At 45.9% G+C, this 70,304-nt stretch overlaps 2 protein-coding genes across 4 annotated transcripts in view; one reads left to right on the top strand and one right to left on the bottom strand.

Moving 5' to 3' along the window:
- Nucleotides 1-2,933, bottom strand: part of UTS2B (urotensin 2B) — an 8,709-nt gene extending 5,776 nt beyond the window's left edge. The window contains exons 1-2 of the mRNA XM_005524978.2: nt 2,800-2,933; nt 548-649 (exon numbers count right to left, since the gene is read on the bottom strand). Coding sequence (XP_005525035.2) covers nt 548-649; nt 2,800-2,923 — 226 coding nt within the window. The 5' untranslated portion in view covers nt 2,924-2,933. The remainder of the gene's footprint in view (nt 1-547; nt 650-2,799) is intronic.
- A 10,424-nt stretch (nt 2,934-13,357) lies between these two features.
- CCDC50 (coiled-coil domain containing 50) lies at nt 13,358-56,372 on the top strand. 3 transcript variants are annotated; one of them, XM_014254397.2, is made up of 12 exons: nt 13,358-13,560; nt 31,281-31,343; nt 32,660-32,789; nt 37,229-37,319; nt 39,983-40,100; nt 43,696-44,394; nt 45,958-46,064; nt 46,635-46,679; nt 47,221-47,325; nt 48,221-48,300; nt 49,281-49,378; nt 50,363-56,372. In XM_014254397.2, exons 1-12 carry the CDS (start codon nt 13,512-13,514, stop codon nt 50,380-50,382), a joined length of 1,605 nt encoding a protein of 534 aa, XP_014109872.2. In that variant the 5' UTR covers nt 13,358-13,511; the 3' UTR covers nt 50,383-56,372. The 3 variants fall into 3 exon arrangements, with proteins under 3 accessions (XP_014109872.2, XP_005525033.2, XP_014109873.2); XM_014254398.2 differs by lacking the exon at nt 13,358-13,560 and adding an exon at nt 15,970-16,134; XM_005524976.3 differs by lacking the exon at nt 43,696-44,394 and having other exon boundaries at nt 13,371-13,560.
- The last annotated feature ends 13,932 nt before the right edge of the window (nt 56,373-70,304 follow it).

Genomic DNA, 70,304 nt, shown 5'->3' with positions numbered 1-70,304 from the left:
GGAAAAGCCAGTTGTCTCAATCTCTTCCAGCTGTAGCAGAGGCTTAGGCCCAGGCCAGGAGCTCCCCCTGCCCTTGTCCTGAACTACACCTGACCCCAAGGGATCTCACTGGAAAATCTTGGCGAAATCCCCCTGCCCCCAAGGATAACATGATGCTGCTGTCTCTCAAAAGCACACAGGGCTGTTTGGGGTGTGGGCAGAGAGGTGGCTCCCAAAGCTGGTCCATGCCCTGGGCAATGCACACAACATCTAAGGGACAGTAGGGCCACAGGGACTCAGCAGAAAATTTTCTTGTTTTTACTTATGTTCCCAGAAAAATCTTGAGTGGCTGGGGCTCTAGGGTACGTGGTTTTTGGTGGCTTTACTTTGCAAAAGCACGTCCCAGAGTCCCATGATGGAGAGCATCTGACATTAATCACAAGTAGGCCCCATACCCGGTGCTGCTTCCACTTGCTGAGCAGTTGGTATTTCTGAAGAACCTGAGAAGCAGGTTCCTTGCATTCATGCAAACACAGACTCAAGAAGCAGAGCTCTCCTCTTCACTTACCAATATTTTCTGGCCTCCGCCATGCGAATTTCTTATTAAGAAGCAGAGTCAGCAATGTGTCCTCGTGATTTGTGTCTTCTCTCTCTGGCAGCACTCGGTTCTCTGCAGCACATAAAACATATCTTTCTCAATCTCATCAAATTAAGAATCAATTAATCAATTGATGCAATTAATCTCTTAATCAAATTAAGAAAGCTAAGAAGTGGAATGAAAATGTCTCCTGTCAGCACTCATCAGGGTGGAAAAGGAAGGTGTGTGAGCACAGAATAAAACGTCCAGGCAGTGAGGGCTGCGCAGTGGAAGGGTGTGGGATGGGGAGCCCTCCCTGCCAGCCCTGGGCTGCTGGCCAGTCCCACTGCAGCATCATCAGCATGACTGCCTGCAGAAGCTGGAGACATCACCTTGATTTACACAGTCCCGAGCTCTTCTGCAAGGTGGGAGGAGTGGGCGCCTCTGCAAAGCCAGACAGGCACCCACAACATCCTCTCTTCTCAAAACTGCAGGAGTTCCCCCGCTCACTCCCTGCACCTTCCCAGGGCTGACAGAGGTGGGAAGTCCCTTCTCACTGGACTGAAAAGCCCTGCAGCCCCAGAGCCCTTCCTTGAGCTTGACTCAGCCTTGGGGCTTCTCTGTCTGATTACCAGCGGTATTGAAGGATTCCTCCTGAACAGAGTTCAAGTGTGGAGGAACTTAAAGCAAGACCATGCAGAATTTTTCCAGGAAAAACCTCCCCAGAATGCTGTCATAAAGCAATTTGGAGCTCTCTAAGAGGCCCCTTTAGGTAACTTTTTCAGTGGTTTTACTTTAGTGGTTGTGGCTATGCCCTCAAATGAATGGTTGTGAAGGTCAAGAGTTCAGCAGAAACCAACAGACACAGGGGATGGGGCATCTCAGTGCCTTGAAGGTTCTGAGACCCTCCCAGCCCTGCTCAACAGATTTCCAGAGTCATCTGACACTAGAATGTTGCACTAATTTTTGAGAATGATAGATCAGGAGATCTATCTTTATAGGGAGAGTGGCCATTCAAAAAATCTTTGGTCTGAACAGCCCTACCCTACACCCAGACCCTACAGAGCCCTAGGAGATGCCTACAGAATTCCATGGAAAATACTAAGATTCTACAGAAAGGCTTTTTTCCTCTTCTTCCAGGATCTTTAGGACTTCTGCTCAATGCAGTCTCATATGTCTATCAGCTCTCTGAGGGGATGAATGCAATTATTCTAGGTACACATGAAATGAAATGTTGCACCAGATGAGCCTGAAGGATGCTCAAGAGTATGAGGGAATCAGCTCCATTAGCCAACGTCACATAAATCTGCAGAAGCTGAGGGACACTGGCCAAAGGGATGTTTTAAGTGTTTGGCCAGACTCAACCCTGCCTCACGCTGCGGCTGAAGCTGCTGGTCCCGATTGTGATCTCTGGAAATAAAGCCAGGGGAGCGAGCAGAGCAACCTGCAGTTAGCATGGAGTGCCATAAACCTAAGTCCTAAGTATGAAGGACAGTTACAATTTTAAAATAGTTACTTATAGTTTTTTGGGGGATTTGCTACAGGAAAAAAAAAGTCCAAAACCAGTGCTATAAACACTCCAGTAAAAGCTAAACAGAAGCAGGATTTAGATAGAGTGGCCTGGGGAATGTTTTGGTTGTAATTACAAAAATAAATAGGTGGTGTAAGAGGAAAAATCATTTGAAAAGAAATGTTATTTTCAAGCCTATATTTAGCGGCTCTTTCTTTTCTTCCACTGCCAAGCCTCTTTGAGAAAGAGCACTAATGATTGACATTTCCTTGCAGTATAAATTCAAGTTAAGATTAATTTAAATTACTGGAGAAGTACATATAAAAAGAAGTTCTGTGAAGAAAAAAAAGTTCAGCATTGCTGTACTACTGACATTTATGAGCTGTCAAATCTCATATGGTACATACTGGAATTGCTACTCTCTGATATTTTATTTTTATTTTATTTTTTTAATGTGAGAGCAAGATCTACCCTTACCAGATTTCAACAGATCTGATCTTTTCACTGATTATCAGAAGGTGTCATACAGCCAGCTGCAGAGCAGAAGGACAGCTTTAGCTCATGATAATACAAAAAAGCCTCTCATTAGCACCCATGTTAACAGATTGTTCAGTACAGCTTGGGGTTCATTTTGTTTTCTTTCCCAGAAAAGTGAGTCTTGCATTGGCCATGGCAAGCAACAAACAAAAAGGTAACCACCTACCTGTATCATGTAGCCTGTATTCCTGCTTACCTTGGAGTAAAAAAGGGTCTCCATGTGTAGATGGGACACACAGAGCCATGGTCAGGATGGTTAGCACTGCCAGACACAGCTGGGCAGACCACATCTTCTCCACTTTCCCAGCGCCCAAAAGCATCCTTCCTTCAGGCACGGTGGAGGACTTCAATGCAACCAGCACCAGATGAGCTCACTTTTAAGAGGCAGTGGATGTGCCGTGATTGCAAATGGCCTTTGGAGGAGGGGAGAAAAATATCTCTTGAGATATAATTCAACCTGTCAATATGATTCACTCCGCTGGGAGTGGACAGAACAACCCAGTAACATATGTCAGATGGAACCTGTTCAATATATCTCATATCAGACTGATCTAATGAATTCTGATGTTCCCACAGGCGTGCACTGTTCTCGCACGTTGATATACGTTCCATACATACACACATTAAAAATACTTTCTCAGGGCTGCTGCTTTAACAGAGTTCAGGCATGAGGACTCCCACGTTAGCAAGGAAGGTTTGTCTAATGTACAAGCTGCCATATTTTACCAGTTTGGACAGAATCAGGTTAATGGGGTTTTGTAATTTATCATCTCACTTCCTAGTGCCTATATTAATTAATGTGAGATATAATGACTGCTGAAGTGATGGGAAACAGAGGGGGAGAGCTCTTTTCATTTAACTGATTGGAGAACGTTGAGTGTGTCTTGCTCACTGTGACTTATGGCTTTGTCAACGGGAAAGGCATCACATCCTATTTTGGGATTATGTCTGAGTGGGGGAGTGCAGATTTGGCAGTAGGTATGGAATACGTCAAGGATGGGCAAGAGTCTTTAGTTTTTTTCTTGGGAAAAAAAAAGAAGTGGAAGGTCAGATGCTGGTTCTGGCTACACAGCCTTGTTTTATAATTTTAGAGCAAAGTACAGCGACACATTGCATATATTCCATGTCTTCTCAGGCCATGACTACATTTTGGTTTGCCTTCCATTTGTTGCCTATCCATCACTATTGATCAGGGACCTGTAACTATTTTTCCACAACAACCTTATCAAGAAAAATATTGTAATAGTAACAGTTCTAGGCTTTGTTCTTCACTTCTCCTCTTCCTGCAGAACTGAATCATCTGTACTTGTCGTGGTTTAAGGCCAGCCAGGAGCTAAGCGCCACACAGCTGCCAGCTCACTCCCCCCATGGTGGGATGGGGGAGAGGATCAGGGAAAGTTCTGATTTGTACATACACTCCTAGTAACTCACTGTGTGTGCTTTTTTGACACCACGTCATGCCAGATTACCCAAGATAGCTTCATCTGATGGTACCTGCACTTCATCTCAACTAAAAGTATAATTTCCATGTTTGGGCTTTTGGCTTCAGGTCCCCAGCTCTCCCTACAACTTGTTCTGTACCTTCAATAGGTATTGAATGGCAAGCCTTTTAATAACCCTTGTAATATTTTATTATTTGATATATTATCAACAAAATGGAAGGGAAGAGGCTCAGATTTTTGTGGGATATGCCTATAAAAATGAATGTGATGCTTTCATTAACAAAGGGTTCTCTACTGAGAAAATATTCCAAAATTTTCCCTGGAGGTATAATATGTACCAATTAACCAAACCTGTAGTTTCCCTCAGACTTGTGAACTAATGAACAGCTATCTGAACTACTCACCCACCCTCTTCACAAAGTTTTGTTTGGACTGAGGGACACCTATGTCCTACTGGAACACTTTTCCAGCCACCTCCATCTCCCCAAGGTACCAGTTTCAAGCTGGTCAGAGGTTAGCAGCCCCCATGAAGCAGAGGCCATAGCTGAATGAGCACCACTTCGCACAGGAGTCCAATCTGGAAAATAGCAGCTTTTACTCAAAACTATATCCCTAAGGGAAGGTTAAGTCTATTTCAATTTAGTGCTAAATGGCTAAATCTCAATCTGTCTTGAGACTTCTCTGAAATCGACTTTGCCTGGATAGAGAAGGTGAGTTTCTCCATCTCATCTAAGTTGATGCAAAATCCACAGATATCTGACTGTTTTTCCCCACCTTTGGATACAAGATCTCATGGGCTATTGGCAGGCTCTTTCAGGATGTTGAGCTATTCCTAGGATTTCCTCTTTCACTGCAGAGAAACTTCAGTTCTGGATCATTGCAACGGTTCAGCCCCCAAAGCAACTCATAGAGCGAGTAGAGAGTGTGCCAGACCTTTCAAGTGATGCCTCTGGTGAAGATGGGGAACTGCCATGCCAGATTTACATATGAGAAGTAAGATGACTAGATGCTGTGAGGAGTGGATGCTTTCAGGGGATGGGTTGGTGGAGAGAAGCCTGGCAGTTGCTGCCAGGCACTAGTGGAATTTTTTTATTTTTTGAAGTTAGGAGGTAATTGATTTGCACTGTTGGGCTTCTCTAAGGCTCCCACTTGGAAAATTCCTTTGCTTTTACCCCATTAGTCCAGGTGCTGGAAATAATATTACATTTTATTTTTCTTATGTATTTTATTCTCTGTAGGAAAACAATGCAGTCTCCACATTCTTTCTATTACTTCACTCATTGATAATGTCTGATAACTGATAATGTCATTGATAAGCATCCATTTGTGTCTGGAGTTCAAGGATAACGAGAACATGAAAATGTGAGCTCCATCTCTACCTCCCATGGTCCCAATCTGTCCCTTCATGTTGAAGTTTCTCTTTTCACCATGCTATGTGGAATTCAGGTAACCCAATGTGTCCAGACTGGAAAAATGGCAAGGGTCAACAGCCCAGAGGGCAGGAATAGAGAGGACTTGGTTCAAGCAGGGCCACCAAATCCAGCTGCACCAGCTCTCAGTGTGAGAGAGATGAACAAGAGTGTCAGTGCCTGGAGGGTGTCAATGGTCCTGAGCATCTTCAGGTGGGGCCTCAGTGCCCTCTCTGCCTATCATCTCAGGAGACCCATTTAATCTCAGTCTGATCTCCTGTTTTTCCCAGAGCTATGCTGGAGGAATTCTGGTCTGGAGTTCAGCTATATCTTTGCCTGCCCATGGTTCCTATTGATCTGGACCCAGACCCGCAAGTGGACTTCCCTGCTGGACTGTGGATATGTCCCATCTCTGTGGACCTGTCTGGTGCTCACTGAGCTTTGTTTGTCTCTGCCTGCTGTCATCAGGCCTGATGCTGACCAGTGTATTGGTTTCCATCTTGACCTGGGATCTGCCTCATCATCATGGGCTTCCCTGAACGCTGGGGCTCTTGACTGAACCTGGCTGCAGTCTCTGATCCTGCCCTGCTTGCCCCTCTCAGGATGGGTCTCTGTCCTGCTGCATGGTCTTATGAACCCCACATAAGCATAGCTTGTTTCATCTCAAAGCTAACAACCTGCTGAGGGAGGACCTGTTAGGGAAGTGCCTTAAGGTGCTTAAGAAAACACATGTGAACGGTGCCACCGCCTCCTACTGCATGTCTGCTCCTCTGGGTCTCCAACCATGCTATATCTGGTAGGAATCAGAGGAGAAGGTACTGAAATGCACCCTGTGCTCTACAGCCTTCATCTCTTACACTTTTAATGTCAGATTTCTCCTCTAACCAAGTCACTTCTATGCTGGAGCCAACTTGAGAGAACAAAGGCCACTCCAGAATGTTATTTAAAGCATGACTGGAAAGTGCTCAGATATCCCACTGCTGTGTGGTGCAAAGTCCCAGCCAGAGCAACCTGACTGCAGAGAAGAATTAAAATGTTGTACTCATAAGCCAGGAGACTAACTCCCCTTGCAACTTCCTAAGAAGGAGGGAGTGCATAATGGGGAGGGAGATGTAGTTATAAATGAGATTCTCTGTTCCTTAGGGGACTGTTAAAACCAGTCAATATTTATGAAGCTTTTAGTCTGACTCACGCAATTTGTTCCCACTTCTATGTGCTTGTCTTTGGGGCTCAGCTGTTGCTTGGCCTGTTACTGATATAAAATTAGATGCTGTGGTTCAACTGTATCCTTGCTCAGAGAAAGAAAAGGGAAAGGTCCAAGGCAGCGTGTAGAGCAGCTCAGCTGCCACCTCACTGCAGGCAGCCAAGGATCACACACAGAGGGAAGCGCCACCAGCTCACACCCGATGGGCAGTGTACTAAAGAGAACCAGTTCCTTGAGGTTAAGGCTGTGGAGGTAAGGATTGAAGATGTGCTGCCTGCCTGGCTTTCACTTCCAGTCCAGGGTTTGCCAGGAAACCATTCAACTTCTCAGAGAGCAAGCCAGCTCCAAACTGTTGCCCTGGAGTGAGGGGCTGAAAGAGTAAATCAGGAATCTAAAGGTGTTGGATGTGGGAGGAGGCAGCCTATGGAGAAAACAGGGAGCAGAGGCAGTCATGCCCTAGTTCTCACTTCTGCCTCTTAATCCTGAACTGAAACACCTCCTCCAGACAGCCTCCCTACTGACTGGGGTGACTTGGCTGAGGTCCCTGGTGAGGAGAGAAAGGCAATATGGAAACCTCTTCTGCTTTGAAATGTGCCATGACCTGCTGGTCTCAAAGATGCTTCCAGTGATGCTCCTGAATGGTAAATGTTGGTGTGCCTGTGTAGGACTAATCTGACCTCCATGCCAGGACAGTGTCCTGAAGAGGCATGATCTGGAATGACCTGGTTAAACCACCAGATTTACCCTCAGCTTGACCTCTCTCTCTTCTCCCTTGCCTTCTCCAAGCCCCGAGTTCATCCTGGATGACGAATGTAGCTTGTGTATGTGTTACTTTGTGTAAAGACAAGGCTGGGTAATTTCCTGCTAAAAATACCAGTAAGGGCACTTTTAAGGTTGTAGAGGTTATCTCTGTCTGCTAACAGTGCCAGCTTTCACTGCCATTCCCCTTTCCCTCTCTTCCTGCTCTAAGTTACCATCTGGTGTTTTGGTTTATTGAGAAATATTGCCCATTTTTTTGGAAAACTGTCACTACAAGTCACCCAAGGCAGGGCTTGGAGCATACACAGAGCTGTAGTGTTTTGGTGAAACTTGTGCAGATAACCATAAACTTTGCCCTTTGGACAGCCTGTCTTCTTACTTAGCTTTTCATTTGCACCTTGATCTACTGAGACTCTGTGAGAGTTCTGCACATGCAAAAGGGTGTTTTGTTGTATGAACAACAATATGTTATGGCTGTAGACTTGCACATACAAAGTGATTTGAAATGAGGGCTCCAACTGAGGCTGTAGGACATATTCATGCCTTACCACCCTGCAGCTTGGGAAGCAAAGCTGGCACAAGTAATAACACAGGAATTCTAATTTTTTTTTAAAAAATATTTTTTAATCCAGAAGAGTATTAAAGAGGCAGGTGCAATCATATTAGGTGATTCTTTTTTTAGGTAGACCAAGAAATTTTTCTGAGTGGAATATAGAAAAGTCACTGCTAGGCAAGAACTGCACTTACTTCAACCCCCACCAAATTCTCTCTTACAACATCAGTGTGTTGAGGTTTCATCCAGGTGGTAGTTGCTGTGAATATCTGAGAATGACCAAGGTGGTTCATCACTACCTGCCACATTTTTAATGCTTCTTATGCCTGGATTGCATGGGCATGGAGGCAGCTCCCTGAAGTGTGCTAAGTGAGTAACTGACTATTCTCGTGGGTATTCTGTTCTTGTGACACAAGAGTAAGGAATGACACATTTAGCTACTTTCTTCTTCCCTCATCTACTATGTAACACTTTCAATAATACTTTCTTCTGAGGTTTTTGGAAGGCATACCTCACTTCAGATTGCACATGTTTACTCTCCAACTTGACAGTCAAAAAACCCCCTTGTTCTGTTGTGGCATGGCTCATGATTTTTCTACTGCTTCTCATTATGTTACATGTAAGCACAAATCATGTTTTCTCTTTGCTCATTCTTTGCAATCACCCCATTCGTTGCCCCTGGTGAGCTTTATAATACCTTAATCCTTGCAGGCTTCTGCTCTTCTTGTTCTTCAGGGAGCCTGAATTCCCACAGGCACCATTCCGCTACCTATGGAAATTACACACCTGCTTCTTGGTGCTCTTTGCCAACGCTGTAATGTTCACTTCCTCTCATACACCATTTCTGGCACAGGACTTCAAACCTCTCTTGAAGTGTCTTAGCTTAGAAATGCAAGAAGGTTGATGTCTGAAGTGTTATTTTTTTTCCCTGTCTGTTTTTTCCCCTGCATCACTACATCACCTGCCTCCCTCCCTGGGTGGCCCTGCAGCATCCTTGCCTCAGGCTGGGGGCAGCTCCTGTTTGAGCCCCCAAACGTTGCTTTTTATTTATCACAGGGGAAAACAATGCACTCACATCCTTCAGGCTTCCTGCAGATTGAATGGAGTCCTGCACTGGGTTTTAAAGTTTTATACAGGAATTTGGCTTTGGAAAAAAAACAGAGCCCATGTCCCCAGAAAGGTCAGTTCCCTGGCGTCAGTCACCACTGACATGCTAGTTTTGGACATGGGCTTGTGCAGCACCTGATAGCATGAGAGACCTAGAACCATTTTTTCCCATCCCTTTGCATTAGGCATCAATGGATGCACAAGTTCTTGCCTGTAGGATTATTATCCTCTGTGTATTCAGACAGCAGCCTCATCAGTTGGAAGAGAGCTTTGCCATCATTAAGGAGACTTTAACAAAGACTGTTCTGTGGAAAGTGAACATCTTGATGAGACTTAATTTATTTCACAGTTGTTGTTATCCTGTTGACCTAAAATGACAGCAGGAGACTTGGAGAGGTGCCCAGCTTATTTAAGAAGCAAGCACAAAACAGTCTCTCCCTGCCTGGAGAAAGATCTTAGCAGCATAAAGCAATCCTAGCTCCTAGTCCCAATGCTCTGTCTGGCAGCTCCTGCTCATCAAAGCTCACTGTGGCTTTTCTGAGGGCCAGTCCAGATTTCGTTGCTTTTTTTCTCTTTTAAAGTATCCCAGCCTCTCCTTTGTACATCATCTCAGGAGTGTTTTTGGTGCTGTGAAAGCTGGGAAAGTGTTATGTGGTGTACCAGCATAAGCAATCTGGCTTTTCTCCAGTGTTCAGGGGCAGATCAGATGCCTGGATGCAGGTAAGCAAAGTGCCCAGGGCTGGAGCTCCCTGGTGTTTAATACCAGTGTGGTGGCACAGTCCAGCTGCAGTGCCATGTCCAAGCCCCTGCCCCAGCTGCCTGGTGGAGCACACCCCTCACAGATGTGCCTGGTGTATGTGCTCTGCCATGGAGAGGGGCAGCTGGAAAGCAGAGCCAAACTGGGCACAAAGCGCAAGGACAAGGGTCCAGACTTGCAGGCTGCAGCCAGGAGAAGTCCACCAAGACACAAGGAGAAAAATCACAGTGGGAGACGGTGTGATCTTCAGCCTTGCAGGTTTTCAAACCTCACCTGGGGAAGGCACTGAGCAACCTCATCAGATTTTTAAGCCAGTCCTGCTTTGAGCAGGGGTTTGGACTAGTGTCCTTCAAAATCTCTTCAGAATGAAATTAGTCCATGAGGGAAGAGTTAAAGTCAGATATAATTCTGCTTTTTTGCATGGGAAACAATATGGACTTTTCTTCTGACAGAAGGTCCTGCGAGAATAAGTACCAGCTTTTATAAAAGATTGGAGTGTCATTGTCTTGTTATCTTCAATAAAAGGAAGTGGTTACTTTTCCCAGCTTCACTGGGATTCACCTACCCACTACAACACATGCTACTTGTCAAGCTAGGTGCTGTACAATTTCCACAGGAAAAGCTGATGACAGTCTCTCAGAACAAACACCTTTCATGCTTTTTGCCTAGAAGCTGCAGCTTGTAGACACAAGTGAGAGTTGGGAGGGTGATTTGAGATGACCACACTGAGAAGTCCTTTGGGGAGCCTAAGATGTGATGCTGCTGCAGTGCTGGCATTACATCAGTAACTCATTCCCTGGTTCCTGTTTAATTCCTTCTCATCCTCAGCCCTGCTATGGTCATTTGTGGATCTTCTATGATCAAGTGATTCATACCATCTTCCAATTTCAGAGACTTTATCTGAATAATCTCTGAAAAATCAAGTTAAAATGAGAGAGAAATCTGATGTAAAGAGGGCAAAGAAAATATTTTGGTGTGTAATACACTGCCTTAGGGAATGGGTTGACAGTGTTGACAGGGTTTTGCCTGCATTACCCTTCCCAGGAGCCTGCTCCAGCCTTTCTGTGCTCTGACAACTGGAGATGTTCCCTTCATTCCCAGCAGTAAGAGCAAAGTCTCACTTACTTTGTGTTCCTGTAGTTTCCTTAGGTCCTAGCAGAGTTCACCATCCACTGGCTATCATTGAGCTTCAGCAGACCTTGCAAGATAAATAAATATAGCTACAGGAAGAATGAGGAGCCCATAATTTGTGTATTACAAACCTGAAATCAGGAACTTCTCTGCTGTGACTTTGAGCACTGGGTACAGACTTCACTTGAGTGAAGTTAACACATCCAGGGAGATGGTTCACTCATAACAGCAGCCAAAGCCACACCAGCCCAACATGGAACTTCTTGAATGCAGTGCAGATTTATGACTAATTTATGTTGCTGGTTTTGGCCCTAGACAGACAACTTTATACAACATAAATTCATTACTGAAGACTAGAGCAAAGAGCTGAATTTGTGGAGTAAAGTGCAAGACCATTGGGATGGACAGCTTTAAAGCTTTGTTCATAACTGTAGGGTCATAAAGCAGCTCTATTGCATTAAAGCTGCTGTGTAAATGTGAATGCTCCAGGATTTCAGCTTCTGCTGCTCTGACTTGAATACTTCATAATGGGAGAAGGACAGGAGAAAACCATACTCTGGGCTTGGAACGCTGTGACCTGTGTCAAATCAGTACATTCATTACCACTTCTCTATAGTCCTGGTTGCTTGGCCTCCTTTTTTTGTTCTCACTTTTGTCTACTAAAAAATCTTATTAAGTTATCAAAAATCTTGATTATGAAAATGGTGAAGGATGTCCAGAGGAATACACTGAGTTCAGAAAAACTTTAATTTAAGAGAAACTAGAATTGGATTTTAGACCTGTCATTAACTCAGAGCTGGCTGAAACAATGGGGATTATTTGCAAGAAGTCCAGTTGTACTGCTTGTGTGGATGGCAGAGGGATTAGAAGGAGGAGCTGGGCAGAGCTGGGACTGTGACAGGAGATAATCTGTGTGAGCTGCCCCTTGGAGAGGCAAGACCCTGTGACTAATTGCCATCTGTGTGATCATATGGAGGACCTGTGGAGCGGGGCTCAGCTGTGCACCGCTCTCCTCTTTCTAAGTGGGTACTACATCCCTCTAGGCAGGAGGCCCATCAGCTCTCAGAGTGTGCCAGCACACAGGAGAGGTGTGCTAGGTGTGTGCAATGTGAGAAGGGACCACAAATACACACAATTCCATGGCTTTTTCAATGCAGGAGGCTAAGAAGTTGAAGAGAAGCTGAAGGCAGTCAGATTCAAGGCAATCTATGCATTCCCACATTGGAGCAGGTAAAGTATTGTTTGAAAGGGGCAGAATTCAGGACAGACAGTTCCTGAGTTTCAGTAAACAGGACTAAAAAATTCAGGAATAGCACAAAACTAACCTTCTGGAAATAAATTTTTTTGGTCATTATCTTTAATGTTTTTTGCTTTTTAATAAAATGGAAATATTTATTCCCTTTGATGTTTTCTTCTGACATCTGACATCCTACTCTGTGTCCCTCTCAGCTCGCATCCCAGTCCCCCACCGTGCAGACCTTCCCAGAGCCTTTTGGAGAGGGGGAGCAGTAAACAGGCTCAGCCTCTGCACCCCCCTGCTCACCAGTGGCATGGAGGTCATGGACAATTGGAATAGACTCTGGGAGCAACTCATTTTGAAAGTGGCAATATTAACGTCTGCTTGCATAGTCCTCAGCGTCACGCATTTATGATCAAACGTAACAGCTGACATGAGTGACTGGTTGTGCTGAGCACAGCCCAGAGAAGCTCAGACGTCCCTAAACCCCAAATTCTCTTCCGCTTCTCCCCTTTGCCCACGGAACATCATCTCGCTCTCTTTGCTGCCAGCAAACCAAGGTGGGCATCAGCTGTGAGTCCTCCCGTCTCCATCAAGAGCCGGCACCAACCCGCGTGTGGCAGAGCAGTGCTGAGCCTCTCACAGCGCTCCAAAATCTCTCGCCTTCGCTGCCCTCCTCGAGAGGTGTCCGTCCCGACAGTGTCACTGCCCCGCCCCGAGGGACAAGGTGCGGCGGCCGTGACACCGCTGGGCAGTGGCTCTGCGGCTCCACCGGGACACGTCCGCTTTTCCCAGAGCGAGCACAGGGATGGGATGGTTTGGGGATGAAGGGACAGAGGCAGCCGGAGCCGGTAGACGAGAGCGCCGGGGGAGCGGAGCTGTCCGAGCGGTCCGACAGCCGCCCCGGCGGTGGCCGAGGATCTCCCGCCGCGGCCTCAAAGCAGCCACAACACAACTCCCCTGCTCCCCGCCAAATAATAAAACAATAATTTAAAAAAGAAAAAAAATCCCCAAGATTTATAAATAACTGTCCTCGGAAGCTGCCCGTCCCGCTGAGCTGGTACCCGAGCCCCGCCAGGGAAGGGGAGGGGGAAGCAGCCCGGGACGCCCCCGTCCGCCTCCCGGAAGGGGGGCGAGGGGCGGCGAGGCGGCCCCGCTCCGCCCCGCCCGCCGCTTTCTGTCCGCTCTCCCGCGCCGTACGGCCGGGCCGCGCCGGCTCCATCCGCTCCCAACTTTGTGGTGCGGGGCCCGGGCGGCACCGCCGCGCTGCCCTCAGCCGGGCTGCCCTCAGCGGGGCGCGGGCCCGGCCATGGCCGGCATCGGCATCGACCACTCCAAGCTGCCCAGAGTCAAGGAAGGTGCGGCTCACCCCGGCGCGGGGAGGAGGGGGCGCTGGACGGGACGGGGCGGTGTGGGGCAAATGGGAGCGAGGCAGGGGAGAAACAGTTGGCTTGGGGTGGTTTTTTTTTTAAACGTTATCATTTTACAATTTCCAGGCGCCGCGGCGGTTCGCGGCGCTGGCGGGGAGCCGGGTCAGCGGGAGGGGACGGGGCGCTCCGTGCTCCGGCCCTGGCACCGGGGCTCTCGGCGCTGGCGGGGCTGTCCCGGCGCCGCTGCGGGGTGTCCGGCGGGTGGCGGGAGGGGACGAGAGGGGGAGGCCGGCGGCGAAGCAGCGGCAGTCGATGGGCAGAGAACCGCAGTCCTTGGACGGAGAACCGTGGCCGCTCTGCTGGCCCCGCTCCCGGCTTCCCTCCCCGGGCGAGCGGCGGGGGCCGGGCTGGCAGCGCCGCTTCTCCCCGGGAGAAGACGAGGAGCGGCGCTGGGGGAGGGCGCAGCCCTTTGTCTGCGCCGGGGCCGAGGCCGCCAGCGCCTCCGCCGCGCTCCCCCCGCCGCGCCCGGGCAGCCGGGCTGGGGGCGCCGGCCGGGGCTGCGCTCCCGCGGGGGATGAGGCAGCCGGGACACCCTGCGGGAGATGGACGAGGAGTGATGTCTCTCTGTCTGTCTGTCTGTCCGTCTCTCGCAGTTACGGCTCGGCCGGGTTCGCAGGCTCCGCTCGGGCCGTTGGAAAAATGGGAGCGGAACTGTGAATATACAGAGATTTGGCGATTGGAGGGCTACTGGTGATCTTGAGGCCCTGGTTGTAAACAATTACTCCTACCGGTTTTTATGGAGACTGGCCTGCATTGAGCTTGGGAGCGCCAAGCAGCCGCTCTCGCCCCGCAGACCCCGTGCCCCCCTCGCTTTCAGGGGTCCCGCTGGCTTGGCCTGTACTCAGAGCCCGGATTCACCTTCTGATTCACCGAGGCCGGGCTGGCCTCGGCTTCCCTGCTGGCACAGTTAGCACAGTGTCTGCCTCACACGTGCGCCTTTGAGCTGAATTAAATGTGCCCCGGAGCTGCTTTGATTTTAGCTTTGTAGGAGATGGGTTGTTCTTTCTGACAGTGATTTGTGGTATAAACCAGTAGAAGCTCCGTCATAATCAAGTTAGTTTAGTTTTACTCTCTAGTAATGGAGAACAATGGTTTCCTGCCTAAAAGAAAACAAACTTCCTTAAAATTGTTTCCCTTGCCAATGGTAATTTTTTTTTCAAATTTCAATTCTTACAAAATTGCAATTGTGAATTTGATGATTTAGCTGTCCGAGAGTAGAAAACTATTTCTGTGCAGGCAGATGGGCGTTCCTTTTGTCCTTCTGTCATCCTTTAATGCTTCACTTAGTGTTACTGGAACAAAAGCTGAAACTGACTTTTTAGGGGTTAATGTTCCTCCTATGAAGCAAAGCTGTTGTTGGCCATTTTAGCGTGGTCAACATCTCATCCTTAGAGTCTGTCCACACATGGTTGGTTACTCAAGAAAATGAATCCAATTAACCTTTCCAGTGGGTTGATTAAAGTGAATTAAATCCCTGTGTAGATGCTCATATTCACAATTTAAGTAGGCTGGATTTGATTTGCCTTTATTAATTTTTTGAATTGAGCTAACTGGACTGAGCAAAGGTCATTTACATGCTGTATGAAAGTACATTTACAGTGTTAAAGTGTAACTTAACCAGTCCATGGGAAATTTGCACCTATGGTATAGTGTGGATTAAGCTTCAGGAGTGTCCTGTTACTATGATCTGTTGTTACTTGATAGCAATGGGATTAAAGTAGTGTCCCAGAGCAACGTGCAAAGTAGATGAGGTTTGAGCCATGTTCTGCAAAGCCTCAGGCATGTGTCACGCTTTTAGTTTAATGGCATCACTTCTTTTTGTTTTGGAAAGCGTTGAGACTGAGCTATGCTTTGGATTAGGTCTTTTCGTGCTCTGTGTCAATGCCAGCCAAGGAAAGAAATGCATTGCCTGCCGTACTGAGGGAAATATTTATTGTTCCTGATAGAGAAATCACTGTTGATCTTTCTGGAAAAAGAATTCCCTTTCTTTGTTTGGGGTAAAGGTCGGTTTAGTCATTCATTAACAATGAAGAACAGTGTTCTGGTTTGAGTACTTTGTTCTTCACCAGCTGTGCTTTGGGAGAGGAGGTGTTGTGTCCAGATTCTCCCTGTCTGTAGGTAGCCAGGGCTGCTGAGAGACAGTGTCATCCTCCTCTTCTGGAGTGATCTCAAAAGCTTTTCTAAAAGTGGGATGATTTTAGTGCAGCGATAGCAGTGAAAATCTGATAACTGTAGCTAGGTGCTGCAGCAAGTCTTGCTGCTTCTGTTTGCTTTCCTCTATTATCTCCAAAAGCATTTATATCAGCTGAAGGCCTGATGTGGATGGCATTTTGCTATTGAAAACTGCTTCAGCTGATCCAGTTTATTTTGTGTGCAGGAGTTTACTGGTGTAAAATATACCTTCAAAACACACTTCTCGTAGCATAAACTACACCTTGCTGCTGCAGCCTGGTGTTACAGACCCATTTTTCCATGAGTAATAGAGTGGATCTAACCTCTGTGGTGAGTAAACCTCTTGTAAATTATTTGTTGAAGGTTTTGGTGTTAGTTGCAATCTGTGGCCTGTGCTTCTCTGCCTGCATTTCTGTTCATCTGCCAAGTGTGTGACATATTTGCTTTTCACAAAGCAACCTTTGCTGTTTGCTCTTTTGACCTGCCTCAGGAGACCGCTCAGCTTTGTGTATGTAGATCTTTTTTACTAGAGGTCTCATTTGTGAGCCTTTTGGTGATAAAAACATCCTAGAAACATTATTTTGATTAGCTACTTAATAAAGCAAATGAAACTGTCTTGGGCTCTGCTTGATCTCTAACTGCCTCTCATCTCCTGTGACCTGATGCATTACGAGGAGCTGTGTTTGGGAAGGGCTCCACCCTCTTTTGGCTGCCTGCTGTGAGCGAGCCCTTGGACTTGAGAGGCGTTTCTGGCTGCAGGCAGGCTGAGCTGCACGGGAGGTGCAAACCATAGTCCTCTCTGGAGGATGTACCTGTGGTCCTGTCTGCTGTTGCCTTTCCAAAGGTCTGAGGCAACGTCTTTGTGAAGGGAATACCTGTCTGCTCAGGCTGAGGCTCACTCCCTCATCCATTGCAGTCTCCAAGAGCCATCAGTGGTTAGCAGCAACAGAAAAAACCCCAGGTCTGGGCATTCTCCCAGGGGCTCCTCATCTTCCTGCCAGTTTGAATCCTCTGTGAGAAGAGAAAAAGGAGAGGTGGCAGCAGGGGGGACTGTAAACTCTGCCCCAGCAGTGTGCAGCTCTGGAGAACTATGGAATTTTGCAGTGGGTAAAGTGTTTCTATTGAATTTTATTTTTAGTAGTACCGTAAAGAAATGCAAGGGTGATATGTCAGAGACGATGCTTAGAATTGACCCTGCCACTGCTGTCTAGAGCTCCAGCCTTGACAAAGGGTGATTGTGGCACCTGTGCTTGGAGAGACACAACAATGCTCACACTGTGCTTTCTACTCTTTGTTAAGCACCTGGTTTGACTTTTGGGAGCTCCTGAGCTATAAATTCAAATGCTGCTGGTTGTAATCTGCTGCCTGAGAGGCCAGTATCCCAAACGTGGTCATAAAAGATACAGCTCTGACTGCGACCCTGGGGAATCAGGAAGAGCTTGAATATTTTCTGTCTTGGCAAGGCGTTCTCTGGGGCAGGCAGTCTGGCTGGCTCTCTTTTACCTTAGCATAAACTGAATAGAAGTTTTCTGTTACCATCTGTCTTCCTTTTCCTCCCAGCTACAGACCTTTCTGCTGATCTCTGCAGCTTAACATGACCTTTGCTGAGACTCCTGCAATAAAAACCTCCTGGCTACTGACCCTCCAAGTGACTGGGGAGGGGGATGAGCTCTGGTGTGCAATGTGTCAGGCTCTCATGGAACAGGCTGAGGTTATTCACTTATAATGAGGCCTTTGGTGCCTGTCTGTGCTCAGCAATATGACAGTGGACAAGATAAATTTGATGTCTGTCAGAGGTGGAGGAGGATTGAGGAAGTGTGAATGGCTGGCATGACGTATGATGATGAAAGATTCTGCTTAGGGTTTTTTCAGGGGAATGGTTTTGAGGGATGGGCTGTCAGCTATATTCATCTGAAGGAAGCATTGGCCTTTAACTGGATTAGTATAATCACGACAACAATTTTGAGAGCAGCTGAGGGTCAGGTGGGTCATTGTGAAGCCACCTTCCCCATGCCCTTTGGCTCCAGCTGGGATTTTTCCTTGCAGCATCATGATTTTCTGCTTTGTGACTTCCTTGTTTAAGGGCACTGAGAAATTCAGGCAAGATGGATGGCTTGAGGGCAGTGGGGAGGTGGAGAGTGATGGGACATAGATACAGGTCACTGGTTCATATTCAGCTCTTCTGGGTAATAGGAGATCTGTTTTTCCAACATGCATGAATTCAGTAGCTGAGGCTGTGGCACACATTTTTCTTCTGGTTAAAGCTGGGTATAAGTTTTATTATGCATTCAGTGGTTTTGGGTCTGCAGTACTTGGCAGAGATGGGCAGGATTAGCATATTTCATGCTCTTGGCTCTGAAAGGCAACTGAGCAAGCAGGTCTGCCTCCTCCCATCCCTAAATCCTTAACACTTGTCTTCTGTGAGCTGCTGTGGAGGTTGTACTGAGGCAAAAAGATTGCTCGAAAAGCAGACTTTGGCAGAAAGACACTCCAAGACTCCTGTTGATGCTTTTTGCAGAGATGTTTCCTTGGCTTCTGGCAGATTTTTGGATGGGGATAGGAGGGGACACAGCATATTTTTGCACTGATTCCTGGGGATAGATAGAGGGATATCTGCGGAGGGTTTTCTGCTGTTTACAATACATTGTGGCATCATCCATCACCCATTCTGAGTACTGTTCCCATCTGAGCGGTGTGTTTACGGTCACCACAGGCCTCTGTTTAATCCTTCATTTCCTGTGGCCATGGGAAGTGTCAGAGGATGCCAGGCAGGAGTTTGAGATGGCTGCAAGGAGCAGGAAAGGCCAGTTCTGCTGTTTCTGCTGCAAGAAAAACTCCACTTGGAAAAACAATGGGATATGCCTTGGGGCTGTGTGAAACTTCTGTTTTGCTGGAATAAGCTTTCTTTTTCTTGCTCAGAGTCATCCAGTTCACATGAATGGACTGATTTAGAAGGCAGAGCAACAAGTCCCCTGCCTGCTTCCTTCTCCCCTTTCCAGAGTGTCCCCAGCTCTTTGGCATCCTGCTCCTTCACTGCTGCTTGTGTGTAGTGCTGGTTTGAAGGCTGAAGGACTGAGGAAGGAGGTTGGTCTGTTGATGAAACTGCCTTAAAACTTGAGAAGCTTTGGGTCCATTTTCTAGTGTGACACTTGCTGCTGGCTTGACCTTCAGCTGTTCTCCAAGAAGGTGATAATGACAGCTGCTGTTCTGCTGCTGGTTGGCTGCATTGCAGGGAGCAAAGGGCATGTTTGCTGGACATTTCCACTGGGAAAGCTGCTGTCTCCCTGGAGGCTAACATGTGTCAGTGATGCTCTCTGTTCACCTTACAGCACTGGCTTTTTCACAGAACATGTATAGGACTTCGTGAAGGTCCCTTGGCACTTCATTCATACTTCCTTTTTAAGAGGTAGAAATTGGAGCCTTCCTGCTGTTTTCTTTCTCAGTACTTGAAAAGATACCACACAGCTCGCTGAGTGTAGTGTGGCCTTGACACTGTACGGCTGCTGGGAGAGACTTCTGGCAGGGCTGGAAAGAGAACAGGAGAGTGCAGCATCAAGCTGTCTGTGTAAGGGGTACGGGGCAGTGATGTTGTGAACCTTGTCTTGGGTGAAGGGGATCAGTTAGGCCTTAGTGCTCATGAAATTTACCTGGTAACCCCAGGCATGCTGTGAATTGTGCTTGCCAGAAGTGTTACTCTTCCTGGGGAGAAATATGTAGATGAAAACCTACTCAGAGCCTAGCACAGCCCATATTCACCTGCCCATATTTTTTTGTGTCAGGCTCCTGAAGCTCAACTGATGATTATTTTAATTGCACACCAACCCACGATGTCACCACCACAATGGTCTGTCAGCCAAACTAAAATGGTGAAATTTTTTCTTTGGCCTGGGTTGGTAGAGGTTTGGTTTGTGTACTCTTGGTAGTTCTGCCCTGCATTAGGTGCTCTTGAGGACAGAAAGTCAAAGTGGATTTGTAAGTGAGTCACTTTTTTTCACTTCTCTTTTCAGAAGAGGTGTAATAAGCCATGTGGAGTAAAACTGAGTTCCTATGTGCATTTTAGTTCATCCTTTCCTGAGCCCTTTTGCTGAACCAGAACTTGGTAGCTAGAGTCAGCTCTAAGGGGAAATGCTTTGTGGGCTTAGTATGCGGTGTTCAGTAAGTGATGACAAAGAGGGAAAGGACATAAGTGAGGAAATATTTGAAAACACTGAGACACAGACATTCCATAAGGACACTGACAGGAGTGACATGAGAAGTAATGGGGCAAAAGGGAGGAAGGAAGTTTATGCAAACAACAACATTTTCTGGCAGTGAGAAGGCAGGGGTTTTAATTCCTTTCTGCATTGTATGTGTTGCATTGGTTCTTTACATCCAGACAGGACAAGAGGCTGGAGCGTGCTCTGGCTGGAAATGCTCCTCACAGAGGGACTGTTGCCACTGACTTGGCACATGGGTTGGGGTAATGCTGGTCTGGCTCAGGGCAGCCTCCCCTGGTGTGAATGGAAAGCTTCTCCACCTCTGCACATCAGTGACTTTGCACTGCAAAAGAAGCTTATTATATCTATCTGTTCTGGATTCAGCAAGCATTACTTGTAGTATCCTGGTGCAAAGAAATGGCTTCTCCCTCTGCTCTGGTGTTAGTTTATTACTGGGGTGCTGGCTGTTGAGATGGGAAGGATTTATGTCCTAAATTCACCAGCAGCTCCTGGAGCCTTTGGCAGGTGATGTGGTGGAGCACAGCATGGAGAAGGCCTGGGAATTTTCCAAGCCACCAGGGTGCTGTTTTCATGGCAGGCAGAGAGCTCTGCCGTTTGCAGGGCTGTGCTCTCCTTCAGGCCATCTGGTTGGTGCCAGGTTTCTGAAGAAAGTTGATGCTGGGAAGAGGCTGGGCTCTCCTGACCTTAATTGAGTGCTGGAAGGACTGAGTCCTTGGCTAGGGCTGCTCAGCCCTGCCTGGATTCTGCACATCCCTGGTGCAAGGTGGAAAAAGCTCAGTGCTCAGTTACCTGGTATTCCAGGCAGCTGGCATTGCCCACAGCATCAACTCTGGCTGGGTAACAGGTGAATTTAACTTGGTCCTGATTTAACTGTTCTTTTTTTACTTTGTCCCTTTAAGAAGCTGTGGGTATGCAATATCCACCTGAAGGTGATAAAATTCCCAAAGCAAAAAAAAATATACCTTTACTGACCTGTAAGTCCATTTAGTGCACTCAGAGAAGAGAAAAGGCTCCAGCCTGCTTCTTCCTCATGCTTTACAATGCATATGAGCTGTGGGCTCAGATGCCATAAAACAGTTTGCTTCAGAATGATGCAGGGAGCTCTGCCTCCCCGTCCGTCTGGCCTCAGAAGCCAGGGACTTATTCTTACCCTTGTATGCCAGTGTTTTAAATCTGTAGTTGCATTCATGGCAGTGTGCCAACACAAGGCTGTGACAGGAAAGGGGACATGTATTGTTAGTGCTGCAGCTTTACTGATTTGTGACTTGTAGATGGATGTGGAATTTTGACTGATCTGGGGCCAGCTTTGGTACTTTGTGTTTCCCAGAGCTGACTAATAAACCTGGGGAACTTAAACACAGGAAACAAGGGAGGAGAGGGGAGAGTACCTGTGAGGAGCTTGCAAAGCAAAGGAGAAGGGTTTTGAAACAAACCAACAACCTCAGTTAGGTAGAGGATAGTTGTTCTTGCAGAGCAGCTTTACAGTGCTGGCAGCAGCTGAATGGGTGGCAGACAGCTGTCTTTGCTTGCATCCTAGCAGCCACCTTTCTAGGGAAAAGGAAGCTGATGGGAATCTGTGCAAGAATTGGAGCTGATTGCAGGATTAGTTCAGATACCTTCAGCTTCAAATGCAGCATCTGGCAGGGTTTCCATCAAGGCCGGGAGGCTGCCCAGAGGCCCATCCTGCTGGAACTTTACTTCTCTTGGTATCTGATCTGGAGGAATAAAACCTGGTTTAAATGTGCACTGACAGTCTGGTGTGTCCTTTCAGCTGCAGCTCTGGTTTAGCTGGTTTAGCTACCAGAGCATGGAGCAGTCTCAGGGTTGGCTCTAGTCATCCCAAGTCTGAAGAGAAAGTGGCATCTCTGGAGACTCTTGATTCTGCTTGTTTTTTCCAGCGGTTCTTGTTTCTCTGTACAACTGCAGGTCACTGTCATGTAAAACCACGCTGTGGGGTTTAGAGAGGAACTTGATCCTTTTTTTGGCACTTGGCAGCTTCTGTGTGGGTGTGAGGTTTCCAGCAGTCAACCTTTTGTAAGCAGTCACCAAACTGAGTCAGGGCATGAAGTTGTACCAGAGGGGCATTCAAACCTTCCTTTTTGCATTCTGTCTCCCTTGTCTTTTGCTACATTATCTTTCAGGATTGAGCAGAAGGACAACCCTGTGAGAGCTGACACTTTTCATTATCTCTGCTCCCAGCTGCCTCTTTGGAGCTGCTGTGTGAGGTTATTCACCACAGCCTCAGGGCTGAGAAATGCTGGTGAAGTATCTTCAATCCAGGGTGTCATGGCTCCTGAAAGCCACTGTGAACCACGGTGGGCCTGCCAGCTCTCTGCAGAGAAACTGCTGAACTGAGCAAGGGGTTTAGCTGTGCATTCATCAGAGAATGAAAGTTTTGGCTATCTGGGAAACTCAGTGTGTCCTGAAAGTTTTGTGTGGTGTAAAATTGGCTAAAATTCTGAAATAAAAGCTGAATTAAACAGATAAAGCAACAGAATACAGTGATCGTCATTTGAGATGGGTGTGGGGTAAGGGAGTGTACATACAGTACAAATCTCTTGAGATTCAAGCTCCATTCCCCAGCAGTTTTCTGAGTGGGTGGCTGTTTTGAGTTGCACTTGCTAAGAGACTGTTTTGCTATTCCCCCTCCCTTACACCAATTTAAAGGAGTGGTGCTTAGCTTAAAGCTAAAGGTGCTGTGACATTCTGTCTGCAAAAGAAACCAGAAAACCTTCCAGAAAAGGGGTATCCTGTGATCTATGGGGCACAGCTGAAGGCATGTCTTAGAGCTACAGTGATGCTCATGGGGCCTGTCTGGGCCAGGGATTTTGACCCCTCCTGATGAAGGCAGCTCCTGCCCTGCTCTCTAGTGATGTTCGTGATAGTTTGCCTTTGGGCTAAATGAGGGCGAAGCACAGCTGTTGGAGTCAAGTGTTGTTTGTTTTGCTGTGGTCCATGTTGGGAGGCAGTGGTTAAAACTAACTTCTAGGAAAACTTCTCCCTGCCTTTCTGGCTGGTTGTTCCTTTTGCACATGTGGTATTAGCTGAGTCAACTGAAGCTGTGTGAAATGCTGGTGAGGATGAACTACACAAACAGCTTTTGTTCTTGCTGATGATTGAGATTATCTTCTTCCATATACAGACTCAGTTACATCTCAGGTGCTGTGAGTGAGGTGTTTGGCTGCCTGAGGTCTGCTATTTGACAATGCTGTCAAACCAGCCAAGCCATCCCTGACAAGTATACCTAGCTTGAAGTTTTTATAGTTGTCCACCTGGGTGTTATTGGTGGGTCTGCAGTGCAGTGGCTGAGCTCACTGGTGCTCTTTTGGGTGTAGGCAGTCCTGGACAGGTAGATGTACACTGGGGCAATCAATAAATTTCTACAGAGATGAGTGTTCTAAGCCTGGCAGGTAATGACTTGCAGACATTAACACATATCGTATTATCTATCTGCTCTCTGCTTTAAAGTATTAATATATTCTGTGCGGTGAGCCTCTGCAATAGAAAGCAGCAACTGTAACAGCAATGTGTGCAGTAGGACTTGGGAGTATTGGACAGTTCTTGTTACTCAGGTTACTCTGTGTCTGGGGGCCCAACTGGACATGGCTGAAAAGGGTGGATTTTCAAAGCATGGGTGTCATTACTTCTTAAGGATCAGTGCTGTTTTTAGGTACATCTCGAAGTCTTGGCACCAAGTGTCTGGAAAACTGCCCAGTGGAAAAGGACCTGGGGGTGCTGGTTGGCAGCCTGCTAAATATGAGCCAGTGTGTGCCCAGGTGGCCAGTAAGGCCAGTGCCATCCTGACCTGGATCAGCAATAGTGTGGCCAGTGACCATCACCTGTACTGGGCACTGGTGAGGCCACACTTCATATCCTGTGCTCGGTTCTGGGCCTCTCACTACAACACAGACACTGAGGTGCTGAGTGAGTCCAGAGAAAGGCAGTGAAGCTGGGAAGGGTCTGAAGCACAAGTCCTTGAGGAGCTGGGGGTGTTTAGCCTGGAGGAGAGGAGGCTCAAGGAAGACCTTATTGCTCTCTACAAGTCCCTGGCAGGAGGTTGCAGCCAGGTGGTCATGGCCTCTTCTTCCAAGTACCAAGTGATGGCTAAGAGGAATTGGCCAAGTTCTGTCAGGGGAAGTTTATACTGGATGTTAGAAAAAAAAGTCTTCAGCGTAAGGATGGCCAGTGATCGAAACAGGAGAGTATTTGGGTCACCATTCTAGGAGATATTAAAAAGATGTGTACATGTGGCAGTAAGGAGTGTACATGCTTTAGTGGGGAGCTTGGCAGTGCCGGGTCAGTGGTTGTACTTGATGACTTAATGTTTTTTTCAACCCAAGTTATTCTAGGATTTTGTGATTGAAATATTCCAACTCGTCAAAGAGATGGTCTTTAATATTCTTGACCTAAGGGTTGTGTTTTAAGCTTTGGGAATAAGAAGACTAGTTATTATTTAGAAACATTGTATTTGAAACCAGGTAGGGTGGAATTATCCAGTGATGAAAAACATGGCAGCCTTCTATAAAAAAGAAGAATGATAAATCTTATCAAATTTTGTGGCTAAGGCTTGCTCAAAGGATAACCTTTTGAGGTGCCTTGTGCTATTTTTTCACTATCTTGAGTATCTCCAGCTTCCAGCTGTTTACACTGCAAGCACGTCACCTTCTGCTTTGAGGTGTTCAGCAGATACTCTCTCAGCTTTAGGACTGGTCTCTGGTACAGTGTACAGGCTTCCTTACAGAAGTGAGATTACCAAACTAGTAGCCTTGGAGAAGGCACTTCGTGAATGTTGATGATTTCTGTCCCAAGGCAGGTTAAAAAATAAAATGACGTCCTGTGGGTTTGATTCCAAAATGCATACAGTGTTCCTTTTTAAAGCATTGTTAGGCGAATGAGAGCTTAATGTTGGAGAATGGTGCAGACAGAGCTCAAAGATCTCATGGCCTTGACCTCAAGGCATTTAGCTTAGAGCAGAGAGGATAACCTCCTTCCCAAATCCCAAGATGTTCTTAGCTTCCAGGCCAAGACTGCTGTTAGAAAAACCATGGTTGTTTGGTGATTTATTTATTTTTAATTATTATTTTGCATGTTTACACTTTCAGACCTCTGAGTTTGGTTCCCCATGGAGTCACTCAGGCTCCTTGTGATGCCTTGTAACTCTCAGCTATGTGTGATGCTCTGGTGCTGTGGCTGAGAAGCAGAAATTGTTCCAGTTCTCATGCTGCCCAGACCTGCCCTCTGTCTGGGGGGGATCCACCTTCTCCCTGGATGATTTTCTGATTTCCGTGGCGTGATGGGGCCTGGTGAGCAAGGCCCTAGGAATGTCATCTGTGTAACTGCAGCAGCCAGACGTGTCCTAGCCAGTCTCTGTCAGCACCCATGTGTAGTAGCAGGAGCTTGGGTATGTCCTGGTGTGACGGGAGAGGCAGGGCAGAAATGGGAATTGTGAGGCTGGGCCATGTATCTCACAGAGCAGCTTTGGTGGGTCTGGGAAGGAAAAGTCCCACTTGCATGTTTTATCTGAAAGCTGCCCTCAGGGCAGCCTCTCACCTCCAGCTGGGTCAGGTTGGCTTTGTTTCAAGGAAATTGCAGGTTTTGGAGATTTACCTGGCTTGGAGTGGCCTGACCAGTCCCTACTGGTAAGAGTCTCTAAGAGATCCCAACCTGCTTTCTAATCTGCAGGAATCTACATAACTCAGGCATCCTTCTGCGACTGCTGGCTTGTAAAAGGCTGAATTTGCTGCTTGGCATTAATTTATCAGCTCTGTAGGCCCTAAAAATGACTTTTTAACTGATGATACTGCTTTTTCATGTTACTTTTGTCTTTCCTCTCCCTCCTGTCCTTCAGATTAGAACTTGAAAACTGCAGATGCTCTAAACTGCGTATGACTCACACCTAGTTTATTTTGTGAATTACCCAGCGCACAGTGCTGACGGAAAATGCAGGGAGTGGAGGGGGTGGGGAGAAAGAGATGGTTTTTAAGACCCAAAAGGAAATGCTTGGAACATGCATGGGTCCCTGTGGTCCCTGGGTCATTGAACTGGCCTGTATCCTGGACATGTTATGTGGGCCTTGTGAACCATGGGGGCCCTTGGGACCTGCAGTGGATGTCAAAACATGATCTAAGACTTCAGGCAGAAGTGAGGGCGGTGTTTTGCTGTGAACCTTTCTGGAAAAGGCAGTGGGGGCTGACCTCTTGCTGAGACTGTGTGTTCCACACCACCCATTCTTGGGTGTTACCTACCTCTTTGTCACACACCTGACTATCACTAACAACATCTAAGGCTGCCTTTGCTCCTCTCTTGTGGTTACCTTGATCTGTTTGAAGCAGTTTGGGGTGTCAGAAATGCTGAGCTGTGGAGCTGAGGTAATGCTGGAGAAAGTTAGTGAGGTGGGTGGCAGAATGTAAAATGGAAGAGGTTATTTCATGAAATTTTGCTGAGCTGTTGTACCTAGGGACTTTCTGCCATAAAGGCAGGGCTGCAGCCTTGCTTCCAAGAGCATCAGATGCACCAATGCACAAAAAGGCGTATTTCCAGTGAGAACTACCAGAGGAGAAGACCTGTGCTTGATGCTTGCAGAGAGGCTCTCGAGGATTCCTCAAGACAAGTGAGCTGGCAAGTGAGCCTCTTCCGTACATGGATTTTGGATCACTGTTAAAGGTGATGCTTCTGCCCTCATCCTCCCAGCTGGCACCTCTGGTGGACACAGCAACCACTGTGTCTGGGCAGGCATTTCTTTATTGACAGCTGTGCCAGAGTGTATTCCTGGTCTGCTCCCTGCTATGCCAAGGCAGATTGGCTTAATCAGACTATGGTAAACCTGGTGTGACTGTTTCAGGCTTCACTGGACTTGCCAGTTGTAGCTCTGATTGCACCCCTGCTGTTGTTTGACTGCCTGGTCACTCCCAGCCAGGGCCCAGGGATGGGAAGTTAATTTGCAACAGTGAAGGTAATATTAATCTCACCTTTCATTTTTTAGACATACAGTTAGGGAGCAAGGAAATGGATTTCTTGTCCCTTAAATACGAAGTGTTTCAGAGAGGAGAAATTGAGTCTGTTTTCATTGGGGCCATCCTATTTCTCAGCACAAACCCAGTGTACATAATACCTAGTAATGGTTGTGCTGTACCCTGCTGAGATAGGGCAGGGAATGAGAACTAGTGCTGATGAAACTTCAATTCAGACTGTGCTTAGCCAGTCCACATCTCCAATTATTTCATAGTTGTCTCATTGTGAGTCTTCAAGGATCCTTGGCCTCACTTGCAGCTGCTGTCATGCTTGGCTGGGTGCCATGGGTACTGGGTCTAGTTGTGAGGGAATGCTCTGCACTGCCATCAGCCCAAAATCTGCTAGGGAGGTGCAGCTATCCCCATGCCTTGCCACATGGCTGTCTGACAGTGCTTCGTTGTCTTCATAATGGGATGTTCTCATCTTCCTTTGCACGCTGTTCTCAGGCTGATGGGACTTGAGAATAATGTGCTCAGATGAGTTGGAGGCAGCCAGCCCAGCCAAGTTTCTGACAGTGACGAAAGGTCTTGTGCTGCCTGCCTTGCCAGCAGCCACAGCAGCACAAAGAGAGGGCTGTGTGCTCGAACTGTCTGTTTGGGTTTGTAACAGGAGTGTGTGTGCAGCCAAATGGCTTCTTCAGCAATGCTCAAATAATTCCAAATGTGTGGACAAACCCAAGGCTTGCTGCTGCCCTACCAGTCTGTTCCATGCTGTGTCCTCTGTGAGATGGGGACACCAGGGAACCCAGACACTGAGGAGCTTCCAGTGTGCATACTAACTGTCCATACATGTGCATGTCCATTCAACTGTGCATACTAACTAGCATACTGTGCTAACTGTCCAGCTTCCCTCTCTCTGTACTGGACCTGGTTTAAGACCCAGCCCCTTTATTCATGTTGAAGCCTGCAAGTTGGTGGCTCATCCCAGGGCAGCGTCCCCATTTACTTTGCGGTGTCGTGTGGATGTGGGACAGGCGGTGGCAGGGCACAGCCTCAGGTCTGGGTACTGTGTGGCCATGTTGGAGATGGCACTGGACCTAGGCACCTTTGGGTCAGAAGCTGGATGCTGCACCAGGGAAGGTGATACTCTGGCCTGTATGTGCTTCTTATTCCTGGCACTGAACTTCAAAACAATCTAAACAGGAGCCTTTGTCCCTGCTTTATGTCTGTGACATCCAGCAGCTTTCAGCTGTAGCCTGTCAGAGCTGAGAATTTGAGGAGCTTGTTTTGCTTGTTTGTTTGGAGAACCATGGACAACTTCCAGCACTTCTCTGGAGGAGCATCTAGAAGAAGCAGGCCTGTTTATGGAACACGAGTTTGTATGGATTTAGCCTTTTTATTTTGAGCACATGCTTTCTTTAGGAAGTCTTTAGTGGCCTGTAAATCCAAAAACGTTAAACAATCATTGCTGTATTGTAGGAATAAAGCTCAGTGATACAGATGAGGTTCTGGGGTTGGTGCAAGACTATCAGAATACAAGGATCAATGTCCTACCATGACCTTCCCGCTTTCTCACCCATGTGCCAAACATGTTTCTGTAACATGTATTTTTCCAAGCAGAGAAGTGTGTCTGGGTGTGAGTAGAATGAAGTAAAAAACCAAAAAAACAAAACTAAAGCTAAAGTCCTCTCATGTCCCATGCGTATGTCTCTGGGGAGGCTGGAGAAAGCACCCACCAGCACTGATAGCACCGTGACTGACTAACAAGACAGAGCTCTTGCATACCACAGGGATCAGAACAGTGTATGAGCCTGTGCAGGATGGTTTTGGGAAGGGCTAGGATGTACTTTTATAAGCATTTCTTGCAGCAGTGATCCCTATGCAAAGAAAAATGTGTAGCTCTGAAATATTCATCCTTGCTCCTGTGCTGCCTGCCTTGTCTTACTGGTACAGCTGTTCAGGCAGCTGTGTTGTGGACTTGCTCAGAGACCTATTGCAGTTAAAAATACCACTTCCCTCCCATCCTCCCATTCTCTCTGTTGTTGTGGTTGGTTGTTTTTAAACAGGCAAGAGTAAGTGCTGCTTCTTAAATACATAGCAGTAATGTCAGCCCTAGATTTGAGCAGACTGGCTCTGTGCTGAGGTGTCTTTGATTAGCTCTGAACTCATGGTAAGGCTCAAACCTCTTGAGTTAGATGTGTCCTTCCAGCAAGCCAGATGATGCTTCTTGTGAGCAGAAGGTGGTTGTTCCAAAATCAGGAAGCTGAAGTAGTATTAGGGATCTCAGAATTAGTCTCTAGGGCAAGATTCTCTTGCCCTGTCCAGTAAAAAGCATGTGATGGTGACCACTGAGCATTCTGGGTTTGTCACCTGTGAATAGCACTGCTGCCTGTGACTCAGCTGTGGCTTTTCCAGATCTGTGGCTCAGGGCAACGTTTCTTTCTTTGTACGGAAATGGCCACTGGAAGCATTTCAATGCTATTGAGTTTCATATCATCTTTCCTTTTTTAAAAGAAGTTGCAATGAAAAAAAAGCAACAACAAAACCTTAATTACACCATCCAGATTTGTTCGTGCTTAAAGTGGGCCACTGTGGGATCATACAACTAACCTTTGTCCTCATCTCCACCCTGCTGCATGTCACTGTCCTTCCCTGAAGTGTTGCTCTGGCTGTTAGGAGATTTTGTCATCTGAAAACACCTTTCAATGCAGACTGGACCAAAAATAGCATTGAATAAAGTAATGGTAAAGTATTATCTGATCTCTTGGTACAGACTACTAGAAACTCTTGCACATATTTTTTGAGGATACCTGGGTGTTGAGTAATGTCTTGATACTTCTCTAGCGGGGCATGTACATCTGTGAGAGAAGGGAAGTCTTGTGGGATTGTGGCTCAGGAAAATGCAGCTACTTTCTCATTTCCTTTGTGGTGATGGAAATGTTTTATCTTTTCTGACTGAACCCTTTCACAAATAGAATCCTCATAAATTCCCCTTGTACTTTTGATGCATGCTGGGGGTTTTGGGATTATTTTCAGTTAATCTTTTAGGCTGTACCTGCGCTCTGCTAAAGAGAAATCTTGGTCTTCCCCAGAGGTTTTGCCAGTGGAGTGCAGCAGGAGGAGTTTGTACTTCCCTCTGTGGCTTTAGAAGCACCTTGTAGTTCTCTGTTTTGTGATGTGTTTCAAGTGGGAGATATTCCCCTCTGTGGGTGCTGTTAAGCTTCTTAGCTTGTCACATTGAGGGAAAAATAAGTGACAGACCTCTCTAGTGTAAATTTTTGGTGCCACTGCCTTAAACTTCTCTTGAAGCAGGCAGAAATGCCAGGTCTGGCAGGTGTGTGAGACAGGTCACTGTCTGTCGTGGGTTCACTGAGAAGCTGATGTGAACCTGCCACCAAAAGGCTGAGCCTGATGCTGTGTGTCTGTCCCTGTCCCAGTATGTATGTGGCTTGTGTTTTGTTGCCCTGCTGCATATCATAACAAGTTAAAAATACACTGTGGTGTTTTTCTACAATGCAAGTAGAGCATTCCTGTAAAAGTTAAGGTGGGAAAGTGATAGGCATTGGCAAAAATCTTCTGCTTTTAAACTGGTGCTAAAGGGAGTTAATCTGTTTCAGATTTCACTTTTCTCAAGGTCATTTTCAGCATCTTTTGAAGAAGCTCTACTTCTCCCTGCCAATAATGCTGTTGTTGATCCCATATCTGGGTTCTAGGTGCAAATCCAGCATCTGCACTTTAAATCAGTAAAGCTTACAAGAAACAATTGAAAATAATACCTGAGCTGGTGGAAATGCCTTGCAGTGAGAGCCATGGAGCTCAGTCTGTTCAGTTTTGGAGAGGTGCCACTGTGCACATACCCCTTGTGCCATGAAAATAGTTTTCTCAGACTCTTTAACCTGGCACAGGAAGTCACAGTAAGCACAAATGCTTGCCCTTGGTTTTAACCGAATGCAGTCAGTGTGGGCATTGCTATAAATATATAATATATATTCTGTTTGAATGGAATGCAGAGGTTTGTACATAAGATCTGATCCAGTGGTAGCATGGACAGTTCTGTTCTTTAAATGAAGGTGGAGGGGAGAGTGGAGAAGGCATTTTATGCCAACAAGGACAAAGAAATAAATACGTACGAAAATAGACATGATGGCAGGAGCGGGGGAAAACACAAGTCCAAACCTTGGCTGGTAGAAAGTGTGACAGAAGTCCATATGTCTCTATGCTCCCCTGACTGCCATAGCTCGTTTGATGCTTTTTTGTTTGTTTTTGTTTTTCCTGATGCTAATTATCTTTACTTTGTTTCCCTATTCAGTATGTCGAGACTTTGCTATTCTGGAAGATCATACCTTGGCCCATAATTTACAGGAACAAGAGAGTAAGTAGCAATCATCTTCAGAACAAACTGAAGCAACCTTATCCCGACAGATATCTGGCTTTATTTGATTTTGCCAAGAAAAATGCTTCCTGCTTTTATTTAATTTTTTTCCTTTTAATGGAATACAGTTTATTATTGCTGTCTTCACTATCCTGTAATACTACACTTCGCTCTGCTCCAACTCACATTGTACCCCAGAGATAGTTGCATTTCATATTTCAATTTTGTGCTGAGTTTGTTTATGCCATTTATGATAAAATTGCATGTAGGAGTGCACTTGGGGTTTTGTTGCTGTGCAAGGATTTTAGAAATGACTAGCAATTTTGGAAGCTTCAAGTTTTATAGTCTGACCTGAAGTACAACCAGAAGAGGTCTGTTTGTTTACTTAGTTCAGAATTGCCAGTGTCTGCCTTTTGAAAGGAGCTTTCCTTTTCAGACATTTTGAGGTAGGGCAGCTGTACACTCGAAGGGTTTATAAAGGAGAAATAAAAGTACAGCCAGGAACTTCAAAATGATTGGTCCTTTTTTTTTTTTAATGATTATTTTTTTTACATGCTTATCTATTACTTTGGGTATGTTTACATTGCAGTTTCAAGTGTGGTGGCCTCTCTAATCAACTTCTCACCAATTTGGTATCTGCCAGTACCAGGTGCTAATGCCATTCCTGCTGTTCCACCTAGGGTGCAGCTGCTTGTGCCCTTGGTGCTGGAACCTGAGACCACTGAATTAAAGATGACTGGGCTGCAGTTCATGTAGCCATTTTTTCTGGCAGGCAATATCCATGTATGGTAAAGGACTCACTGGAGCACTAAGTTGCTCTGTTGCTAAATATAAAGGTAGTGAGATTTTTAGAACTGATTATGCTGAGAGTGAGAGGAGTTTTCTTCTGTAGAGGTTCTTGAGAACAAATTTGGAAAGTATCCATAAGGAGTGGTTTAGGTTCAGCACATCCTCACTGGCCTCTGGTGGTCCCTCCCAGACCCACTTCATTCATCTAAGGTGATTTTCCATGGTCAGAAAATGAAATCCAGAGCCTAAAAACTATTCCCCATAAACATGGATATGTTAATACATGCAGAGCTTGTTTTGGTAACAGACACATATACAGCCCCCTCAGTGCTGAAAAGAGGCAATCTCAAGCTGCTAGCATAATTTCAGTTCAGGACTTTCCCACCTTTAGAGAGCTTGCTCGGTGTTTCCCTGCCAAGATCTGCCTTCCTTTCTGGGCTGGAATCTCCCTCCCACTTGGTTTATCTTGTTCACACAGTGAAGTTCTGCAGCCTGATTTGAGGGTTCTTGTCTGTGTTTATTTCCAGTTGAGCATCACTTGGCCACAAATGTTCAGCGTAATCGTCTGGTGCAACATGACTTGCAGATGGCCAAGCAACTGCAAGAGGAGGAGGATAAGAAAGCTCGTGCTCAAATCCAGAAACACCAAAAAGACTTGTGAGTTTGTGCTGGAGATCTTGGAATGGGGATGCTAGTCCCATTTGGTCAGAGCACTAATATCAGCTGCTTTGAGTTGACAGTGCATGCAGTTCATCAGCCTTTTGCTTTTGTTTCTTTTTTAATTTCTTTTTTAATTTAAGCGAAAATTAAAAAATAAAAAACAGAGCCTGTATTGATAGCAGGCTCTGCCATGGAGGAATGAGAACAGGGTGGGAGCAGGTGGTCCTGAAGCCCATCCTGCCTTAGATACTGTTGTCTGTTGATCAGAAGGAGCCTTCCCATTGTACTGCTTGTTGTCAAAATGGGGTAACTTGGCCACTTGTGTTCACCTTGTCCCTGGCTGAAGTTTGAGAGTGAGGGACCTGTGCCACAGTGCTACAGGGGAAATCTCCCTTATGTGGAAATTGCAGATATTAGTGTTTTCCCTGTGTCTGATGATGTGCTTTTGAGGAGCTGGGTGTGATGCTTTTTGGTGTCCTGCTGACAGCTGAAAGCCCCTGCCTGTGCTTGCAGATATTCAGTGTGAAATGACCTGGGAAGGGGAATTGCTGCTCCAGGGTGGCTCGATGTGATGTGTGTTGGGGGACAGGCCTTCTCTTGCAGTCACTGACTTCTGCACCAACTGTGGGAGGGTATTTAATCAGTGATCCAGTTTGCTCTGCATGTTTGCTCAGTCCCTACTCACCACATCTTAACCCTGTGGTCTGTGGTTTGGCTCTCTGTGTGTCATGGCTCTCAGCTGTGGAGCTGCTGTAGAAGCTAAACATGGCAGCACAGGGCAAAACAAACTGTTTCCAATCCAGGGTGGACTTGAAGAGTTTGTGTGACCGGGCTCAGCCAGATCCCACTTGTGAGAGGTGGCTGGATGGGGGTCCCTGCAAATACAAGGTCTGCAAGGCAGGATGCATCTCCCAGCAGCTGTGATGCCTCCTGGCTTTTGTTGGGCTCTGGGATGCCACCCACCAGGTGCAGTTGGTGGTGGATCACAGAGCCTGGGTGGCTCATCTGACAGGACCAGTGACAGAGCAGAAGAGCTCTGTGCTGCAGATGTGGGAGATACAGGACTGGCTTCAAAGCAGCGTCTCATGAAAGCTTTGAAGCTGGGGCGTGACAGATCAGCACACTGGGACAGACCTTATGTACATATGCATCTCTCAAGTCTGTGCTTTTTTTCAATAGTTTTGTCTTATTACCAATTAGAGATGTGAGTAAATGACAACATAAAAATTGATTTTGTATGGCAGACATGATTCCTCTTGCTAGGAGCTGCAAACCATTTTCTTGTTGTAGGACTCTGTAAAATGGGATTTACGAACTTTGGAGCTAAAGCACAGGCAGAACTGCTGATGTAAAATGTTGTGTCAGCAGCAGTTCTGCTTCTGAGAGCAGGAGCTCTTTTGCAAGAATAGTAAAAGAAGTTGGAGGCATCCTTTTATAGTTGGATCTTTTTCTTCCTTAGTTTTTTGTATGTTCCCACTGTCTCTTCCTTGTCCATGATCTGGCAACAAAATAATCCCTGTTGTTGCTCTCTGTGTCATCTAGGACAGTTTGAAGCTACAAGGTGATGGGAGCAGTAAGAGAGCAGAACTAAGAGGTCTTTAGAAGCAGGAAAAAAAAAAACCTCTTCAAATTTATTTGCTTTCTTCTCATTCAAGTCCTAATTTCTCTCAGAAAGACTTTGTGAAGATAAATGAGAGAATAGAAACATTTCTTTTTAAGAATTCAGGGAAGCATCAAACCTGATTTTTGTGCTTTAAAAGCATCTCTCACATCTAGCTGAGCAGCCTGCACACTGCTAAGCATAGTAGCAAGATTACTAAAATAAAATAGTGTGAAAATATGTTCTTTCCCTGTTTTGCTCCCAGTGCTTTGATAGCTCTGTTGCACTGATGTGAGCAGTTCCTTTGAACAGTTCCCTTAAACATTCCCTTTTTTCTCCTTACCTGGCAGCAACTAGTAGCTGCAGTCACTGTGAATGGGAGGGAGCTTTCTGATCACACAAAATTTTAGTTTCATAAACTGATGTAGAGTTTTCACAACATTCTTAACACTCCTGGTTGTCCAGGAGTGAAGGACATGAGTGGGATGTTCAGGAATGGTGATTTTTATGTTGCTCTGGCTGATTTCTGGGTCTGATGGGCACTGGAGTTCACATTAAGGAAAATTAAGGACAAGAAGAGCTGTCAAAGCTCTTGAACCTATTTTCTTATGCTCATACAAGTTAATACATTACTTTGTTGACTGACTAATCAAGTCTCAGTATTTAATTACTGCTGAGCAATAAAACCCCAAATCTAATCCTCTGTGGCTGTTCAGTTCTTAGGAATTGACGTGGTGTATTCCAAGATGTGCCATGAGAAAGAAGAAAATGCTTTTGTGTTTCCAATACTTGTGGTGTTCTTTGCTGCTAACAGAGAGGCAATGACCTTGTTGCCTTGGCTGTGAAAGATGATTAGTTATTTTTCTGTCCTGTTTGTCTGCAATAGGATGTATTTTAAGCATTTAGCAAGTCATTTTGTGCTGATGAACTTGGCACCTTAGCTCTGCTCACAGGTGCCAGGGGAACTGGAGACGTGCAATGCCTTGATGTGTCTGACCTTTCTAACTTATTTTCTACCTGGTTTCATGTCCTCAGAGCCTGGGGTTGTAAAGGATCCGCTACCAGGCTCACTGACAGCCTGCTCCCTAGGATTTACTTATTCAGCTATTGTTTTGCTGGGCGCTGTGGTTCTCTGCTGGTGCCAGCTTTGCCAAGGTCCCTTTTTTAAAAAGCACACTTAGGAGCTAGATGTGCTGCTGTGTGAACTCCTGTGGCTTTGAACAGATCTGTCCCCAGAGTCAAATGAAACACACATAGGCACATGCAAAAGTAGCCAGGTTTTATTACCTGAATGAAACTCACGTCATAAGATGTCATGTTTAACCTACTGATAACTCCAGCCTGATTGCAGGTCTGCTTCCAAGGAGCTGTTGACAGAAAGAGTCTTCTTTTCCTTCCTGCTCTGTGTGCCTTTTTGTTGCCTATGACAAATGAGTTGTTTCTTAGTGACATCTGTCCTCCAAACACTCATGTTGCAATGTCCTTCCTCTCCACCCTTGCCACATATCCACCCCGTCTGCTCTCCTTCTTCTATCCACTTTCTGTAAAAGAAGGCCCTGTTGTGCCACTGGCTGCTCCAGCCATGCCACATTTCTTGGTTTTGCAACAAAAAGTGCTTGTCTGCACTTAAAAGTGTTTTATCTTCCTCTTCTCATGTCCTCAGTTCTCTCCCAGTCTTTTGCCTCCAGATTCACTAGGTCATTTATGCCCAGATTCTTCCTCAAACCTAGAACTGTTTGCTCCAGCCCACGTAGCACAGCTTTGGCGTAGCTAGATCCGCTTCAGTTATTTGCTTATCTTCCACTCTTGGTAGTCTTCTCATCACCTATCTGTTCATTGTCAGTTTGTTCTGCAAAAGATTGTATTCTGATAACTCTGCTTGTTGCTGCTCCCAGCTGTTCTCCTCTTATGCCTTGCCTTTCAGTATCTGCAATTGTGGGGATTGACTTTTCTGACCTGTTTAGAGCTGCACTTTAGCTCAATCTCAACAGTGCTGAAAGAGAGAGGTTTTAGTCTTCCTTTTCAAATCTCCCAGCCCATTTCTGAATTGTCCTGAAGAATCCTTGGCTATTGTTCCAGCCTGTTTGATGGACGTCAGAGCATGCTGCTGAATGTGGCACTGTTCTTGCAGATGATTTCCAGCCTTCCTGGTCTGTCTGCACAGCCAAACCTCTCATGTCTCAATTGCTCTGATCTCTCCCTGTCCCCAGTTAATGCAGTCTTGTGTTCCTGCATCCTTACTGGCACTGTAGCAATGGCTCCTTCCCCCTTGTTTTGAGACATGTTTCTCCCTTGCCTCTTGGCACTGGTCCTGCTTTCGTGTCTCATCCCACCTCAGTGGCATTTCTCATTCATTACTTAACTGCCACCTCCAGCCTCCACTTGGCCTATGTACCATATTCCTGCACTTCCTTCTCCTTGGCTTACAAGTGAAAGCCACTTCCCAGAAGTGCCTGCATTAACCATACGCGTGAACCCCTCCTTTGATACCACACGTACGAAAACTCAGCAGAATTAGGTTGTTTGCAGACTCCTGAGCACTACCTTGGACTGCCCTATTTTGTAGTACCTATCTCATTTCTTAGCAATCTGCCCATGAATCTCTTTTTACTTTTTACTCCGTGGATATTTTGGGAAGTATTTTCTAGATTTGGCCACCAGTAAGTACAGGGAGTTCTGGTCCCTGATGAGGATTCATAGCTCTGCACTAACACTGAGTAATAATTCTTTTGTTGTAAATCAGGTGGATTTTTTTTTAGCTCTTTTATCCCTTTCTCCAGGCTGACTGATGCCTGTGATTTCAGCTGCCTATAATCCCTGTCTCCTTGCCTTCTAGGGAACGACAGGACTGCGAGATTGCTCAGGAAATCCAAGTGAAGCTTGCGTTTGAAGCAGAGGAACGCCGCAGGCAAGAGGAAAAAGACGAGGTAACCTTTAAAGCTGCAGGGATGGCAGGGCTATTTGTAGCAGCCCTTTCAGGATAGACATTTCTTGGCCAGTGGCCACAGGAGTTGGCTTGCATGGTGGCAGTCCTTGTCTTGACAGATCTCTGTATGCACAGAGATTTTGGGGAGTCCTGTTACAGGAATAAGATACAGTCATAGTACTCACACTCAAGGGTCATAAGGGTTGTTGATGCCAGTGGCCTTGCTAATGAAGAGGGCAAGTAATAGGTTAGTCTTGTTGGGGTATTTATTGCCCCGCTGTAGGAAATTGTAATTGTTTATACACTCTGAGACATGCTTGCTCTCTCAAATGCAAGACAGGCTGTGATTTCTTTGTCTTTGATGCAAAGATTTCAGCAGGACTTTCAGCCCAGCCATCTGTTTCTGGCTTCTCCACTCTTCAGTTTAGTCTTTCACAGCCTGAACACCCTGGTACAGTTTCTAGCTAGCAGATTCCTTTTGTGACTTCAGAATTTTCTCTGCTGCTTTTGCTTGAGAGTGGGTGGTGTGGTTTGTTCATAGTGCACAAAGGATTTTGCTTGTTGGTCATCTCAGTGGGTCAGCCTGTCAGATTAAGTTTTCAAGAAATCCACAGAGTAGAGGAACACCTGTGAGAGCCTGGAGTGTGTCCCCATTTTTGATTTCAGATGATTTCCAAAGTGGCCTGAGTTGTCTCAGGATGTTTAAGAGGCACCTGGTGGCATTCTCTGTATACAAAGAGCTTGAACACAAGGCTGTATTTCCTGAAAGAGCCTGAAATAAGAATCTGTCCTTACCTGACAGATGCATGGGGTTTTTTTGCAAGACTTCATTTTCTTTTTCTACGATTAATTCCAAGCAAGTACTGAAAGGCTTCCCAGACAGATGGAAAGGGCTTGGCTTCCAAGAGGAGCTTGTGGTAACAGGATGGGAGGAACACTTTACTACCTCTTAAGTAAAAATCCCGTAGCAAATCTGTCATTTTTTTTATTGGGAAGGTGAAGGAGATGCAAAACTAATGTTGACTTTTGGAATTGCACCTTTCCTTCCTCCTTTCGGTAGAAAACTGCAGGGATGTTAGCTATCTGACAACAGGTCCTTGCAGCCTGTCAAACCTGCCTGCTGACCATCTTGTGCTGTTGGAAGCAGGCTTCAGCTGACTGTGGCTTAAAGCAAGGAGAAGTCATAAATATTCTATCTCTTCCTGCTGGTACGTGGGAAGTTCCCAAGTGTGGCTGAAATGTAGCTGAGGACTGAGACAGATCCTTTCTGGAGTGCAGGGTTTTTAAATGAAGCACTAAGCCTGCCTGCCCTGCCTGCTTATGAATCCTGTTTGTAAGAAGTGGTTTGTATGGATTTGCAAGTCCTGAGCTGTCTCAGTCCTGGAGATAATGTGCTTTAGTTCATGTATTTATAGACTTACTGTACTTGCTAGAAAGGTTAACCTTGTCAGGGAAGGAGTTTGTGGAGGTTTGTAATGTTTTGGTTTGTTTGGTTTGGGGCTTTTTCTTTATTTTTTTTTTTTTTTTTTTTTTTTTTTAAGGAGCCTGTGGCATTCTGAGATTTTTCACAGTGCTGGTTTCAGAGCAGATCTTGCCTGAATCCTGAAGTAATGCTTTGTACTTGAGCAGCCATCCAATGTCCTCCAGTGCTGGCTTGGCTCTGGAGGGTGTTGACTCTTAGTTTGCATTTCAGCCATGCCTTTCCTGCCTGCAGTGTCCACTTTACATGCATGGCTCTGTAAAGGTCCTGAGGATTAGGAAGGCTTAAATGAATAGCATCCAAAGGAGCAGCATGCCCTGCTGGTATCTCCCAGCTTTGTTCATTAGCTCCAGACTGGCTTCAGTGACTCACAAGCTCCTGGGCCTCAGAGGAGCAAGCCCCAGGGAGCTGTTTGCAGTTCCTAGGCCTTGTTGATCCATTAGTCATCTCGAAAGAAAACCAATTAGGAAAATGGAGTGCTCTTCTCTTTGGCATATCTACCAAAACTGTGACAGAAGACAAACGGCTGCAGTCCCCACTGTGCTCCTGCCTTGTGCCTAGTTTCCTCTTCCTAATGTCCTTTCGATTTTCTTTTCCTTCAAGTCTCTGTCTGTCAAACTGATGCATTTCTCTGCTTGGCATCCTGTAGTGCCTGAAAATTACAGCTAGTGTGAAGTGAGTTCACAGTTTGCTCTGGGAGCTCCTTCCAGTCAGAAGTGCCTTTAGCTGGACAGTCTTTGCCGCCGTGTTTTTCCTTCCCTGGCAGAGTGCAGGGGGGAGATCCTGCCCACTCCTGTGAGTGGGTGTGCACTTCTGTGACTTCCAAATCCTTGTTGAAAGCCTGAGATTGCACATGTGGTACCTTCTGCCCTGCTTGGCCATTAGGGCTTAGCAGGCTCGTGTGCAGGAGGAGCAGGAACCTGTGAGTTTACCATGGTGTTGGAATTTCAGCACTGGGTTTGCGTGAGGTTGAATACTGATTGCTGACATGGTCCCTTTTGTCACCCATTAATTTGAAAGCCTCATCCAGCCCAGGGGCTGAATTTGAGTAACTGTTGTTGACTGTCTGAAAAATTAAACTTTTTTTTGTAGGGATTTTAATAATTTAATAATGAATTTGATTGAAAGAATCTGGAAATACTTTTTAGTGGCGATTTAATGTCTGTTTTCTTCCACATCTGCAGGATATTGCCCGTCTCCTACAACAGAAAGAACTGCAGGAAGAAAAAAAGCGCAAGAAGCACTACCCAGAGTCCCAGGGACACACAGGCTATGAAGAGAGTTATTATGCAGAAAATGGAGGTATGTTTCTGCAAGATAAAAGGTCAGGATCATGGCAGCGTAAGGTGGACTTGGTGGTCTGACAACCAGTTTGGGAAACTCCCTTTATCCTACAGTCCTGCATTTAGCACTGTAGCATTACATCAGTTTCCGGTGTTAGAATGGGATTATTTCATAATCAGGAAGTATTTAGTTTAAAAAAAGAAAAAAAAGCAGAGAAGACAATTTAGTAGTTTTTATTGTCCTTGAAGGTGGCCTAAATGGCAGGGATAGGGAGCGTGGTGTGTGTGTATGTGCAAGTGCAGCCACACATATGTGTTTTAAAAGTGTTTGTGGAAAAAGACAGTGGCTGATAAGGCAGTTACTGCTGTGTGACACCAAGGATGTGGGGAAGAAATGCTGGTGAAATTCCATGCTTGCATTTGAAGAGAGACTGTTCCATGCATTCATTTGTGATGCTGGCGCAGCTACATGAAGGAGTAAATGCTGGTTCATGGAGATGTGTTTCAAAAATAGCTCCTTGCAGGTATGTACCCAAGCTGTATAATTAGCACAACTGCCTTGAATGACTTACTGAAGAACAAGGTCATCTCTACAGAATGTCTCTGCTGTGATTATCATCTGGGACTGTACAGTGTGGAAATGATTTGATCCACAATGCTTTATTGCTTTCTTTTGGTCAGCTTCTGTGATTGAATACAGACCTTCTTTAAACTGGGAGGAGAGAATCAGGGTGTGTTTAATTATGGAGCAATCTATGGATGGCTTTGCTGTGCACTGGTGGTGGTTCCTGTGTTTGTTCTTCTAAAATGTGGTGGGGAAGATGGATTGCTTTTGATTAACAGATTGTGAAGATGAAGATCAAACCTCATTTCTTATTTTAACATCAATGCCATTGGCAGTTTTAAAGCCTATTAATTGAACTTACACAAAGTGTTTAGTTTCAATTTGGAAGAAATTCAAAGATAACCAAGAAAGTACAAAGCACAAAGTTCAAAAGTGCAAAACAGTAACCAAGTGGAAACTTCATGATCACAAGTCTTGCTACATGTTCAAAGCTGGGAAAAATTGATCTTGGAGTCCTATGGCTAACCCACACTTCAGGTTTCCAGAATTAAATGGGAAAAGTCTGAAAAAATGCAGCATAGATAACAGTGTGCCTGCAGAGATAGTAGGACAGAATGGATTTTTATATCAAATCAGCTGACAAAGCCTGTGTCTTTCTGAAGTAAGACTGTGGTGTGGATTTGGAGAGCAGGATATCTCGTGGGTCTGAGTTTTCTTCCTGCTGTTCTTGATCTGCGCTCCTTAAAAGCTATGAACGACTGGAGTGGATTTTATGCCTGGATCATCTAGCTTCTTGTTCTGGGAACTCTTAATTACTTGGGCACCATGTGATTAGGCTTCAGAAGCCTTGGTTTGTATTTTCCTCATTAGTTGTGAATTGAAGCAAATAAAACTTCCTTGATTTAAATTTCTTTTGTTTTAGTGGGGGGTGGGGTGTGTTTTTGGGGCTTTTTTCTGTTGTTTGAGACTGAGGTAAAATTTATCCACCTCCAGGAGGAACGTGGATTAGGCCTATTGCTACAAAGCAATATGAGCTCTTTAAAAGTGGAAAAATAAACACGAGAAAAGGCAGAGTTCCTCCCAGAAGTGTTTGTGCCATGAAAAACAGTTTTGTATTCACTCAGTCACTTGCTGCTTCAGGGAGTAACACCAGGGTCAGTGGAGTGTTTACATAGCCTCTGTGGAAGGTGCCACAGGAACCAGCACCTGCTGATGAATTAATCACCCTGAGATACCCCAAAAACAAATGTTCTGCTTGGGTTATTTGGCATGGTTGTGCTACCTGCTGCAATCCTCTCCCAGCACAGCCAGGCTTTGCTCTTTTGTGTTCTCCTGTGCTCTGCTCTTGTATTTATTGAGCTTTCCTCAATGACAAAATTGAATTAGTTTTTAGATCCTTATGGATATTGTTCAAAACTGACTCTTGCTTTCAGGTTCTGGTCTCTGTTGTTCAGTAAGTCACTTGGATTGTTTGATTGGGTATTTTTTTTTTCTGTAAATCATATGAATGATCTAAAACTGAACAGAAAAAATCCAACCAGTTAAAGAGCAACCACAGCAGTTCCTGTTAGAGTTCTTGGACTTTTAAAAAATACTCTTGTTCTGGATAAAAGTCACACAGACTTGTTTTGAAGGTGGATTTTCTGTAGGGTCTATTTTTACTGGCTCTGACAATGTTTTTTCTGAATAGAATGACTCAAAGGGAACGTTCGGTTTTGGTGTGAGGTTTGTTTTTTCTCCCTCTGAAATCTAGATAGATTGTAAGTGAGACAGAGCTATTCATTAAAACAGAATGTAATTCATGTGCAGTGAAATATATTTTAAATATTTTGAGATACTATAAAACAAACTCCAGACAGTTGAGGAAAGTCTGCTGCTGCAGGGATTTTTGGTGGGGGGTTGTGTATGTAGTTCTGTTTCAAATCAATCTCTGCTTCAAGGCATTTTTTTTTCATTTTGAAAAGCTGCTGTAGAGAGATAATAGTTCACTCAGTGCAATGATTTTTCTTAGTAAATAGGTTAGTTGAAAAAATAAATCAATTAGTAGATTGTATGCAGGCAGACTGCTGCATCCTCCTAGCTGCTTCAGGTTTATTACTGAAATAAAAAGCAGAGAAAATTTACCTGCTTTCTGGAAAGCACAGAGGAAACAACCCCGCCAAAATGTCAAGTAAAGAGCTTTTCTAGCTACAACGCTGAGGTCAGGAGCCTGGGTTTTGTGAAGTCTTATTCTATCCTAAAATTTCTATCCATAACTGTCTTTGCTTTCAGAGCTGAAACTTCTTTTTAGACAATGAATAAGCGCAGGCCCTGAAACTTGTGGGTCTGCGAAAGATACGTGACAGTCTGTGGTGGAGGATGTTTGGATGCTGCAGCTATCCTATTCTTGTATTTAAAAAAAACCAAAAAACAAAAAATGCTATCCTACCTGTTTACTTCCTTTCTGCTTTGTGTGGGTCTTTCCCTCAGTTAGGTGAGACTGTTTTTTTCTGATAAAAAACCTTGTGCATGAGGCCAGGGCAAGGCACCCATGCTTATAAACCAGGGTCTAACCTGACCACTCTGCTTGGCCCCTCCTGGTCTTATGCCCCTCATTGTCTCCCAACCTTTCCTGCCTCTTGTGCCTCTCTTTGCAAACCTTTCCCAGGTGGCTTCAGGATCCTGTAGCAGTGATGTGTCATCAGGAGATGAGCTGCTCTCTTGGCTGTTTTTCAGCCTCAGTGGCATCATTAAAAGTCATTTGACTTTATATTGACTAGTCCTTGTCTAGGAGGTGCTCAGACACTTTTGGGTTGGACCTGTGCTTTCTGCTCCAACCTTGTTGCCTCCTGTGCTGCCCTGCTAGCCAGCCTGACATTTCACTGTGTCCCCTCTTGTATCCTGCAAGCCTTATTTGTCCCTGTTATTATTCTTTCTTTCATCTTGCTTTGCCTGCATTTTTAGCACCTTGTATCAAGCTCCTTCATCTCCCTGCTGTGAGTCTGGCCTTGAAACCCCCATTAACCCCTGCACCACTAACTCGGTCCTTGTTTGTCCCTACATTGCTCAGAGCAGCCCTGGGGTGACCCCAGAGAGCAGATTTGTGAACCTCCCAGAGCACACAGTCACGGCAGGTGCAGGCACCAGCAGAGAGAGCGCCGAGGACCCCCCTCGCCTTTGCCCGGTGGTGCCCCCAAACACGGGCACTCCACTTCAGAGCGCTGCCAAAGGTCTCCTCAGCTGAGGGAGGCCAGCAATGGCCATCAGCGGGAGCAGAGGACAGCCAGCCAGGGAAGGTCCAGGAGACATCCCAGCCTTGACCTGGAAGGAGAGACTGAGCACCGTGCCTATGATCACAGCAATAGCTGGGAGCTGCGGGAGAGGAGGACAGCTGGCAGGGAGAAGGAGAGGAGACCTCTCAGTCTTGACCTGGAGTTGGAGCATGGATTCACAGAAGAAGCACGGCACAGCAGAAAGCCACCAAGGCAAGACAGAGAAAAGCACCTTCCTCTTCTTGACATGGAATTGGAGGCAGAGCAAGAGACCCGGCATCGGGGTGGCAGACGGCACCCTGAGAAACATAAATCTCGCCATCAGGGCCACTCGTCACACAGGATGGCACGTGATGAGAAGCACTATGATGCTGAATCTAGAGATGACCATAGGAGGGGTGAGGCAAAAGCCTACAAAAGGGCAGGACACAGGAGACATTCCCCATCCCCTCATGCTGTGAGCCAGGGGAAGGTTGGAGACTGCCAGCGAGACCCAGGTAACCAAGAGATGGGGAAGGTGTGCATATGTGTGGTTTGGACCTTTGTGTGCCCCATGCTGGTATCTGTTTGGCTTCCTTGAAGATGCTTCTCTCCAGTATCTACCTGCAATGTGTACACAGGGAATCTTGCCCAGGTTTCTCCCTGATTTAGCAGGATTCTTCCTATCCACTGATGTTCTTGCTGTGTCCTGATGTTCCATGGCTCTGGAGAGGATGAGTAAGAAGGTATTGTTGGAAGTGGTGCCCTTGGCATTCTTCTGTTTAAGAAAACAAATTTCTCCCCCCCTTACCAAAAAAACCACCACACCATCCCCAAAAAAATGACCCCCCCAAAAATTCCAACCAACACCCAGCTTTTGTTTTTGTGATACATTTTGTGTGGTGGCCTCCTTGTACAGGAGGAAAAAAAATAACAAAACCCTGAATGTTAGGTTATGGTTGTATTTTGTAGAGTTGAGATGCAGGACTGTAAGTGAGGACACTTTGCTTAAGCACTAAAAACCCATCAATTTTCATCCACTTCTTACTGAAAAGCCTGCTGGCATCTTAATTAATTCATTTTGGGCAAATTTCACTAGTGGCACTGGGCATCCAGCTGGGGTCTATTTGTAAGATTCTTGCCAAATTCTGTACAAGTGGAATTTTCTGGTAAATGTGTACCTGTGTAGTCTTTGCACAACAAGCACTTGGGGATTGGAGGCTTTAAAGATCCAGATCCATCTTTCTACTTTTAAAGCCACAGTGGAAGTAGGGGTGACCTAGTGAAAGTAGGAGTTTAGAGACTTGGATCTATGTCTGTCAATGTGTGAGGCAGCTTATGCTTTAAGCCATCTAACTGATCTTCACATAAGATTAGGTGAGAAAGATAGATAATGTGTGTCTGTCTCTGGAGATACTGGGACAATTTTTCTTCTTCCTAATGATACGAATGCTTTCTGTAGGGAAATAAGTGTTAATCAGTTTAAGCTTAAAATAACAGAACTCTGTACTCAATACAAGAACTGAACATTATATGAACTTCAGTAATGCTTACTTGTCTGTTTTCTCATTGAATTGTAAAATTCATGGCTCATCCCAAGGAAGAAATTGTATGAAAACTCATTGTCTGAGCCTGTCCCAGGTAACCCGTGCAGCCCCTGCTGCTTCAGCAGTGTGTTCAGACTCTGCTGTGCTCACATCAAACGTTGGGCTGCTCTCTGCTGCCCAGTTTTGCCACTGTATCTCTATCAATGCAGAGAGTGACAAATTACAATTCCTTTGCTAGCATTGCTGTCACCAAAGACTGCTTCAAGGGACATGGCCTGTTGTGCCGTGGAGTTGCATTTGTTATTTAAGACAGGGTGTGCCAGATACTGCTGTGTGCATAGAGAAACCTCCCTAAGGTGTGTGCTGCACCTCAGCTAAAGGTGCTCTCACACCAGCGGTATGGCAGGTACATGGTGGTGATCTCTGCTTCTCTTGAGTGGGGGGTTTGCAGGTGGCTGAGGAGATTGTGGGCATTTCCTTACCAGAGAATTTGGAGAATGGCTGAGTTGACTGGGTTTTTTTATAATTCTGTAGGCACTAATTTGAGGGGGATGAAAAAAGGCATGTACAATGGACGCCGAATGGAACAGGAATTGTCTGATGCAGAGATTGCTCGCAAGCTGCAGGAGGAAGAACTCCTGGTGAGTAGAGAGGGTGCATTGGTCAACTCGAAGAAACTAAGGCAACCAACATGGACAACTTTAATTTGTAAATCTTTAATATATGAGGGCTTGCTCTTGTGCGTTCTGCTAATTACCTTTGTCTTCCATACATGTGAATATGGAGTGACAACTGGCTTCCAACTAATAAGCCCTATTTTTTGAATTAAACACTCCAAAATTAACGTACTGAAGCAGAGTGATATTAAGTGGATATTTCCAGGCAGATGAAGATGGCATATAGTTAGTATGAGCAGCTCACAGGTGAGACAGGCCATTGCCCATCTTTGAGAGAGAAAACAGCAGAGTGGGAAATGCATTGTGATGTGGCCTGGCAGGTACCTGAGGGCAAAATTCAGTTGAAAAACTGAAATGGGAGATAGAAGTTGGGTTCTGAGGTGAGTATTGGGGTAGCTAAGTATATTTGGAGAGGATGATGGTGTATTTGTATGGGCACTTACTTGCCCTGCCCAGCAGGTTAATGAGTATGATTAATTCAGAGATGCTAATTTTTTTGTTTGTTTTTCCTTCCCCACTTCCCCCCCCACCCAGGCTAATGAAGCAGATCAGAAGGCAGCTCAAGTAGCCCAAGATGAGGTGAGCAACAAGTCAAATACTTGTGGAATTCCTTTACTTGCAGAAGCTGCTGAACAGCCCTTGTTTCCTCTGACCCTCCAGTTGTTAATTTCTCTCCTTGAAGGGAAAGCTTGGGGTTCCAGTGGGATTTTCTCCCATATGGGTTTCATATATATGCTCAGGCTGACCAAGCAGAGAGTTGCACTGCCTGTTGCAACCATGACAAAAGCAAGAAGTTCATGGTTCTGGAAGAGAATTTCTTGTAACTGAACCCCATGGGAGACTATCCAAGATGCTGTGAGATAAACCACCAGCCCCTTTAAGGAGAGGGGATAGAGGGCAGAAAGGTTCTGCAAATGCAGTTCTGGTAAATCAGGGAGCAATTGGACATGCTGCATGTCACCAGTCTTAATTTTGCCCTGTCCCTTGATTTCTGATCACAGATGGATGAAATCCTGGATTTGCACCCTTCCCATTCAGCAACTGTCCATGGGAAAGGGTTTGAATAACTTGAACCCACAAGTGCAGTAAAATTGTCTGACAGTCTGTGTTTCCCTTCTAGGAAATTGCTCGGCTCTTGATGGCTGAGGAGAAAAAAGCTTTAAGAAAAGAGAAAGAGAGAGAAAAGTCTTCCTTTGAAAAGAGGAGGCATGACCAAGATTGGAAGGTATGCCAGGCTTCAGGAGGCACCACAGATAAGGTGCTGTAACATTATTCCCATTTCCAGAGGGAGGTGATTTTGTGTGGTGATGCATCTAAAAGGTCTTGCTGTCCGTTATTCAGCTGCTTCCCGAGCCTTTTGGAAACTCCTCCTTGATTAGATGCTTTTGGCTTCAGCCTCAAGCAAGGTAATCCTTGGGCTCTGGGCTTGGAGGATGGCACTGGATGTCACAGCACTTTGTGGCCTCCCTGAAGAACTGTCAGTCCCTGCTGCAGGATCTTCCCTTTGCTGAAATCTTAACTGCAGGAATAAAAGCAGGAGTTGGTTCTGTTTGTGTAAGGGTAATGCAGCTGCTTCAGTTGTCACTCTGCCTCATAACTGGCTGTGTAATGAAAGTCCTGAGTCTATCATGCCTGATTTTTGTAGGAGTAACACCAGAGAGGCTTGGCTGGCCAGCATGGAAGGGGATAGGCAGCAGGTTTTATGGTCAGCACTGCTAAGATGCTAAAGGGGATATGGTGTTAATCTTGGGGCTGGATGATGGCAGCTCTGGTGTTTTCAGCCTCACTGAGTTTCAGTGGTTGTAGGAGCACAGCTGCCTGCAGCTGGTCCTTCCTGCTCAGCTCAGCCTTGTGCACAGTCATTACAGACTGTTCAGCCCCAGCTTCAGAACAGTCTCTTACTGCTGTCATGTTTTAGTGCAAAATTTGAGTTTTGTTCAGCAAGGCTGTGTTTGGTTTACTGAAAACAAGTCCTGATGCTGCCATTTGCGTGTCTGGCTGTAGTTAATTTTGTGTGTAAACTAAGCACAAAAGGTCTGTGTGGAATTGTGGCACTCCCAGTGTACTGGCTGGTGTCTTGCAAGGCACACAGATGAGCTGATTTCCCTTCTTCCCATCAGCCTGATGCAGGCGAGTCCACACGGTCAAGGTCAAGAGAAGGGCCCGAAACTCAGCGACACAGAAGTGACAGGCCTTCAAGGTGAGCTTGAACTGGCTGGCAAGAATGGGGAGTGCAGCTGGGAAAGCTACTGGGAAGCTGAGACTTAGGGAGGAGCTGTGGGATGACCCACCCTCAAGGGACTCGGTGCAGAGCAGGGCGGTGGGGGGCACGGAGCTCATGAGGTGTTCGGTGATGTGCGTCACTCACTGTGCTCATGGCACTTGTCCATCTTGGTCCCCATGCCAAGAGATGACGGAGACTGATGAGCTTGTGCAGTGACATTTGTTAAATGCCAGAGAAACACTGAGAGGGTTAAACAGCTTTAGGGGATGTGAAACCAAATGTCATCTCTGGGCAGGAAAGCATAATCACCATGGCATTTTCACAGCTGCTCCCTTGGTCCTTGCTCCCAGTTAAGCACTGTATACATCTCCCACTGCTCCATGTGAATACCACCCTGCAAGCAAGAGCATTGTGCATCCCAAGCTGGGAACATGCTGTAGCTCAGTGCTGCTTCTGAATCCCTTAATACTCAATGCTTTTCATGAGGTACTAAACCCTGGAAGTGACCCTACTGGCTTTGATTTCCATTCCAGAAAGGAACCTAGAAATTCTTGTTGAACATGCAAAAGAAACAGCAGATGGAGTGTGCAGGTGGAAACTGAGAGAGATCATATTAAAATACTCTGGGGGTAAAACTGTGCAAGCATTAACCACTTTAAAATGCTGCCCTTTTAAATGAAGTTTGCAGCAAACTTAATAATGGAAGTTCTTTATTTCCTGACAACTCTAACCATTATTAAATGAAAGAAGTCCATGACAAGCAGTAAATACTCTCATTTTCTCACTTCAGAAACAGTAATGGGCTGTGCTCAGAGGAGCTGTTCTGCTGGCAGAAAGCCTGGGCCAGACAGGGTTTGCATCAAACTAACAGTAGCAGACCAGACAGCTGAGATGTTGCTTTTCCTATACTGTTGTGCTGTTATTTCCCAACACCCCTTTCACACTGTGCTTTGCAGGTCACAGCCTCACCTGGATGACTTTGAACACTCTCGGTATTACACGAGCCAGCCCAGCCCCTTGCGCCAGATCCCCAAACCTGAGCATTCTCCTAAAGGTAGGACCAACCCCAGGGCTGTCCAATAACTCGGGTTATTGGCAGCTGTTTTCCTCCCACAAGGAGCCTGCAGGGGACAGAGTGATTGAAAGTGATGCAAATAGAGAAGGGCAGTAGGAATTAATGCCCCAGCAGGCAGGTGATGCTGGCCAGTGTTTGGGTTGGACTTGCTGAGCACGTTGCAGGCTGAGACTAAAAAACAGAATTGGTTTGCCTGGCATTTGTCAAGGTGCTGTCTGTATGTCCTCTGTGATCTCTTAATGATGAATGACTGTAAATCCAGGTAGCAAATGACAAAGAAATGACATGAAGACAACATTATGATGGATTTTAGGTGACTCACTACTCTCCAACAATCCAATACAAGACAGAATCTTGCCTGTTGGGTGAGCAGATGGGATGATCAGACAGAAACTTGTCCTGAGAGCAGGCTGGAGCATCTCAGCACTGCTTTGTTGGTTTGTTTCCTGAAATCACCTGGCACAGAGCAGTGTGGGTAGGGTCACCCCTGCAGTTGTTTCAAATGTGAATGCCCATTGTGTGAGTTATCTGTAGAGCCTCTGGGGAAGGAAGGGGGCGGTCTGAGTATAGCTTAGTCTCAGATTTCTTCCAACTCCACTAGTGAGACTTAAATGTGGACACTTTTCAAAATTTAGTTTAGTAAACTTACTTTCTGTCTTCATCAAGCAAACTGGAAAATTCATGGCACTTTATAGGGTCTGCTTGCTTTAGTGAGACTGTGCAATGGGGCTGCAGCACCATTCACACCCTAGAAGAAATGCATGTGTTTGCCTGTCTTGTGGATCTGTCCTTCCTGTTGCTTGAGTCATGTAATGTATAGTTTCAATTTTAGCCTTTGACTTTACTAGTACCCTAGAAGACAGACAGACAAGAGGGCAGAAGAGGTAAAATATGACTGCAGGTAGTAATCTTTTCACCAGGATCTAGCCTCACAGACTGTTTCCTTTCTGTTTTGTTTTCCAGGTTCCCGTAGGAAGCAGTAAACTGTGCTAGCCTTTGCTTTGGTACTGACTCTTCTGTAGCAAACATTACTGGAATTGCCAGGCAACTTTCTCCATTTCTGACCTGATGGAAAGCCCATCCTCCACTGCCAGCATCATCTCTTTAAGTGTCATCATCTTAGGGAAAATTGTTTGTTTCAATTTTTTACTCATCTGTGATGACTTGAGCAATGCAGTATTATCTAGCTGCCACTGGGCTGTGCAAATCAACCAGCTGGCTCAGCAGCTCCCTCATACATTCTTTTGAGGCTTTCTTTTTGTTTTTAAGTTTGGCTGGAGCTTTGACAAATGGAACAAATTGAGATGCATGTACAATCAAGGAAAATGGAAGAAATGAGTTGGGTTATGGCAATGCAGCAGAACATCAGAAGTACAAGTCCTTTCTGTGTTAGGGTGACTTAGCAAGGACAGCTGTAAGAGGAATTGTGTTTCTTCCTGTGTTGGATAGATGAGCGAGCCAACCTGACAGCCATATGAGCTTGCAGGAAGGAGAGGGCATTGTCAAACATATAGCAGCAAAAGCCAAACCCTGAGACTGGTGAGGCAGGAATTGCCTATGAAACTGAATTTTTTAACTGCTGTATTTCTTTCTAGGGTTTCCAACAGCCTGAGTAGAATGTGTATAGGCATTTAGCTCCAGGATATAGGATAGAACAGTTAAAAGGAAAGACAATTTCAACTGAAATTAGACCTTGTGTGCATGACTTTTAAGAGTTGCCAAGGAGTTCAAGAAGCTGTGAGTTGTGGTTTGGAAAGACTCATACAAATAGATCTATGTGTCTGAAGGGATCTTTGTGGTTACCTGCTTTGAGCTTCAGTGTGGTAGAAGCCAAGGAATTTCACTGAAGCCAAGTAGGATCTCCAAGCTCAGTTTTTGATGCATAGAGTAACTTGTTTCTGAACTTGGATATGTCTTGTAAACATGGGGTTGATGGAGGATGGGCCGTATGGGCATTGAGCATCGAATTTAGAATCTACAGTTACAGGCAACCTGAACCAGACACAGAGGGCTGAACAGTCCACATGATGTCTGGGCTGACTGCTTTTCCTCTCCACTGCTCTGTCCAGCACCCCAGGCTAGCTCCTGTCAGGAATAAAAAAAATCACTGCTCTCTAGGGCACAGCAGGGTCTGCAGGTTTATTGTCTGTATAGATTTTCCCATGCTGTAATTCCCTCCACTCTTTGAAAATCATTTTTCTCTTGCTCAGAAAAGTAGCCTTTTCCTTTGGCCTCCCCTCATTTCAATGCTTTTGTCTTTTTGATATTTTTGCCATTATTTTCAGGTGTATTTTTGAACTACAAAGCTGAATATCTGGACACTGTCTTGGAGTCTGTTCAGCCAGGGCAAGCTGGTTATTCATGGGCTAGCCCAGTTCATGGCAGAGAGCTTGGCTGCCTTGCCCCTGCAGCCTGACTTTAGTGCCAACACTGAGTCTGTCTCACCACTCTGTTGTTTCCAGCAGCTGCAGTTCTGCCTCAGGCTCTTGCAGAGGAGAGGAGACACCTGTGCCTAGGGCATGGAAACGTGGACTTGTTTTCCTCACCACTGATCTGCCTGGGAAAGGGGTCTTTGCAGCTCTTGGGAGCTTTGTGCTGAGGGAGCACCTCTAGGAAGCAGGAAGAGAGCATGGGTGTCTGCTGTTCCTCTTGTGCACAGCTCAAGCCCCAAGACAGCTGTAAGGCTTTAACCTTGGCTGTTGTCCTTGGTCAGAATAGTTACTGGGCCAAATCACTGTGAAAACAGTGCAGCTCCATTTTTACATAAGTTGCAGGGGCAGGTTTAATACCACATCATAAGCCCATGTCTTGCCTTGACCAACAGCTCAAGAGAGTTCCACCTCCTTCCCCCACTGGCCCATTGGCAGAAGTTCAGTACCTGTGAAGAACCACATAGCCCCAACAGCTCTCTGTTCCAGGGATACCCCAACCAAAAACTTTGCCATGTAGGACTTTGTGTATGGGCAGAATCCTGCTACCTGCATACCCTTGCTTCCAGACTGTGGCTTACATGCCTGCATGGGCTCCAAAGTGACTTTTAAGGTCTTCCTTGCTGCTGCTTCTCAGGAAATATCCCAGTCAGCAGCTAGATTTTACTGTCCTTACTTTGTTCCCTCTTCTTATTCTGTCTCTGTCCATTCAGAAGTGTTCTCATATTGGTTAAAAAGACAAAAAAAACAACATAGATGCTATTTTTTTCTTTCTTATTTGATAACTTGGCCCAGTGTGGCAGCCTCATCTACCAAGGTTTTATTTTGTAAGGATTTATTTTTTTATTTCATGTAACAGTCAAAATTTCTACTGCTGAAAATGCCATTTTTTTTTTCCTGTGGGCTTTTCCCTTCCATTGCCATCAGAGTAATTATTATTGTGAAATGGATGCCTGGTGGGCTTGTAAGAATTAATACTTCCTACAAACACCCTAGTCCAGGCACTGCTGCTTGTACCACCTGGTGCACTTGTGAAAAGTGGATGGAGAAAAGTCCTGCCAAATCAGAAAGAGGCTGAGCTTTGTACTGGCTGTGTTGGCAGAAAACTGGTGACTCTCTGCTAAAGGCAAGGGGAGATCACCAACTAGGAATTCAGCCCTCCATGGGCCTCTATGTCTGGCTGTGATGGACTTTCTTGCACTGCAGTTGGCTGGTGTAGCTTTTGACTTAAACTAGTCAGGAAAGTCATGAAGACCCTGAGCCCTCTCACATTTGAAGAACATATTAATTCAGGAGGCATGCTTGGGAGTATCCAAGTTGTTGGCGTCAATGGTAGTGAGTAGAAATGTGAAGGAAAACTGTGGTAGATTCAGTTTGGAAGCTGGGTAGAGTCTGCAGAACACCTCAGTGCCTCCCTGTGGAGCTGTAAGATCTCCTTAGTGGCCAGTCAAGCTCTCCACTAAAGACACCAAGAGACAAGAGCCCAAGAGAAGGGTCCCAGGAGCAGTTGCTGCTTTCTTGGGTGCCTTTGAGGGATGCTGAATGCTTTATGGGCTGTTTTGCTCTGTATCCTCCCTTAGTCCTTGTCCTTTTTTCTTTCTCCCTATCTTTATTCGCTTGCTGTCCCTTGTGTTTCTCCTGTTTTATTACTCCATAGTCCTTGTGAAAAGGGGGTTCCCAAGGTTTTGCTAGAAGAGAGAGAGGAATGCTAGGAATGGCAGCTGAGGAAAGCAGGTAGTAAATGGGATAAGAACAGAGCAATTGTTCATCTTCAACATGTTGGGGTCCTCATGCAGCCGTACAAGTTAGAGACCTCCTGAGGAAGAGGTTGAAACTGAACTTGCATATTTAGAGACCACTTTTGAAAAGGGATTCCATGGTCCCACTGAAGTCAACAAGAGTTAAGATTATGGATGAACAAAGAGCCACTTTCCTCCAGGCTCAGCAGCCACAGTTCTGCTGAGGGTCAAGAAGGTGCAGCTTATGTAGGTGAGATACAAAATCAGCACCTTGTACATGTGTTCCTGGAAAGAGGCACAATGAAGTTGATCTTTTAAAAAAAACACTCAGCAATATTTCTTTCCTGTGACAGAAAAATGTTTAAGTATCTTGCTTTTTTTACTTGTTTGCTCTTGCCAAGTCTCAGTAGCTTTGCCTGTGGGTTTGCTCTGGATTTAGTAGCATGTTGGAGCCCTGGCTGGGACCCCTGCTCAGGTTGTTCAGGTCCTGCATCCCTTTCTGACTGTGCATTAACAAGGCATCCGGCACCACATGGAAAGTTCATCTCCTTGAAATCCTGGCACTTCCTAACCTTCCTAGTAGGCTCATCTCAGCAGAAGGAGCTCTCACCATCTCCTCCCCTCCGTCCAAAGCACAATGGTCTGCAGAAGAGGTCGGGTGACCTGGAGGGATCGTGCCTTACATGCGGGGATGCTCGATGTCTTCAGCAGGCTGACCTGAGTCACCTTGCTATGAAACACTGTCTTAATGTGGACTGTGAAGCTTCCTGCAGCAAGAAGCAGTTGTTGTCACAGGGATAGATCCAACAGGTTGATTTCATCTTTTTTAAAGAACTTCATGGGTTTGAGTTTGGTGGGGTGAGGAAATATCAGCTGTTAAGGGATAGATGAATTCTCATCGTTGAATTTCTCCTCTTGGGGAAGAAGGACAGAAGTTACAGATGCTGCAGTGTGCTTCTCTCTCTATAAAAGGGATCTTGTATGTACAGTATTTTTATATCTCTGCATTCCCACCTATCAGGATTTGAATCGGGATTGATAACATTCTCTACTTACAGAAAAAAATGGGTTGTTATTTTTACAGTGCTAAACATCTGTGTGTTTATTTTGTGCCAAATTACAGCCACTGTTACATTCTAGTGTTTTCATTCAGTTTATTGCTGTTCATCAATGTGTATATTATATATTTTTATTATCAAGGTTTTTATTTTAATTCATATTACCTGTATGCAAACTAACTGTGGATTGCTAATTTATATATATATATAAAGGGGAGCACTTGGAGACAATGTGAGGATTCCCCTACTTAGTTTACACTCTTGTAATTGAGCACAGCCAGTCCATGAAACTCACTGCTTGCTTCCCAGAGCAATCTGCTGTGTGTTTGTCCCCTGAGCAGATGGCTCCAGCTGTCCCTCCTGGCAGCACTGGCACTGCAGAACTGTGTGGGGTGCAATAGGAACTGGAGCACAGCTCCCAGCACAGCCTGATGGGTGCCTGAGCTCAGTGCTGTCCTGTGCCAGGGTGGGTGCTGCAGCAGGAATGCCCAGCAGGGTGGTGGTGTCTGAGGTTTGCTCTTTACCTGTCCCCAGCCAGGGGACAGGTGATTTTGCTCCACTCTCCCAAGGTGTTCAGGGCTTAGTTTTGCAGTTGCTTTGGGAGGTGGGTGTGGGACACAGTCCCTCACATGGAGCGCACCATAGGCATCTTCTTTATGTTTCAGAGGACAGGCATAAACCTGGAGAGGTCTCAGTTTGCTGCACTCCAGCACATTAGTGGCTGTGCAGCTGGGGAGGTACTGGCTATGCTGCACACAGGTGCCACTTGGACTGCCCTGCTCAGGACAGGTGCTGGGACATGGGTTTCATGTTCAGGAGCTGCCCAAGCCTCAGCTTCTGGGCTGGAGATACTATCAGCCTCCTCCTCCCCATCAGCAGCACAGGGCAAGGCTTAGCTAGGCAGTTTGGGCTCTTCAGGAGAGTCCCAGAGAGGACAGTGGCACACACAAATGACTATTTTCTACTTCATGGTAAACAAGTTCCACTGTATCAGTGTTCACTCTAAGTAGACTCCATGGTCTGTCTCCAGCTGCATCTGTGCACTGCAATATAGTTAATTGCCTCGGATAAATAACCACAGTTGTCTCATTTAGCTCTTCAGGGTAAACTTTCAGCTGGTTGAATCTAAATATTAGCCATGCAATGAGCTGGATTAGTCAGAAGGCTTAAATTCCTCAGAGCTTCAAGTGTATCCTGCATTGTAACAGCTAATCCTTAAATATGAATTGCACACTGACAATAATCTTGTCTATGCAAGCCTATTCTTGGTTTTATTTTGACTGTTCACTCTATAATTTTACCAGGTTTGGCATAGAACTTCTGAATGACATTTAACCAAAGTATCATGTCTGTGTGTGTGTATAGCATGTTTTGCTTCATACTCCTGAATTGTCCTGAATGTAAAGGGAACATTGCCTTTCCCCATTTTGTTCAATAAATCACTGTATTTTGTTATTCACCACTTCCTTCTGTCCCTCCGTGTGCTTTTCTGGAAACCTAAATGGGTTACACAAGAGCAGGGGAAAGTAAGACTGTTCCACCCTTTGTTCCTGAAACTTAGCTGCTTCTACCAACAGTTATGTTCTTCCACTGTAATAGATGTAGCAAACAAACAAATTTGTATTTAATTTGATTATTTTGTTGACAGACATGGAAAAAAGGCTATGTAATATCTTGTAAAAGATCTGGACTGTTTGATTTCCTGAGACAGTGATACTGAAAAATAAAGCAGTATGATTATTTGCAAGGATAGGATGCTCTTTCTTATTTCATTAACATAGCTTTTAAGTTTGCAAAGAGCCTGCCGATTCCATCAAACAGCACGTAGCTACAGCGGTGGGATAGAATACAAGAAGGAAAAATGGCAAATGCCCTGGGACTGACTGCTGTCTTCAAAGGCATCAGCTGAGGATGCAGCCACATGCAGCTCAAACAGGAGCAGACCTGATCCTGCTCATTTCACAAGCTCAGTTTGTGACTGAACATGCTGAAATAAAGAGGGGGCTCCAAAATATAAATTCTGGATCTTGCAACCAGACTGTAAACCTTTCTTAAATGCTTATTTACTAATTTCTCTCTGCTTGCTGAGAATAAGCATTGCACAGGGGAGCAGAGAGCCCTTTGGCACCTCAGCACAGGGTGCACCAGGCTTTCCCTCCATGGGCCAGGGGCTGGGGCTGCACAAGTGAGTGCTCTGACTCCAACAGAGTTCATTTTTGGGCTAGGTTAGGGTCTATGTCACACCACTACCCCGGTGCTTCCAGGTGCCTCGATGTCATCTGTATCTTCCTGCATCTCTGAGTCCCTTGGGTATTAGCAGTGAGTGGAAATAGGAATCAGCAAAACACACATGGCTGGCAGGGGAAGAGCCTGGTTGTAAAAACAGGGCTCCTGGGAGTGCTAAGAGCTCTGCCAGCTTACAACCTCTTGCAGCCTCTTGTCTGGAGTGACTGGGTCACTCTGTTTTCTCTGAAAGGCTTCTTTCATTCCAGCCTTGGCACTTGTTGAAGCACTAGGCTGTGGTGGGAGCAGGGCCAGCTGGAGCCCAGAAAAACATCTTCCACCTGCTGCAGTGATGTGCACATGGAACTGGGTGTGGGGACCACAAAAAAGAGCACTGAAGAGCCCCTGGGGACTTTTTAGTCCCTACATTCTTTGCATCCTGCTAGCAAACCAGTGCCAGCTCTTGGCACCAGACAGTTATCTCGGGTCTGAGGTACATGTGTCTGTCACCCTGATTCCTTCTTTCAGAGACAGTGATCCCTGAGCAGTGCCCTGAGTCCATCCTGAATCACTCTGGCCAGAATTCCTGTCACAGTTAATGACAAAAAATAGATTTACTAAGTGAGACCTGGGATCAGGCTGCAAAACAAGTTTAAAACAAGCACAGAACTTGAGTCTGGCAGCTGGGTATTTGTTGAATGTCAGTGCCTCCCTGACCCCAGAGAGCCCCAGACAAGCACCCAAGCAGCTCTGCCAAAACCTGCTCCTGTTTCGTGTTGTTGCTGGTGCGCAGCAGCTCTGAGTACTGACACCAGTTTTCACGGTCTCCTTTCCCCTGGCACTACTTTTGCTCAGTAATAGCTCCCATCCTGCCCTTTTCCTCCCAAACAGATCCTAATTCCACCTTGGTGAGTCACCTCATGGCCTTTCGAAGCCAGGCTTCAAGCACAGGCACAGCGAGCCCCTGGCTGGTGCTGAGGGCTCCAAGTCATGCTACACGTGATTTCTGTTTATGTGTAAACAGCATAATGCCACGTCACAGGACAAGTTTTTCCTGGCTATTTTAGATTTGAATGATTTCTCATTTTACTGCAAACATGGTTGACATATGCAGGGTTTAATTGTGAGCCAGAGGAACCCATGTGTGTCTCACTGGTGGGGTTTATACCCAGGTGAGCAGAAGTGCACCAGCATCTCCTTCCCTGGGCTGAGCTTGGAGCTGTGACAGGTTGTGACCCAAGAGTGCTCCACACTGCTGCCTTCCTCCCCTCTTCATCCTCCCCTGGTGCAGGCAGTGTTCGGAGAGTGCTGACATGGCCATGGCACCAGAGGGTGCTTGGGGAGTGTGAGCTTTTTCCCAGCAAAACTGAAAAGGAACTTCAGTAAGTGCCGGCACAGCAGCTTTAGTGCCAGCTATGGTGTGCAGTCCAGTCCTTCCTGGTAAGATTTTTTTTCTTACAAATATCCCTGACAAGGGATGGGAGAAAACTATGACCTACCAATCCAGCTCTCCCTTGAGAAATGAAGATCTAACTAAAAACAATGGCTTGAAAATGAAACTCGATTAATAAAGAGAAAATTTAACAATTTTTGGGAGAAAAAAAAAAAAGAAAAAAGAAAAAAAGAAAAAGTAGGTAGGAAGGCAGAAAAACGCTTTATTCTTCTTCTAAGTGGTTACTATTGCCCTCGTACCCGGGCTCGGGATGCTCCAGCAGCATCCAGTTCTATCCCGGGGCTCTCTCTAGTGGCCAGAAAGGAAAGGCTGCACAGACGCTCAAAGACGGCAGCGCTGCACCTGCCCCGAGGGACACGCACCTGAGACACGGACCTGAGACACACACCTGCACCCAGGGACACACCAGTGTGTGTGTGTGTACACCCAGAGACACACACCTGTGTGTGTGTGTACACCCAGAGACACACACCTGTGTGTGTGTGTGTACACCCAGAGACACACACCTGCACCCAGGGACACACCTGTGTGTGTGTGTGTACACCCAGAGACACACACCTGTGTGTGTGTGTACACCCAGAGACACACACCTGTGTGTGTGTGTACACCCAGAGACACACACCTGTGTGTGTGTGTGTACACCCAGAGACACACACCTGCACCCAGGGACACACCAGTGTGTGTGTGTACACCCAGAGACACACCTGCACCCAGGGACACACACCTGTGTGTGTGTGTGTGTGTGTGTGTGTGTGTGTGTGTGTGTGTGTGCACAGAGACACACACCTGCACCCAGGGGCTGTGATTTTGGGTGCAGACAGCCCCCAGCAAGCAGCAGAGAAGCCACAGGCTCTCTGATCGGACCAGAGGAGCACAGGGAAATGCAGCTCACACCTTTGGGGTGTGCAGAGACAGAAATAAACCTGGGACAGACTTTGTCCTGCAAAGTCCTCAGGGTAAAAAAAATGCAAGGGGGCTGTGCTGGATAAAGGCATTTGAAACCCTCCAGGAGCTGCAGGGCTGAGCATTCCTGTAAGAGCTGCATGGGGCAGTTACTCGCTACAGAACTCATTTTGAGAGCTGTCACTCTGCCTTGCTCCTTTCACCATGCTGCAGCTGGGAGCTGACAGCAGAGAGGATTCCTCCTCTAGGCTGACCAGCAGTCTTTGGAGTCCTGTATTCCTTTAATTTTTTTTATATCTCTCATTTGACAGCATAGGTGGTAGTAGCCATTGGCACCTGAACTACTGAGAGATTGCAGGGTAGTATTTGGACAATTTTCTTATTTACAGTATTGCAGACTTTCTGTTTATTTCATTATGGAAACTGTGCAGCAATGTGTGGATTTTAATAATTAATTTTGAATATGTGGCAAAGCCAAACACCCAAAAACTTTAAAAAAAAGTAGAATTGAAGTAATAGAAGCCCCTTTGCCAGTGCACAGTGCAATCCAGGGAAGATCAGAGGCAGTACTTTTCCCTGGGCTCTTGCCTCCGGCCCAGGGCAAGCTCACTGTGTGATGAGCTGTGAGTAGAGCTGCCATGACCTCAGACTTGTGCTGGCAGCCACAGGAATGCTGTCCTCTACCAATACAGCACATCAGCTACGAGGACATTATGGGAGAAAAAAAAAAGAAAAGATAATTTGACAAGTTCCAAAGCATTACATCAAGTCAAAACTCCCCAAAGAACAGGGAGTTCTGCTTGACAAATAACACAACCACTCACACCCAACTCCAGCTAGGAGCCAGAGTCTCCACCACCTTCCCCTATAAGCTTTTAATGCCCTGAAGCTACTCCTCCCTTTTATCACCTGCCCTTCCCAGCTTGCTCTCCTGGGAATAGGCTTTTTCACACTTGGAAAGACTCTTTCCCATCCTTCTGATGGATTTAAACTTTTCTCTCCTTTTGTTGTGAAGTGTTTTGGTTTACCCTTCAGAGGATTAAAAATTGACTCTTACATGCTAAAATTAATTCCCAAGCTTACCTCCCCCATGTTTGTTGTAACTTCTGGTGTGAAATACTTCAGCCCGTGGTTCAAAGACAGTAAATGCTTTTCTTGGACTTGCAGTGCTTTCTGTTTTGAAGAATCTTGTGATACTGTGGTGTGAATCCCAGAGAAACCTGTGGCTGCTGCTTTGAAGCTTGCAGTGACTTTTGGATGTGTGGCACCTCTGTAAGGCTGTGCTGCATACCTGTGTGTCAAGCAACCTGTCTGAAAACTTGGCCTGGCAGCCTCCCTCCAAAGGGGACAGGAGTGGGTGGCTTCTGCAGTGCAGGAAGGTCTGGATGGGTACATGCCTGCTGTAGTAACCTCCCAGTAAGTATTTAAATATCTTACTGAGCTACCATAACCTGTGGAAAAGAGATGTTCTATAGCAAAACTACCACTCAGTGCTGTGAACGACAGGAAAAACACTGAAGGAAACCTTTTTCTTGTCAACCCATTCTTTTTTTGCTAAGCATGAAGGCAGGAAAAGCATCACTGCTGTGCAGAACACTGGGAAATTCCCCTCAAAATACTCACCTCACTGTGTTGATGCTGTACAAACCTGAAACAGAAAAGCAATCCTTACCCCAAATTGCTTGAGGTGCACATGTAAGGGAGAGGCAGTCTAGCTATAGAATAGCATCTTAATAGCCCCAGATTTTTCTTCCATTCTGATTTTGTTTGTTGTCTGTAATGGCTCTTCAGGAGCACAGCTGTATCTATATTCCAGAGGCTTGTCGACTTAGGCACATCCCTGTTCCTGCATCTAGTCCTTCTGTAGTTTTTTTTGAATGCCAGTTTTTATCCTGTACAGCTTAATTAGGTTCTATGTTACTGAAAGCTGCTTACTACTTAAAGAGCATTGGAGAGTTGCACTGAAATATTCATGTCCAGTGCATTACTTCATTAAGGAAATGATCTAAAATGAATGGAGATTGAATTATGCCCGAAATGCCTATAAAACTTGATGCTGACTGATTACTTAATGGTTCTCCTGATACGTGATGCATTAGAGGTCTCTGTTGCTTTTAATTTTTCATAGGTTGAGCTCAGCCTTGCAGCAACCCCAGACTGCTGGTTAATGGCATTTCCTTGTAACTCAGCATATTGCTCTCTTTTTTTTTTTCCCTTGGCATACATGGTGTTTTCATGATATATGAATTGAAAGTAAGTTTTGTGCTTGAGAATGTATTTGCGGTCACTAAGAGGATTACTCCCATTTCAGTGCTTGGAAGCCAACCTGATCTGAAAATTCTGCAGCAGCTCAGGAGAGTCCTTGTGATGTGTTTTGCCTTTAGCCATGTAGAGGGAACTGTCTCAGAGGTCCCCTGGCTGTGGTAAGAAAATAGTTCTATGGTTATAAGTGAAAGAGCTTAATCTGGTGCTAGTCATTCAAAAGCATATTTGGGCAGCAGAGAGCTTTTACCAAACCATTGTTTTCAGGGCTTATAGAAAGCTCAATTTGGTCTTCAGTAACAAAGAATGAGTCCTTCCAGCTGTGATCAGGTAATGCAAGCAGCAATACAAATGTTACAGGATGCAAAGGAACACTCTTACAGGTCTTTCAGATACTGCTGTCCTCAGTTCCAAGCATTCTGCATATGCTTTTCTCCTCCTGAGTCTTCCTTCCACTTGTTCCACTCCTCAGGATAATGATTGTGTGTTCCATGGTGGAGATGCTCCAGCCTGTGTGGGCTGGATGGGGCTCAGAGTGAATCTGGGGACAGCAGAGCCTGCAACAGTGAGCTGGGACCTGGCAGGTCTGCCTTGTCTGTAACACTTCTGCAGTGTCATTCCTGCTTCTCAGGGCCTGCAGGACCAGCCTGGAGAAGCCATTTTTTCAGACAGTTTTTCAGGAACTGTGCAGTGCCAGTTTCAGTACCTGGGAGGGATTTATTCACCCACAGACAGTGTTAGCCTGGCCTTCTGTGGGGTAGGAGTTCTTTGAACCTTCACAAGCACAAAGGAAAATGTCCAGGATTTAACAAAAATACCTTTTTATAACAGAAGTTTCAGCTCTGTTTCACTTTTGGCCTGTCCTTAATCTGTCTCATGCACTAGGGAAATCCAATCCTTGCAAAGTTAATTTTATTAATTGATGCTTATTGGATTATCTTTCAAATCAAATGAGCTTTAGCTGGGTGAGCTGGAAATAAAGAACATGCAGGGACTTAAAAGCAATTCAATTCATTAGTATCCCTCTGCTAGTAAAAAGCAGCTCCTGGAGAGTCAAATTTCCTGAAACACTGGAGATTCCTCTGTAGGAAGGACAATTGTAGCAGAAAATGGGAGATCTGGGGCCATGTTCAGTGGAAGTGCAGTGTTGGCAAGGTTGAGGGTACCAGTGAGAGGTGCCTGGTGCCAAGCAAGGTATGTGAAACACATTGCCAACACCAGACCTCTCCTGGGGAAATCTGGGATTTGAGAAGCATGAGTTAGGAGCTCAGTGTATCAACATGCTTTGGACTATTCAGCAGGAAATGTGTGTGGGATGTGCCTGACATCTGCTCCCATGGCTCGAGGAGATCTAGACAGCCTCCAGGCAGCACCCTCTGCATTAGCATAGCAGATCTGCATCCAAAAAGTAGGTGTTTGGCAAGCTGAAAAGCCGGGGTTTACTCTGCCTGCTCACTGAGATGCAAAGCCATGTCTCCACTGAGCCAGGAGAGTGTGCTGGCTACACAGGTTTGCTGTGATCTCCAGGCCCTGCTGCTCAGAATGTGCTGTTTCCTGATGAACTGAGCTCCCAGACCAAGGCAAGCAGTGCAAGGGGGAGCCTCAGTGTCCCCTGGAAAGAGGAGAGTCCTGGGTCAGCCCTGCTCCTGCAGTGATTCAGGCACTGGCAGGGTCATGGATTAAACTGAGATATCCTTGCTGCAGGGAGCCAAGCTCTGCACACAGCGGGCTGCAGTCCTGGGGCAGCCTCACCTTCAGCACATGGGTGGAGTTGATGCATTGGAGGATTCCAAGGATCTTCTGGGAGCTGTGTCCCCCTGGATCATAACAAGTAGTGAGTCTGGGGGCCAAATGCAGCGGCCAGACAGCAAACAACTGTGGACAAATAATTGGAGGGAGATGAAGGGAAATCAGGATTACTGTGGAGTGGGACATGGGGAAAAAGGCCACAAATGCAAAGGAAGGAAAAAGAGCATTTTTATTGTGTTTCTTCTAGAAGAAACTGGGAGGTTTGCTTTGCCTTTCTGGGGAAAAGGGAATATCTTACTTAAAATACTCCCTGTCTCACAATGCAATGCAAACCCAAAGCAAATCTTCTGACTCCTGACAGCATGAGTTTTTTAACACAGTAAATAAAGCAACGTGTTTTCTCAAAGTCAAAAAAAGTAACTGTGGTTTGTGACAAAAGTTATTAATAAGAAGTGTTCTCTTGGGCAGTGAATTCAGAGGCTGCCTCATCAGACAGTTATTACCAGCCCAGCACCACCATTCCTGAGAATTGTAATGTAGCCTCCTGACAAAAAATTGATTTTGAAGATTAATTGTCCCCTGTAGCACAGTTTTAGATCAATCTGAAACACAGGGAGGACAAACCTTTGGGTTTAATAGAGCTGTCTGGTTGATACCCACAGAGCAGCTCTCTGCAGCCCTGTCCCGACTTACACACAACACGATAGGGGCAGTTTCAGAGCACTGCCAGGAGAGGGAACACCCATGGGTGATGTCTACCCCAGCTGCACTCCTGGAACCTGTGCTGAACTGAGCACAATGGCAAAAAAAGTTTGTCTTTTAAAATGGAATTTCTTTGTGCAGCTCTGACTGCAGCAATGTCAGTTCTTACAGACTGCACAGCTTTTAAACCTGAATTGGAAAGACAAATCCAGCTGGAAAGAGTTTATCTGGATGTTATTTTCAAATGTGTATGAAAGGGCACTGCTGGGAGCCCTGGGGAGCTCTGGTCTCCCCAGAGAGGACATTTAAAGTGCACTAAAACAAGCTTTGCTCTGTCAAACACAATTATTGTCTAGCTACTGTGAAGGTATTGGTTTAAGCTGGGGAAACTCTCCTCTGTGAAAATTCATTTGGGATATACCTTTTCCCTTGCCTGGCTTCCTGTGGTTTGAGCTGAAGCTTTTGTCAGTGCTCCTTTACCCTTTGAACCTACAATAGGTGGGCCTCAGTGAAATTGGGCAGAGGCATCTTAGGCATTGCTGTGGGTGCTCAACAAGTGAATCCACACTGGTGCTTGTGAGGGAAAATAGGTTTGGCATGTTCTGCAGCTCAGGAAGCAATGCATATTTGATTCTCCCCAGAGCCAGGCAGCTGAATTTGAATTGGGTATTAAACCTCCACAGGCAACAGTGGGAGAAGGAGTGAAGGTGTGTCTTAGGGGGAAATTTGTCATGATTTAGCATTTCAGGGCTGCAAGGGCTGCTGGTTCAAATGAGTACCTGAACCTCAGTGTGAAACACTTGTCTCTTGGCAGGTTTAATCCAGGTTTTCTGTAACAATCCCATCACACATGCCTTCCTTTTATCCTGGCAAGTTTACAGCAGCAGGGAGACTGAGAGCTGACCTAGCCACGTCCTTGGTGGGTCCTGGTGAACACTTTCTTCTCATCTCTGTGTCTGGGGACACATTTCCTCATGCCCTCAGCCTGGCCTCTCTGTTTAAGTGTCCATGGTCTCTGTCCCAGGACTCTTCCTTCTTGTTCCTTCTAGGAAACTGGAAACTTGAGGATTTACTTGTTCCGAGCAGGAGGGACTGACTGTGCATCTCATTAAGATGGTTCCTGGGGAAGCTGAGGACCTGGAGGCATGAGCATGGTCTCAGTTCTTTTGCAGACTATGATGGGAATTCCTTGGGAGTGGGAAAGCAAAAGTCTCTTCTGAATAGCACTGCAGGAAGCAGAGACCCTGTTGTGGTGTTTAAGAGCTGAAGCACAGGAAACCTGTAAGGCTGGCTTGCAAAAGCTGTGACTTCACCTCTGGCACCTGCACACAACACTTGTCCCATAATTCCTCACCCTCTTAGCTTCTGGTGGGAGAGAAACCCCTTGGAATCAAGTGATTTAATACAAGATTTAGTAAGTTTGTGCAGATGGTGCTGGCAGGCTCCTGACAGCATCATCAGCTGGGGATGGTACCTACCATCACCTCTGGGGCTCCTGGACTTGCTGCCCAGGTTCCCAGCCACAGTCTGTCACTGGCAGAGGGGAAGGTGTAGAAAGGAGCAAGTGATGTGAGTTTTGGTCTAGGATTAGCTTTGAAGTGTTTTTTTTTCTCAACTTTCTGAGAGAAAGACATCTCCCTCTAGTCTGTTCTGCTTTGTGTTGCTGATAACATCACAGCAGGGATTCAGGGGAAAAAACCCTAACCAAACCCAAAATAAAATACTAATACTAATACTAATACTAATACTAATACTAATACTAATACTAGAAATAAATAGTAGCCAATTTACTTTATACAGGGAGAAGAAGAGGGAGGGCAGAGTCCAGGAAATAAATTTGCACAACCTGTTTATTGTGATGCCTCTCTTGCCTGAGCACAGGCCCCAGTGCCAGGGTCTCCTTTAGCAGACTGTTGTGCTGAAGGGTTTTGCCAGACACCCTTCAGGGGCAGTGTCTGTGTGGACTTGTGTCTGCCCACATTCAGTCTTCAGGGATCAACTGTTTTATTTTATGTTTGTTTTTGTGTTTTTTTTATTTTTTATTTTTGCTTGTTTTTACTGGGCTTATAATCAAAAGAGAGAAAGGAAGAATAAAATGAAATAACATTGAGTGAAAACATGGAGAGGATAATCCTTGCTGGGTTGTGAATGGCCCAACTTTGCTTAAACTGAGATGTTCCACTGTCCTCCCAGATCTTTCTCAGCAGGTCTGCAGTGTGCTCAGTTTGTGCAACTGGATTCTTTGGCCACTTGATGTCTCTGTGGGTTGTGGAGAGCCGTGGGTAAATCAACAGAGGTCATCCTGGAGCTGGCTGGAAGCAGCAGCAGGGATGGATTTGCTCCTCAGAGGTGAACTTTTGCTAGAGTTCTGTGCCATTCCCCTCCCTGCTTCTTGTTGTTACTGAGCTTCAGATTTTCAGGACAGTTGGAAAAGCAGGAAGATTTGGTTAGCCAGTTTCCACAGGGAGCTGATGAGGCTCTGCACCCATCAGTGCTGTAGGTCTGGAACCTGCCCCAGAAATCTGGGACAGGGAGTCCTGGCCAGCCCCATCTCTGTCTGCTTCCCCTCCGCAGAAATGCAGTGGCAGAAGGGGCCCAAGATGCCAGACTGGTGCAGTGTCTCCCTACAGAAGATGAAGTTTAGCAAATATGAGGCCAAAATCCTCCCCATTGCCTGGTGGGGTCTTGCATGGAGGAATTGCTGTGTGCTGCCATAAACAGGAAAGCCAGCTCTGTGTGGGAGTGGGTCATAAGGAGACCTGGGATGTTCCTGGGGCTTTGCAGGTGTGCCAGTCTGTCCTCTGGGATTGTCACCCTGTGACACTGGCACAGAGTGAGAATTCAGGTGGGACAGAAATGCTCCTTCCAGTCTGACAACAGCATGGTCCTACGAATGACATTTGGCACGAATATTTTGTTTATGCCCTATTAAAATCTAGGTTAGCCTTTGCTGGAGTCAGACTGTGATATCTCTGTGCCTTCGGCTGAGGAGACATGGATGGGCCTGAGATTGCTTTGGGCACTTTATAGATAGACTGAATGTGATTACAGCCATGGTTCCACATGGAAATGCCTCAGGAAAAGAAGTTTCCCCAACTCATTTCTGCCCATGCTGATCAACTTCTCTGTGATAGCAGGATCCAGCTCTCCTGTGTTAAATGCTGTTACGTGTGTGCACAGCTGGCTCTTCTTTCAAGTCCTCCCAGTCCTAAGGAATTTGAAGCTTCTTGTCTGCAAAGCCAGATCTGCCTAGATACAGGCTTTTCCTCATGGTGATTCAGCAGGACTGTTGCTGTTCCCTAGGAACCTACAGAACCTTTTTAGGCACAATTAAAAAAAGTCAAATGACCTTTTTCCAACTCAGTAAGAAGTTCTGAGATGTTTTTCTCAAACAAGCAGTTTTAGCTCACTGTATGGGTTTTCAGTTTGGGCCATTTATAAAGCTTCTGCCTGCAGTGTATCCATCACTTCTCCCAGAGCCACTTCAGAGGGACGAGAGCTTTGTGTTGGAAAGATGGTGACTGGGAAAGTGCTCATCTCCAGCAAAACAGCTTCCCTGAACCACTTCCCAGCCCCAGGGCACTTGAGCAAAATTGCACACAGGGCTTACGCTACAATTTGCTGTTACTTGTGTGGGAAGATAAACTTGAAACATCTCAATCTATCTGCTAAACTGAAATTTATGAGCTACAAATGGCTGAGTCTTAGAGGGGAATAACATTTAAACCAAAACTCTGCCATTCTGTCCCCGGAGGCAGAGAGAGACTAGTCAAAAAAAAACTGCCTTGAGTGGAGCATATGGATTTATAGAGGTGACAAACCCTCTCAGGAGGTGTCAGCAGTGCCATGGGCTCTGTGCTGCAGATCAAAGCATTTGGGGCTTAGAAGTGATGGGCTTAAAGTGAGTGGCAAAGGCTTGACGAGGAAACAGTCTGGGAAACACAGAGAAATAGCAAAGGCTTCTCTGTTCCCATACTCTGTTCCTGTACAGTTCACATAAGGAAAAGGGGACTTTGTTTATTAAACAGCTTTCTGTGTCTTATTAATTCCATTCATCTGAGGACAGAGCAGCTCCCTCCAGAGTACTTGTTATTGCTTGCCCAGAAATCAGTCAGGGTCTGTCCATGAAATAATGTTCTGGTTGAAACTCCTTGTTCAGTCAGTAATTTATGCAATTGCTAGGAGACTGCTCAGATGGCTAAATGACTTCTATTAACATAACTTTAATTCTATACTTTTAACAGAAATAATTTAAGCTTCCTGTTTCTTCAGGACCCATTATGAGCCTTCAAGTCCAACTTCAGGGGAGAGATCAAGGCTTTGTCTTTTCACCAGTGATTGCCTCAAGTTTTCTTTGAGGCTGGAAGCTGCTTGAATTTTCTCAGTAGCCAGACTGGGAATACGGAGCAGGTCTTGGCAGGTATCAGTTCCTAAAGCCTCTTATCTTCTCCCAGGGAAGTGTTTGTCAGGACTTAGTTACACAGGTAATTATGGTCAGGTTGGTTTCCCCGAGTGGGTTCTGGTGCTTGCAAACTTAATCAATGCTTCTAGCAAATGTTTGAGGTTCTGCCTGCACTTATCTCCTGACAAATAAAGAAACTCTACTGATGTTTGGTGCAACAGCTTCTCTAATAGCTGCTGTGGTCTCTCTCATTAAGTCTGATAGCTGTGATTTCCTGCAATAGCTGCACCAGCTGGTGCCCTGCCATGGCTCCATTTTTTCCCAATTAGAAGCTGAGCCAGTTCCCCATGGTAGATTATGGTCTGCCAGTGGGATCTATATAGGAAGAGAATGTGCTTTGAGGATTTAGGACAGAAAGTACCATAGAGGAGATTTAGCAAGAGGTGCCTATTAATTATAAAGGTGGTATAAAATCCTTATCTACAAGCTGTTCTATTAATGGTGACCATCATTAATACAAAACACTCAGCTAAATGTTGCATGAGCCATGGAGCAACAGATGGGAGATGCAGTTCTTGCTTTGTGTTAAACAAAACCACATGAGCACATAACTGACAGCATGGGGAAATTCCTGAAAACTCGCTTCTTCCCTCATCTCAGAGGAGAGAGTTTTAATTGAAAATAGGCACCATATGTGGAAGAATCCAGCTGGAGTCCTTCAGCTGGATTACTTTGTAATGCAAAAGGGGGAAAAGTCTATCTCAAATTATGACGATACATTTTGCCAGCCTGCACTGATGGAGTGTTGCCAGGGAAACTCTCTAATCATCAAAGAACACGTTAGTGTTAATGTGATTTTTGTAGGTCTCCTAAGAGAATGGCTTATGTCCTTCCAGGAGAAAGGCACTGCTGAATAAATCATCCAGCATTCCTTGCCAGTGAGACCCTCCTAAGTCTACTGAACAAATGAGGATTATTGTCCTGAAAGGAGACATGGTTCTCCTCTGAGCAGCACACCAGGCAGCAGCTCCTGGGAACCATATGGTTATAACCATAACCAGGTGCTTATGTGGATCTTTTCTCGGGGGATGCTGCCCAGAGAGCCCCTCATGTTAGCAGGGTGGCTGGGGGGATAGCAGAAACAGCAGAAAGGTCATTAGCCCTTTGGGGGGATAATGAAACCCAGTGGCAGACAGTTCTGGAAATGAAGCCGTCCTGTGCTGCTGCTCTCCAGGCATCCTTGCATCTGGCTTTTGAGCTTTCTGCTTCCTCTGCCCCTGCCTCCCAAGGGCTTTCCTCTTCCTTGGTACAGCTGCAGAACTGTATCCAGACAAGCTGCAGGAGCTTCTCCTAACCTGTGGAGGGCTGTGCCTGAAGCAGCAGCCACAATCTCTCCCTAAGACTGCAAGGAGCTGCCTTTCTCTGCAGCAGGCAGGAGGCACCTATGGAAGCAAGGCTGTCATTTGTTGGCGTTTATAACTAACCAAATCTTTCCAGGGATATGTTGCTTTGGATCTGGGCTTTCAAGGTAGATCCCAGCAGCCCAGAAACTCTTTAAATAGACTGTTCCATCTTGTGGGAGTTAGAGCTGGCAGGTTCCCCCTGACTTCAGGGGTTAATAGGTACATGATTGGTTTAGGATTTTGGGTGCTGGTTATGGAGCTCACCTGCATGGGACACATGGTACCGGAGTGCCACCCAGCCCCAGCAGCACCCACCATGGCAGGACCCTCACAGATACTGTGCTGGTTTTCCCTCTTATTCAGTATCTCACATGAAGGTGGGAAGAAATTTGTGCTCCTGTGCATGCAGTCCTTGGGTCTGCTGAGGACACAGCCCAGCCCAAGTGCTAAGCAGCCTGTCACAGGTAGACTCTCTTGCTTCATCGTATTTTATTAAATTTTCAGGAGGTGAAGGGGGAAGCACATTCCTTACCCTGTTTTGGTTGAAAGACTCACCTTCAGGTCAGGCAGACTGTTTTATTC

Source organism: Pseudopodoces humilis, chromosome 11 (genome assembly GCF_049639895.1).
Source record: "Pseudopodoces humilis isolate 2021_Gansu_Grassland_sample_001 chromosome 11, ASM4963989v1, whole genome shotgun sequence".
NCBI lineage: Eukaryota > Metazoa > Chordata > Aves > Passeriformes > Paridae > Pseudopodoces > Pseudopodoces humilis.
This window is presented reverse-complemented; position numbering and strand designations above follow the sequence as displayed.

What these genes read in the sequence shown, in the direction of transcription:
- CCDC50 (XM_014254397.2), top strand. Translation starts at nt 13,512, where the DNA reads ATGGCCGGCATCGGCATCGACCACTCCAAGCTGCCCAGAGTCAAGGAA. An exon ending in CAGAAACACCAAAAAGACTT is followed by an intron (nt 32,790 to 37,228) that starts GTGAGTTTGTGC and finishes CTTGCCTTCTAG; the next exon opens with GGAACGACAGGACTGCGAGA. An exon ending in GGCATGACCAAGATTGGAAG is followed by an intron (nt 47,326 to 48,220) that starts GTATGCCAGGCT and finishes TCTTCCCATCAG; the next exon opens with CCTGATGCAGGCGAGTCCAC.